Here is a 64684-nt window from a genome sequence, read left to right as displayed (position 1 = left end):
TTATTTTATTATTGCTCATAAAATATTAAATATTAAATGATTCCACGTACGAAAATACATCGAATAATAAGTTGCGAGAAAAGAAATAATGAAGTAGAGGTGTAAAAATCTTGGCAAGAAAACTCTATTGATAGTGAGCCCGGACTAGCGACGCGCGAGCGTAGAGCGCTAACCGATGGGCCGTGACTCCTTTTAACAAATAGACAATACTAAGTTTTGTCCACTTTTGACCGCTGATACTGGGCAAACTATAAGAGCTAGGGAAAAATGGCAAGAGACAATTTTGCTCCTTTGATCAAGCTTAGCAACATGTTTCATTTTGAAAAATATCTGTCGAAAGCCAAATCCCATAGAAGAAGTGCGATGTCCTTTAAAAATCTAAATCTTAAAAAAGGTATCGTATAGTTAAAATTAGAAAAATCTTAATAAATGTCAAAATTGGAAAGTTAAAATTAGAAAAATCTTAATACATCTCAAAATTGGAAAGTTAAAATTAGAAAAATCTTAATACATCTCAAAATTGGAAAGTTAAAATTGGAAAAATCTTAATAAATGTCAAAATTGGAAAGTTAAAATTAGAAAAATCTTAATAAATATCAAAATTAAAAAGTTAAAATTAAAAATATCTTAATAAATCTCAAAATTGAAAAGTTAAAATTAAAACCTGTAAAAATCTCAACATTGAAAAGTTAAAATAGAAATCTGTAAAAATACAAAAAATCTGAAAGGTAAAATTAAAACCTATAAAAATACAAAAAATCTGAAAGCTAAAATTAAAACCTATAAAAATACAAAAAATCTGAAAGGTAAAATTAAAACCTATAAAAATACAAAAAATCTGAAAGTTAAAATCTCAAAATCTGAAAAACATCTTCGCGTACGTTTCAAACCCTGATAATATTTTCCCAATGTCACTTGTTTTTCCTTCTCGAATCTTACCAAACACGCGCACCCCGCAGTTAAAACCAAATAAAAAACATCTAAAAGACAAATTGTTTCCTTCTAAGGAAAAAAGACTTAAATTGTTAAAGAACAATAACGGCTTATGCAAAATACAACGCCAGACATTAACCCGATTATCCCCGATGAAAGTATTGAATTTATATTCCCATTGAGGAAGATTTGATAGTAGCGTTTGTGGCACTTTCTCCGTACTGTCCGAACGAGGGTGGAAAGGGAAAGGTAAAATCCTCTCGCGGAACCCGTCTGACTTCTTTCGAGCCACTTCGCGGAAACTCAATCAAAGACGCGGAATTTAAAAATAAAAAACAAATCTATTTTTATCCAGTTCCCAAGAGTCGAAAGAGAAAAAATTCTGTTTTGGTGCCGTTTCTCGCTGAAGGTGTTGTCTTTTTACCTGGAAGTTAAGGTTCATTGACTTGCCGTTTTGGATCTTGTGACGTCGGCCCGTGACGTCGGACGAAACGCCCACTTCTTTTTTCGTCATTAGGAATGGGGGGCACTTCAAAGTGAAAAGCCGATTTTTGGAAGGATTTCATTCTATTGGTAATTATTAATTAATCAGAATTTTAGGATGTTTATTGGGTTGGGTTTACTATTTATATTTAATTTAATGTATTTAATTTTTTTAAAGATTTTTAGGAGGGGTTCAAAATTTGTAAAGTTTCGATTACTTTTCAGTAAATTAAAATTTAAAATTTAAAACGTATAATTTTTGAAATTTTGTTTTTTTAAATATATTAAAAAATGGAAGGAATGTTATTTTAATTTTAGGGTGGTTCTTGCCTTTCGTTAGCTGTTGTACAACGTTTTTAATTTATAATTATTTTCGAGTTTAAAGAGGTTTTCATATTCACGGTTTTTTAGTCAAATATTTTATTCAATAATACTCAGCTAGGCTAATACCCTAGGCACCACCTTATACCTATGTCATCGAGTGAATTTTAAAGCCATTAATTCAGTATTCAATATTATTCTCAAATATATTGTATCTTATTCAAATTAAAAGTTTTTAAAAATTAATATTAAATAACCAATTTTTGTCAAATTTAAAGAAGGTTTCACAATTAGAATTTCGTATTATTTGACAATATTATTAATTAGTAACTTATTGAAAATATAAAATCACTTGCTTAGAGCAAACTAAAATTAAAAATTAAAAACAAAAATTGTTTTACTTATTTTCAAAGATAGATATAATTTAATAGCTAATTATAAGTTCTAATTGAGGTCAAACTGTTGAAAACTTAATTTTTTGCGGTTTGTAAAATTTGTGAAATATTTTTAGCCAAATGCCCTGATCAATAGAAGGAAGATTCCGCGGATAAAAGCATAGAAAGAAATCTAGCAAGAATAAACAGAATTCTAGCAATAGACCGAATTCTAGCAAGAGTAAATAGAATTCAAGCAAGAATAAACAGAATTCTAGCAATAGACAGAATTCTAGCAAGAGTAAATATAATTCAAGCAAGAATAAACAGAACTCTAGCAATAGACAGAATTCTAGCAAGAGTAAACATAATTCTAGCCAGAAGAAACAGAATTCAAGCAAGAGTAAACAGAATTCTAGCAAGAGTAAACAGAATTCTAGCAAGAGTAAACAGAATTCTAGCAAGACTAAACAAAATTCTAGCAAGAGTAAGCAGAATTCTAGCCAGAATAAACAGAATCCTAGCAAGACTAAACAGAATTCTAGCAAGAGTAAACAGAATTCTAGCCAGAATAAACATAATACTAGCCAGAATAAACAGAATTCTAGCAGAAATAAACAGAATTCTAGCAAGTATAGAAATAAATTTACTTATCTTCTAAGATAGATATAATTTAATAGCTAATTATAAGTTCTAATCGAGGTCAAACTGTCCAAAACTTAATTTTTTTGCGGTTTTGAAAATTCGTGAAATATTTTTATCCAAATGCCCTGATCAATAGAAGGAAGATTCCCCGGATAAAAATAAAAATATAGGAAAATGTTTTACATTTGTCGGCCATTATATTATATCTAACAAGATAAATGGCAAGTTTATCAATTTCTTGGTCGATTTCGCTTCCGTTTGGAAACAATTTAGGGTAGCCGGAAATTCCTGCATTGTCAATCACAAACGTCCATTTCTTCATTTCTCCTTCTTTGGAATATTTTATTTGGTTCGTCGAGGACGAAAAGCACTTTCTCTTCCATTCGATATCTCTTTTTGGGGATCCAAGAAATTACAATCTTTTAGGCTACCGCATTTCCTAAATTCAAATTTCGACCCCGTCGTAACACTAACACCCAGACACTGGATTTTTTAGCCTCTCCAGTCACCGAAAAATTGCTACGCTCTATGCCATCATTAGATTCGTCTGTCCGATATCACAGTAAATGGCTACGTAAAGTTGATAAGAATTCTAGTAAGTATAGAAAGAAATCTAGCAAGAATAACAGAATTCTAGCAATAGACAGAATTCTAGCAAGAGTAAACAGAATTCAAGCAAGAGTAAACAGAATTCTAGCCATAGCAATAAACAGAATCCTAGCAAGACTAAACAGAATTCTAGCCAGAAGAAACAGAATTCTAGCAAGAGTAAACAGAATTCTATCCAGAATAAACAGAATTCTATCCAGAATAAACAGAATTCTATCCAGAATAAACAGAATTCTAGCCATAGCAATAGACAGAATTCTAGCAAGACTAAACAGAATTATAGCAAGAGTAAAAAGAATTCTAGCAAGAGTAAACAGAATTCAAGCAAGAGTAAACAGAATTCTAGCAAGATAAAACAGAATTCTAGCTAGACTAAACAAAATTCTAGCTAGAGTAAACAGAATTCTAGCCTGAATAAACAGAATCCTAGCAAGACTAAACAGAATTCTAGCAAGAGTAAACAGAATTCTAGCCAGAATAAACAGAATCCTAGCAAGACTAAACAAAACAGAATTCTAGCAAGAGTAAACAGAATTCTAGCAAGAGTAAACAGAATTCTAGCAAGAGTAAACAGAATTCTAGCCAGAATAAACAGAATTCTAGCCAGAATAAACTGAATTCTAGCCAGAATAAACTGAATTATAGCCAGAATGAACAGAATTCTAGCAAGTATAGAAATAAAATTAACAAGAATAAACATCATTCTAGCAACACTAAATAGAATTTTAGCAATCCACACAATTCTAGCAAAAATAGACAGAATTTTACCTAGAATAGACAGAATGTTAACAAGAATAGACGGAATTTTACCTAGAATAGACAGAATTCTACAAAGTATAAACACAATTTTACCCAGAATAAACCGAATTCTAGCAAGATTAATAGACAAAAATTTAGCCAGACTGAACCGAATCTCTCGTTCTCGACATGACACTTTTTCATACGTTAAATACGAACTAGTTGTCATTTCGTTCTTGCAAGACTAGTAAGAATGCTTAATTGGTAGTTAATGGAAAAATTTCACTTAAACATTCACGTTGCAAGTAACAAATTAAAAGTATTGAAAATTGCAGATTATTAAATATAACACAATTTAAATAGCAGATACTATACAAAGGTTCGTACTTAATTTTATAATTTTTAAGAAATTAAGTCATTTAAAAATGGTTATTATAAAGAAGTATGTTAAAATTGTCGATTTCACATTGCATTGAAGCAGAGCCGTACCTAGCCCAAATGGCGCCCTGAGCAAAAAAAAAACAAAATAGCGCCCCCAGAACCTTAGGTAGAATTTTTTAAATTTTCAATATCCAATTTAAATGAAAATCTTTCATTTTGCGCCCCTAAAACTTTGGCGCCCTGGGCCACTGCCCCGCTCGCCCTACTCAAGGGACGGTTCGGCATTGAAGTATTCCCTAGCCAACTTATTTGTCCAAATTTGTTGGAGAGCCTAGGATTTCATTTTCGTTCAAACGATTTTACTTATATCAATATGAATTAATAAAGATTTTCTACAATTTACGGATATTCGTAATAAATATTTTTCGCTAAGCCTCGGTCAACATTTTTCAAGCACATTGTCAAATTTCTTCTTCAATCACACGGAGAAACGGCGTTTGGGAATCGGGTTGGCCAAAATATTTATTCCCACGTCTTTTATTAACTTTATTGTAAATTTCGGTTTATTTTAGCAGCGTATTGGGCCGCTTGTTGGATATTCCAAAATGTGCAAAAAGAAGAAAATCCGAATAAGGCCACTGGGTCTCGGACCCAAGAAACAGGTCCGATTACTTTTATCAGTTCCTTCCAAAGAGATTCCAGTTGAGCCCGTGCAAACCCCCTTCGCGACGGGAACCTTTCGATTGGGAAAATAACGTTTTAGTTCAAATGTCTACATTTACCAGAATTTTTTTAATATTAAACATTCTTTCGCTGGTTTACTCATTGTTACATGGTTGCCATAGGTCGGGGAAATCGGGGAGTTTTAATAATTTGTAAAAAGTTGGCCAATTTAAATTTAATTTGAAAATTTTATAATGCTAATTTTACAATATAGTAATAAATAATAATAATCAGCTAGGCTAATACCCAAGGCACCACCTTAGGCACAACCTTAGGCCCAAGTCATCTAGCGACTTATAATGCCTTTAAACAGGTGGCCGGGTTACAAAGCGTAGGAGGGTGGTAGCAAGCCCTACATGCCACGCGAGCCAACAGCGCCCTACACTAACTATTACCGTTAACCTCAACAAGTTTTTATGGAAGCGTATGAAATGAGAAAGGATGTTATTGTGGTTGTAGTCTTATCGTTTTTTAATAATAAAAATATTAAAAATTATTCAGCTAGGCCAATACCTAAGGCACCACCCTAGGCCTAAGTCATCGAGCGACTTTTAAAGCCATTAATTCAGGTGGCCGGGTTACAATGTGTAGGAGGGTGGTGGCAATCCCTACACTAACTATTACCGTTAATTTGAACAAGTTCTAATGGAAGGGAAAACTGAAGAGCTCGGCGTAAAAATCCCTTAAGCCAGTGTGGAGAGAACTTGCAAACTCAACGCAGAAGGAGTAGTCCCGAGATTTCACCCCCCAGTGCCACAAGTTGGGATCGAACCCGGCTCCTCTTGCTGCGAGGCGTAAGCGCTAACTACCAATCTTACCCTCATAGTACTTGTCAATGCTGGAAACTATTGGTCACTTATGACATTTATTTATTTATGAAAGAACTTGTCGTGTTATGTCAACTGAAAGGGCTAATTCATCAGTCTAACATATAAGCGAATTCACTTTCAACCCAATAATACAATTTTGGCGGATTTCAAATAAATTTACGAGGAACTTTTAACGTGCAATAATTATATAAATTATAAGAAATGCCATTTTATTCAACTCAACTTAACCTTACCCAACTTAACCCAACCCAACCCAAACCAACCTTACCCAACTAAACCCAACCCAACCCAAACCAACCTTACCCAACTAACCCAATTTAACCCAACCTAACCTAACCATTCCCAACCCAACTAACCCAATTAAACCCAACCTAGACCAACCATACCCAACCGAACTAACCCAATTAAACCCAACCTAGACCAACCATACCCAACCTAACCCAACCCAACCTATAACCTAACTCAATTTAACCCAACCCAACCTAGCTTAACCTAACCTAACCCAACTCAACTCAACATAACCTAACCTAACCTAACCCAACCCAACCCAACCTAACCCAACATAACCCAACCTAACTCAATCTAACCCAACCTAAACCAATCTAACCTAACTCAATCTAACCCAAACTAACCCAACCCAACCCAACCCAACCCAACCTAACCCAACCTAACCCAACCTAACCTAACCCAACCTAACCTAACCCAACCCAACCTATAACCTAACTCAATCTAACCCAACCTAACCCAACCCAACCCAAACCAACCTAACCTAACCCTATACCCTAAACCAACCCAAACTCATTGAGATATATTACTTTTAAAATATCGGATATTAATTCATTCGGTTGAATGGGACCCTGCCAACTGGGTTCTATTGGCAATATATTGATTCGGTCTAATGGGAATTCGGTTAGTTGGGAAAACAACCATTTATTTCCCGCCCGGAGTCTAATTTTGTGCAAAGCTTGGCGCGCTAGTAAACTTCTCAACGGGAAGATTTGGGGACTTTTCTGAAGATTGAGTGGGCGGAGAAAGAAAATTGAACGCGGCTGCGAGACATCGTGTTTTCTTGTGGGAAATCTTCCTCTTGGAATTATGGGCTGGTTTGTACCGGAAGGAGTTTAGATGAGGCAGTTGACCCGACGCTTGATCCCAGACGTTATTGGGTCATATTACTGGTATTATATTCGGGAAATTTATCAACATTTTAACCACGAACGAATATTTACGGGGGGATCTTGATATTTTACATTTCAGGATGTAATAACTTAATTTGTTTACATTCTGTTTATCTCTCGTGACTTTTCCTACTAAAATAATGGAGCAAATAAATAATTAATTAAACTAACAGAGGAAATACACCCCAGTTGTTAGCTCACAGCTGATAATTATAGCAATAATTTGATATTAAAAGCAGAAAAAGATATGTAAACACTTCTTACTAAATAATTCTAACTTGCTTAGAGGGAGTATAACATTTTCAGGAATTTGGGGCAATATATAATTCCCTCCCCTAATGTTTCTAACCACGTGCTATACGTAGTGTGTGATACAGTAGTTTTTAAGGAATTATCCCATTAAAAGTATTCCGCTTTGATAGTGCTTTAATTTCTCATATCTACTCGAACGCGTTTCGTGAATCGAAAACCACGTACCTCATTATTAAGAAATTATATTTGAATAAATATCCAAACTATAATGAAGATAATTAGTTTATAGCTCGGATATTGTTGATTATATGTTAGTTAAGGGTTCATTTAAAAAATAAACACTAAATATAGAACAATAAAGGTTTCAAGTGAGAAAACCTCTTCAGGGCTGGCGCGCTTCCTCTAATAGAATTGTGTTTCTACTCTCGTTCTAGACTAGCGCCATGAGCGAGAAAAGAGAGATGCTATGGCGCACCCTACCCAACAAGGAGGGTTCTACTGCCAGGATGTAGAAACTCTTACCATTATTTCGATTAAACTTAACAATTTTGGTCAAATCGATTAAGAATTCTGGACACTCTTGCAAGAAAAGCTAAGAATTTATGTATACCCCAGATGATAGTAATTTCACTAATTCGTGCACGAAATGACTACAAATCTTAAGAACTGTTCGCAATTTTTATCATTCTTACTAAAAATTACTAAAAATCTTATAATATTTTAGGAATTATTCTAATTCTATCACGAAATGACTAGAAATCTTATAATCTTTTTGGAATTCTTTTAATTCTTGCACGAAATTACTAGAATTCTTACCCACTTGACACATCCCTGATATTGGGTCATTCCATGACAAAACGCCTGCCACAGAACACCCGACCCCTTTCGATTTTGCCCAAATTTTGTATACAGGGTTTTTTGGGCCTAGGAAAACGATTTTGACAGTTTCATAACGATCGGTTCAGCCGTTTACGAGATACAGCATACGCGTTTTTTCAAAAGTACGCCTTGACCCCCTAAATGTTTTCTACTATATCTTAAGACATAATTATCGCAAAATCACATGTAATACCTCATTTTAAAGACAATGCGCACCCTAATATGAATATTTAATCAGAGTTGTCATTTGACGTAAATGTCATTAAAATCTGGGCCTTTAAATAATTTGACCTTTGACCTTGCCCAGACACCTCAGTCGTAGGTCAACGATTTTAGCATTTTTAAAATTCCCACTATCGAATACATAATAATCACTCAAAATCTCAAAGTAATATTTGTAGTTTTCGAGATATTAATTTTTGAAATTTACCCCTCAAATTAATGAAAATGCTATTTTATACACGAAACTAGTTGACCTACTAAATAAATTAAAAATATTATTATTTTGGTAATTTTGAGTTTAGAATATCAAATACACTAATTCTTAAATTAAGTTGAGTTATTTACATATTATTTTTAGTTTTGCATGTTATCTGTAGACAGAAGACATCACTAAATTGCTTGTCCTTAGTATAGTCTGGCGTTCAATATTATTGTAGCGTATCTTACTGCACCCTAAAATGGAAATGTGCTAGATATCTCAAGAAAACCCAATATTGCTCTTAGTCATATCGATTACGTTTTTAATAACGTAAAAATGTTTTAATATCTTTTTAATATATAATAGTTATAATTGAGTAGTTAAATATATTAACAGCGATAATTGAGTAGCGAAATAGAATTTATTTAACTGTATATTCTCGAACAAAGCCCTGAAATGGATCGAAATTGTTCGTTTTGGAGAGACAGTATTAAATGTCATTTGCAAACACTTTCGTAAACAGTTGGTATCAACAACCATCTGTCCGAGGATGACAAATTAGTTCTTAGCAGCCGAACAGCTATACCTATGTCCAAAATAAGAAACATATGTCGTCACCATGAAGAACGTTTTATGAAAAGGTATTCAACGAGTCAAAAGAAGTGTATGAATCCTTTTGGGACTCACGACGCTGAAAGAAAGAGTGGACTAAAAACTATTTCATTGGATTTGTTCAAAAAATTAAAGTTACGAGGAATTGAAGTTATCGCTGGAAATAAGTTGTGCATCCAGTGTTTTATGTCTGCTGGAAAAAAAGTAAAGGATGAACTCCAAATACAGTTGGACGTTTCAGAAGTTCACACTGCACAAGAATCACAAGAAAGCGATTCTTTTTCATTTAGTCAACCTTGTTCATCGGGAGATGCGACGCAAGACGACAAAGCTATAGCTTTAGTGGCAGTTAACGAAACTCTAATAAACTTGGGAGAATCTCCTGTTAAAAGAAGTAAGAAATATATTCACTTTGAAAGAATTTATATATGTATACATATATAAATACATATATTTTTAACTTTTGTACAGAAGGTTTGTCATCTCGCCAAAAAACAATTCTAAGCAGGACTAAGTTAAACGCTGTGAACAATTCATTGAAACGCAAATTAGAAGAGTCAATGGAAATTTCTCTTGATGAAACAGACGATAATATGGTTACGGACGATGTTTTTAGAAAGCTCGAAGAACATCGATTATATGAGAATATTTTGAACGAACTGAGAGAGAAATTCAATAACTCCAAGACATCATACGGCGAAAAGCTTCAGATCCTGACCTTGTCACCATTTGGAATACAACGCACAATGGAGGAATTTGGAGCACCAGAATACATGGTCAAACGAAGCAGGAATCTTAAATCTAGTCAAGGAATTCTTTCGCTACCAGAGAAACAATCGAAGGGATTAATATTGACCGAAGACGTTAAATCAAAGGTCGTTGAATTTTACGAAAATGACGATAACAGTCGTATGACACCTGGACAAAAGGAGTTTGTGTCAGTTAGAAACCACGAGACAGGTCAAAAAGAACATCATCAAAAGAGGCTTGTACTGCTGAACCTGAGAGAGCTCTATAACAAATTCAAGGAAGAGCATGATTTGACGTTAGGATTTTCGTCATTTTGTTATCTACGACCACCTTGGTGTGTATTAGCAGGTTCGTCAGGTACACATTCAGTGTGTGTCTGCACCTATCACCAAAATGTCAAGCTAATGATATCAGCTCTACCGTCTCCTTGTCCTTTAAAATGTGATATCGATTTCATGGCGCTCACCGTGTGTGACACTCAAAACAGGAATTGTATGATGAGGGTGTGAAAGGACTGTCCTGGGAAAAATGGTCTACTTGAAAATGAATATTTAACGAACCTTTTAGAAGATTTTGAAAATATAAAGTTCATGCAATGGGTGACAACTGACAGCACAAAGCTCATGACCTTGAGCGAGAGTGTTGAAAACTTTTTCGACTCTTTGGCCATTAAACTACTTGAACTAACGCGTCATCATTACACATCTAAGTCGCAATCTAATTATCTTAAAAACCTCAAAAAAACTCTAAAACCTGGTGACGTAATTGTTCTCGGTGATTTTGCGGAGAACTATTCCTTCGTAATTCAAGACGAAGCACAAGGGTTCCATTGGGACAATTCTCAAGCGACAGTGCATCCCTTCGTAATCTACTTCAGGGTAGTCGAAAACGGAGAACTTAACCACTTAAATTTTTGTATTATCAGTGATACCAGAACACATACAACCAATACTGTTCACAGTTTTTTAACTTATCTAATTCCAAATATAAAAACACATGTTCCTATTGTTAGAAAGCTAATTTATTTTACGGATGGATGTGCTGGACAGTATAAAAACAAATACAACTTTTCTAATCTCTGTTGCCACAAACAAGATTTTGGTTTGGACGCTGAATGGCATTTTTTTGCCACATCTCATGGCAAGGGACCTTGTGACGGAATTGGCGGAACAGTGAAGCGTAAAACAGCAAGAGTCAGTCTTCAGCGACCAGTGACTGGACAGATTTTGACTCCAACAGATATGTTTAATTTCTGCCTATCAAACTTCGAAAATATCAAGTTCATCTATGTTAAAAACGAAGAAATTGAGCGACAAAAGGAACTTTTAAAAGAAAGGTTTTCTAAAGCCATAACAGTAAAAGGAACTCGAGGGTTTCATAAATTCGTTCCGAAATCGTTAAATGAAATCATGGTTTCTCCGTTATCTAATGACGATTCGCTAACCACAGTTAAGGTTTCGACTTTAGAATTGTCAGATACTCGAAATCAAGAGGCTGAAAACTTTAAAGTGGGAAATTTGGTAGCCAGCGTCTACAAAGGCCAACTTTACGTTGGATTAATTGAGGAAGTATCAGAAGAGTTTGGAGACTTCTTTGTAAACTTTTTGCGTCCCCCTGGTATTTCGGACAAATACACATGGCCCAGAAGGATCGATAGCAGTTGGGTGTCAAGTGAAAATGTTCTATGTGCAATTGAAATTCTTGTAGGTTTACCAAATTCGAAAGGCTATCAAATCAAAGAACACGATAAAAATAAAATTACCAAAGCCTTTTCCATGTATAAAGAAGTTTAAGCTGTTTTGTGTAAATAAAAAATTAATTGGTGTGTAAACTATAAAAATAAATGGTTTTGGTATTTCATTTTGTGTGTGGTGGGGTAAATTTCAAAAATTAATATCTCGAAAACTACAAATATTACTTTGAGATTTTGAGTGATTATTATGTATTCGATAGTGGGAATTTTAAAAATGCTAAAATCGTTGACCTACGACTGAGGTGTCTGGGCAAGGTCAAAGGTCAAATTATTTAAAGGCCCAGATTTTAATGACATTTACGTCAAATGACAACTCTGATTAAATATTCATATTAGGGTGCGCATTGTCTTTAAAATGAGGTATTACATGTGATTTTGCGATAATTATGTCATAAGATATACTAGAAAACATTTAGGGGGTCAAGGCGAACTTTTGAAAAAACGCGTATGCTGTATCTCGTAAACGGCTGAACCGATCGTTATGAAACTGTCAAAATCGTTTTCCTAGGCCCAAAAAACCTTGTATACAAAATTTTGGCGAAATCGAAAGGGGTCGGGTGTTAAAATTAAAAAAAACTAGGTCGTTTTGTCATGGAATGACCCATTATGAATTCTTCTCATTGACTTGAAATATTTAAAACTGTTGGAATTCTTCTTATTCTTACAGGAAAAAAACTAGAATTCTTACCAACTTTACACATTCCCGTTGTTTGGAATTCTTTTCAATTTTGCACGAAATGAATAGAAATATTATGCATTCTTCTCATTCTTAAAGGGAATATAACCTCCGGTATTTGGTGTGAAACACCAACGTTTGCAGCTCTGCCCGCTCTTGCCTTGGCTTTAGAAATGTTTGGCGCCACTGTACAGGGTAATCTGAGAAAATTGAAGTGGTCTTCTGAAAAGATTGTTTTGCAGGTTATATTCCCTTTAAAATAATTCCTACCCGAACAAAATCGGGGAGAAACCCCTGGAATGTCTCCTTCGCCTCGCAGCAAGAGGAGCCGGGTTCGATCCCAGCTTGTGGCACTGGGTGAAAACTCGGAACAACTCCTTCCTCGTTGAGTTTGCCAAATCTCTCCCCACTGGTTTAAGGGGTTTTCCCCCGAGCACTTCGGTTTCCCCTACCAAAAACCTTGTGGAGGTTAACGTTAACAGTTAGTGTAGGGGGCTGTTGGCTCGCGTGGCTTGCAGGGCTTGCTATTACCCTCCTACGCATTGTAACCCGGCAGCTGATTAACTCTGTTCATTCTCACAAGAAAAGCCTAGAATTTTTACCAAATTGCCGCACCCTAAAATAAGTACCAGTTGATATTTCCAAGAAAAAAATCTAAGTGATATACTTTCCCATGGAAAAAATATCCCACGTTTACCCAATTACAGCTTTCACTGTCACTAAAAATAGAATCATCTTACGATTTAATTATCTCGACCCAGTCAAAAGATCAAAACACTTCATTTTATTTTAGAAAGCATAAAAATATATACTTTAATTACTCTGCCTCGACTTACTACAAATGTATTTTCAACCATCACCAACTTTAACCTAGCAAAAAACGAATTTAAACGAATTTAATTACTTCAAATAGCCAGAAGCAAAGTGTATACAATCCATTTCCTTACACTGTTATTTCGTCGGTGGTCAATCGTTTCCAGGCTGACCGGTTAGAGTATGGGACGCACGCTCGTGTTGTTTCGAAGAAAAAGGATACTATCTATACTAATCAATTGCGGAAAGATAAGTATTTGATCGAGCAGGAAAAGGAATAATTTCGGTTGTGGCAGAAACTGGGAACCTTTATCTCGATCTATCGCTAATGGTTTTGTTCTAGTGACCACGGTGACTCGTACAGTGATCATTTATCACTCGAATAGCCTGTATTTCACGCTATTTTGGGATGGAATGCTCCCAATTTATCTTCATTATTGGTTTAAAGTTATAGTTTTTATAAGAATGTATTTATTTATATTTAGGGAGATCTTTAGCCGATTTTTCAATGAAATGTAGCTTATTTGGTATATTGATGAAACTTGGCCGCATACAGTAGGATGGATAAACTAATCTAGCCTTTTTTAGGGTGAAAAGTCTGTAGTAGCCTCCATTCCTACCGTCTTCTGCAAAATTTGGACACGTGCGCCTTTCCTCCGAGCTTAGTTGGAAGATGATTCGTCAAAAGAAGATTCTGCTAAACTACTCACTGCGTTAACTTAGGGGGAAAACTCCTATCGTTTTATACCGGGGTAGTGAACGTAGGGGGAAAACTCCTATCGTTTTATACCAGGGTAGTGAACCTGGGGGGAAAACTCTTATAGTTTTATACCGGGGTAATGAACTTAGGGGGAAAACTCTTATAGTTTTATACCGGGGTAGTGACCTTAGGGGAAAACTAGTATTGTATTATACCGGGGTAGTGACCTTAAGGTAAAACTCCTATCGTTTTATACCGGGGTAGTGACATTAGGGGGAAAACTAGTATTGTATTATACCGGGGTAGTGAATTTAGGTGGAAAACTCCTATGTTTTTTTTTAAAATGGAGCTAATACCCAAGGCACCACCTTCGACCACATAAGAAATGTTGCTTGTGCGTGATCAAGTAACAGGTGGCCGGGTTACAAAAACTTACAATGCGTAGGAGGGTGGTGGCAAGCCCTTCATGCCACGCGAGCCAACAGCAAGTTTTTTATGGGAAGGGGAAACCGAAGATCTTGGTGTAAAACCCCTTTAACCAGTGGGGAGAGAACTTACAAACTCTACGCAGAAGGAGTGGTTCCGGATTTTCACCCAGTGCCACTAGCTGGGATCGAACCCGGCTCCTCTTGCTGCGAGGCTAAAGTTCTAACCACTCAGCCACCCCACTTTTATACCGGGGTAGTGAATTTAGGGCTAAAACTCCTATCGTTTTATACTGGGGTAGGGAACTTAGGGGGAAAACTCCTATCGATTTTTACCGGGATAGTGAACTTAGGGGCAAAACTCCTAACGTTTTATACCGGGCTAGTGACCTTAGAGGAAAAACTCCTATGGTATTATACCTTGGTTTTGAACTTTTGGCTAAGTAAGAAATCAGAATTACTACCCCCAATTTTCAAAACATTTCATGTTCCCATTGATAATATTTCCCGATTTGTTTTTGGAATTGCAAATGTGAACTAATTATTCCGGTTGTACTGGCAAATAAAAGACTAAAATTTAAAATGTTTTCAACCTCTTAACATTGAAAATAGCGAATAAAATTTTATAAAAATTTATGATAACGTTTTTGGATAATTTTTTACGTAATGTCTAATAAATAATGTGTTATTTATAAAAGGTACGGAATTTAATAAAATTACTTTTTATCTCAAAAGTGCTAAATGTTATCCATTATTGAAAAATCAGAATTAATTCAAGATGTCAGCTATGGTTTATAGACAAAGCAGGGCGCGAAAGAAGTTGGATGACATCACGGGAAAGCTAGTTATTATTGGAATTTAGTTCGTTTCCGAAATATGAAATTACAAATTTGTAATTCGTCAAAAAACAGTAATGACATTTTAATAATAGCTAGTGTTAATCCTGAACCCTCGTAGTATTTCCCAACTGAGCGCAATGCATTCTTAAAAAAGATTTTTAAATTCCACTAAGCGCTAAAATGATAATTAAGATGAAGAAAGTAGTTATTTCATCAAATCGGTTAATTTTAAGTTCTTTTCTTTCAGCTCCCAATTTTTTTATTATCCCAGCTCATTAGAGAATCGGGTTTTCTAGGCCGGTAAAAAATAGCGTTAATTTTGTAGCGCTCTCTGTGTGCGAGGCTAATTATATAGTCGACAGCAAGTTCAGGTTCAACTATTACCGAATATACGACCAAAAAGTGTCGAAATTCACCGCAGGGGGCGCGCCAAATCGCCTTTCAAACATTCTCCGAAAATATAAATGACCTTGTGATACTTTTATGTAGATTAACGAAAACTACGTGGATTGTTCTTTAATTTCCCAAAAGACTCTTAATTCTAATTTAAAGATTATTGTAATTAAATTATTATGTATGTCCTTATATAATGGTTAAAAAAACTTAACGTATCTGTTTGGAAATCTCAATTGTGTTGTGTTACTTTGTTTAGAAGTATTACCATTTGTTTTGTAAGTGTTTTTATTTGCAGCGACGTTTTTATATTTGTAATTACCATAATTGGCACTATGACGTCATAGAACGTCACCCATGGTTTTTTTCCTATTGTTAGAAATTTAAATAAAATCAATCTGTTAATTTTAAGATAATCGAGCAATTTAAATAAATCAATCTGTTAACTTTAAGGTAATCGAATAATTTAAATAAAATCAATCTGTTAATTTTAAATAAGATATAGTCGAACATTTTAAATAAAATCAATCTGTTAATTTTAAGTAAGTTAATCTAATAATTTAAATGAAATAAATCTGATGATTTACAAAAATAATCTGATATTTTAAAAATAATGTGATAATTTAAAAAATAATCTGATAACTTAAAAAATAATATGATAATTTAAAAAATAATATGATAATTTAAAAAATGAATCTAGTAAATAAAAAATAATCTGATAATTTAAAAAATATTATGATAATTTAAAAAATAATATGATAATTTAAAAAATAATCTGATAATTTAAAAAATGAATCTGGTAAATAAAAAATAATCTGATAATTTAAAAAAATAATCTGATCATTTAAAAAATAATCTGATCATTTATAAAATAATCTGATCATTTATAAAATTAATCTGATCATTTATAAAATTAATCTGATAGTTTATAAAATTAATCTGATAATTAATAAAATTAATCTGATAATTTAAAAAATAATCTGATAATTTAAAAAATAATCTGATAATTTAAAAAAATAATCTGATAATTTAAAAAATAATCCGATAATTTTAAAAATAATCTTTTAATTTAAAAAATTAATTTGATAATTTAAAAAATAATCCGATAATTTAAAAATTAATATGATGATTTAAAAAATCTGATAATTTAAAAAATAATCTGATCATTTATAAAATTAATTTGATAGTTTATAAAATTAATTTGATAGTTTATAAAATTAATCTGATGATTTTAAAAAAATAATCTGATAATTTAAAAAATATTCTGATAATTTAAAAAAATAATATGATAATTTAAAAAAATAATCTGCTAATTTTAAAAAATAATCTGATAATTTTAAAAATATCTGATAATTTTAAAAAATAATATTTTAATTTAAAAAAATAATTTTATAATTTAAAAATTTAATCTGATAATTCAAATATAAACTTATAATTAAAAAAAATAAGTACGATAGTTTAAAACAAAACTTTATAGCTGAAATAGTTTTGTTTTTTCAAAGTGGTATCTCACGAACGCTGGGCGGGTCGACTAACAATATATCGTTACTCTTAATTATTTTGAAAAATATTTTTTTCAAAACACCGTTAGCAATAAAATATACACAAGTCGTATTATGTATTAAGATGGTAACAATTGTCAGGAAGTGTGGTTTGGAACAATGACACCCCAGCCAGGTATGATTGTTCTCGAGTAATCCGGAAGCGGAGACAAGACACCAACCATGCGAAATCTTCCTTAATAACGTCTCAACGAACCACCAGATACTTTTTTTACTTTCGCGCGTGATACGAAAATTTTATCATCAATCAAAAGTAACGTAATAATGAACGTCAAGAAAGGAGGGTTTTTACCATAGAAAATATACCAGAGGAATAGCAGCTCGAACGATTTATCGTCTCGGGGGTACTTTAGACCTATTAACTTCCGGTTATATTATGACTTAAGCCTTGACCACTGAACTATATATTAAGCGGAAGTGCCCAAAGCCAATGACTCGAGATACGTTTTAAAGCCTGGTCGAAGCTAAAGTTGGTATTCCTCTATTATATTTTCAACGGTTTTTACGTTTACCATCATAATTTCATTTTGGATGGGCTATTTTAAAGAATTTCTATTTTTTTTCGGGCAAAATGTTATTGCGAATTCAAGCGTAGGCTTTAATTTTGGGAATTTTCAAGGTTAATCGAGCCATTTACGTAAAAATAATTTTGCAGACACAACTTCATAATAGGGTCTGAAAAGTCTTAAAATAACGCAATTTTGAGAATTTGGTAAGTTTTACATTGGATGTTAAGAATAAATTTCCTTAAATCAATTTTATTTTAAAATCATTGATTTAATTTGCCTATCATTCGTCAATCTATATTTATAAAAATCTACAAAAGGCGAGTTTCTGTAGCAATAAAAAAATATAGTAATTAACTTTGAATTAGATTTATTGATATTTTAGTTTAGCACGCAAATTATTTATCAATTTAATATCAGAAAATCCAATAAAATCTAGACTTTACAATTTGACATTTGAAGGCGCACTTCTCTATTTTCATAATCATTATTTTCTTCCTTGGCTACCGCCATCTGTTGAGCGTTATTGGAACTTAAGACATTAGCAGTAAAACGAAAATTTATACTAATAAACTTTATTAATAAAAAAAAACTATTTTTTATTAATACAAAATATTAACTTAAATAAAATGACAATGAAATGTTTTAGTTGCGTTTATTTTCAACAGATGGCGGTACTCTTTTCTATATTACGCGATTTCCTTTAGCATTTATTGTTTTTATCTGTTAAAAGTTTTAGTTTTGGTATTTAAGTATTTAGCCAAGGCTTCGGCCAATCGCGAAACTTCACGTAACTCTGGTTGAGTTTTTTGGCATCGTTAGAACTCGAATTTAAGATATAATTATGGGTGCTGTTTTCCAAAAACAATCCCCGCCGGCTGACGATAATCTTTTGTCGCGGTTGGTTCGAGAAGTCGCTTTGCCGTTTTATGAAGAATTCAATCGCATTGTCGCAGGTATAATTGTACAGATAATCAATCTGGGTTGGTTGGCATTTCTACAAGTTACTTTCTCATTATTACTTAATTTTCACCTATGTTTGTAGTTTTCAATTTCGCCACTGTAAACTTTTAAATTGTATCTATTTGTAACGTAAAGTGTCACTTTGAATAAATTTCAAATTTCAAATTTCAAATTTATTCACTTATACGATATTGTTACATTTTTTAGTAATAATCGTTCTATCTTTTCATGATATCTATTTAATCGAAGCTGTAACTTCTATTAATTGATAAATTCCCTCGATTAATAGTTTAATATCTTTCTATTAATCTTTTAATTCCTTTCGATTATTGGTTTAATTTATTTCGATTAATAATTTAACTCCCTTCTAATAATCTTTTGCTTTCCTTCGATTTAATCGTTTAATTCCTTTCGATTAATCGTTGGAAAGCTTTCGATTATTCATTGAATTCGTTTCTATTAATCGTTTAATTCCTTTCCATTAATTGTTTAAATCCTTTCCATTAATTGTTTAAATCCTTTCCATTAATCGTTTAATTCCTTTCGATTAATCGCTTAATTACATTCGATTAATCGTTTAATTCCTTTAGATTAATCGCTTAATTACTTTCGATTAATCGTTTAATTCCTTTAGATTAATCGCTTAATTCCTTTCGATTAAACGGTAAAATGTTATATGTTAATCGACTTCAGAAAGGAGGTCACAATTCAAAATATCTGGTTCTGAACGGAAATCAAACAGACAGTCATTTTAATAACATTCGAATGTAATCGAACCCCCCTAAGTTGGAACTTTGCACGCCATTAAGAAAGCAACCTTTGAAATGCCACCCGTAAAACCCAACATCAAATCGACGAGTAGCAAAAACTATAAACACAACAAACCTCCCATTAACAGACATGATGCTGTCCCGTCCGACATCGCACGCCATCGTGGACCAACCGCAACCGGAGACGTCCGTATCCAAATTTCTCCGCGAAGAATCGAGCTTCCGCAACGTCACCATGTCCGACAACAAGTCGGTAGTCAAAGACCTGGTTAATTATCTCAGTGGCTACTTAAAAACGCCGGAAACCAGCGAAAACCTGTATGGCCTCCAATTTAGACAAGCCATCTTCTCAGGTAGCGTGGTGGAAAACCTGAAAGTCTGCCATCCCGACGAATTCGACGTCATCCTGCCCTTCAAATTAGGACACGCTGACGAACTCTGGTCCATCAGACCCGAAACGAATAATTGCAAAACGTCCTTCCAACAGTACCACGTCCACAGGCGGAATCCCAGCCGCGCCTCAACTCACCGATACGACGCCCTCATCCGAGTCTACGGTAAAAAACACCTTCCTATCAACGCGGACGTTTACGACAAAATCTGCCCCACCAAATTCTTCAACCATCTGAAGAACATCATCGTTCGAGGATTGAGGCAGATGGAAAGCGACTGTAATCTGTCCTGGTCGTTCATGGGTGCTTGCAAGAACGGACCGGCGGTTACCATAAGCGTCCGGAACAAAGACACCAACTATAAAATTACCTTAGACTTGGTACCTACCCTCGAAGTCGTCACCAAAATGGACGTTTGCCAAGTTACGAAAACGATGAAATTTAAAAAATCGATTCCGAAGTTGGAGGAAGTGACGGTACTGATGGTACCTAAGGGCGGTACCCATTGGAGGCGTTCCTTTTCCCTGGAGGAAGAAAATTTGATTCACACGCATTCGGTAAACCGCGACTCATCTCTGTTCGACGTCTTACGAGCCGTTAAGACCCTGGCATGCCCTCAAAGCCCGACTCCGTTGAAGCATTTCGATTCTTACGTCTACAAAAATGCCATTTTTAACTTCCTTCTAAGTTACAAGAAGGATTTACCTTTGCACCAAGCTTTCGCCGAATTCATGGCCTCTTTGCGAATTATGTTTCAGTGCGGTTGCATTCGTCGACATTTTGAACCGAACATCAACTTGTTGGCTAACGCCGACCCCAACAAGGTGGAAGCGGTACGAAACTATTTGCTCAGTTTCAATAAGGACATCGATACGTCGTTGAAGCACGTTAGGTTAAAACGACCCTTTTGTAGCCCCCAGGATGGAAAATTTAAACTGTGCGTGGACACTTTTTACCAAACACAAATAATGAACGAAAACCACACGTCGACACTTGATCTTGTTCAAGAAGTCGAACGCGAAATTGAGGCCTTGCTACAGCGGCATTTTAAGGCCAATAATTTTAAGCTGCGTTTTAAAATGGACTTCAAACGTATTATCTGTCGAAGCTTCTTTCCAGACACTGTCGCCTTACCGGACTACGACTGTTTAAATTTGATCGTTGTTTTCAGTTTGAACGGTAACGCCTGGATACCGCAAGTTTTTCAATCCGGTGATAAAGTCTACTACAGTTGTCTTTGGGCAGATGATACTTTGTGCGCGGATCAGGCTGAAAAATACAGTTCCAAAGAGTACGGGCTTTTGGACTGGCATCGATTCACTCGCAGTTCGATTCAAGAGATTGTGTCCGCTTTTGGCGACAGCGTGCCATCGCAATTCGAAGTGGAAGAATCTTTGCCGTACGTTAAAGTTAAATTTAACCTTCATGACGTTGACGTGACTTGGTTGATTTCTTCGGCGATTACGTTCGAGTCCAATGACATGATTGACGAAGAACTGATACTTAACTGCCCATTCGGTTCCGTCGGTGGACTGGCGCCCTATACGGCCATTTGGTCTTGAAACGGTGCTGAGGTCTTTAAACGCCCCTTATCTCAACTGGACAAATACGATTTCGGTTGTAGGCTTAAAGTACTTGAAATGTTACTGAAAGTACTGGCGAACACCCCTTTGGCTGGCTTGGGTAAAGTGTTGTTGCCCAGTTTGATCTACAAGAAGCGTGTAGATTTCAAATGGAGTTTGCATTGCGCCATTATGACCGCGGATATTTTCGCCGAGTTGAAGAAATGTATAGCCATGGATGAGTTTGCCATGCCATTTACGAATTATAATTTGTTTAGCGTCCACAAACGGGAGTATTTGGAGCAGTGTCGCGATTTTCTGATGTCGTTGCAAAATGATTATCGTCGCCTTTTTGAATATTGAGCATATAATGTTGAAAATGGCGGCCACCGTTTATATGCAGGGCACAATTAGAGAAATATTAGACAGATGATGTACTTTGTATTTGCGTTGCCTACGTTATAATAACGTAGGCAACGGTATTTGCTTCAAAACATTGTATTCAAGTTGAACTTTTACTATTTTACCAAAGACGTTCGATGGCCGATCAACCAGCTTCTCTTTTTCCGCTAGGAGCGGTGCAGGGGCGTAGGAACGTTCTAGAAGTTTTAGGGGGCAAAGAGAATCGAAAAGGGGTCTGGAGAATGGTTTTTAATTTTTAATGGAGTGTAGATTCTCCGAATGTATGTGTACTTTTTAGTACTATGTAAATTGGCGGGAAAATACGGAAATTTAAACACAGTTGAGATTCTATAAACTGTATATGCTTTTAAAATGATAATTTGAGCCTTTTGAAGATTTCAACTGACCAAAAAGTTGGAGGGGGCAATGGCATTAGTTGCCCCTCCCAGCCAAATTCTAGGGAGGAGCATTGCCCCCCCCCTGCCCCTCCCGGTTCCTACGCCCCTGGCGGTGTCGCTCATCAATCTAGGGGCCTCTATTTCTAGTGCCTTATGCAAAGTATGGATGCGTGCGTCTTTCCCGAAAGCGTTCCACCAAAGATAATTTAAACTCGTACCCTAGATTCGAATACTGAGAGCTTTCCCATTGACGGTTTTGTTACGAAGCGTTTACCCTTTTCCGGCACGCGACCTCAGAAAAATCGGGCTCCATCGGTTGTGGTAAGGGGCAAACCATGGAGCGAATTTTTTCTGAGTTCCGGCGGGAAGTGGGTAAACGCTATCGGCAACGCGCGAGAGAGTGATTTCGAATCTAGGGTACGAGTTTAAATTATCTTTGGTTCCACCGAGCCATGGAGGAAGGGATGATAGAGCTTAGTCGAAAAATAATTCCATGAAAAGAAGGCTCTACTAAAAAACTCACTGTGTAACACTTGGGAGAAAATCTCCTGTCATACTACACCGGTGTGCAGATTTGTTTGGGTATTTGAAATAAATACATTGTCCCCCAGACTTGGAAATAGTGATATTTTTAACAGGGGTCCTACGGGCTCCGGACCCCCCATAACTTTATTTTTATTGAGGGCCACTGGCCCAAGGGGGGTTCAGAAGCAGCGTAAAAAAATAATTTCCAGAAATGTCCATGATATTTGTAATATATATTTTTTATTTAATTTGGGAGTCCCGGTGGCTCACAACCCCTTTCGAATGATTTATTTTAAGGGCCACCTGATTTTTTTTAAGAGCCATTGGCCCCAAGACTCTCGCTATTTCCAAGTCTGTTGTCCCCCCAAACATGATTCCTTCAAATGAAGGTTCTGCTAAACAACTTACTGTGTAACACTTTTGGGGAAAGCTCCTATCATACTGTAGCGGTGTGCGGATTTTCTATACGAGTGTGAATTAGCGATTTCAAATTAATTCACTGCCCTCACAATTAATACCCCCCTTTTCAATACACTTTATGCTCCCTTTAAATAAAACATTTAGTAATTTATTAATAATATATCTATTGGTATTTTTATTCATTTTAGTTTTTACCAAAGAAATTTAACCCATTTTATAATTTTATGTTTTAATTAGTTAGTTTTATTTGAAGTTAAATAAAAATATTTTAACAAATGTTTTGTTTACGTAACTAATGGTTGGCTTAATACTTTTAAAATTATATTGTTGAACTATTTGGTGTCAGTTTTGGATTAGTTTTAGTTAAAAATTTAGTTCAGCACAGAGCCCCCTAGTGTCTAAATATAACCAACGGCTATAATACCAAGGTCAGTTTAGTTCCGTGATGAAAATGAGTTTCGGTAAGAAAATTAGCATTATAACAATAGAAAGTAGTCATCCTAATAAAATTATATTACTTATAGCATATGTAATATAATAGGAAAGTATGACTCTTAAATGAAATAAGTATGACTCCTAAATGATTTCGGTTAGCGATAGTCTGTCGCGGAGCTATTGCGTAATCGGAAGTTTCAGAACCAGAAACTCGTCCCTTCTTATTTCATCGTTAGCGAAATTACTGCCAGGTTAGTTTTGTGTCTATATGTACAAGCAAAAACGCATTTAGGTCTGAAATAAAAAGTAACTATTTACAAAAGTCGTTAACTCACTAGTCAATTGCGTTGTCAGTCCTTAACCATGGACTAATTAATATATACATTAATTAGTCCATGCCTTAACCATTTAATGTTTTATTTGGTCATTGACGAAACAGATTATCATTGAAAATCGTAGCGTTGTGAAAATAGGAACTGTCATACTTAACTATTATGTTACTTATGCTTATAGTATTATATACTTTTGGTTTAGATAAGTAATCGTAGTTTTAATAAAATTACAGTGTAAATTCATTTTACTACGTTTCGTTTTAAAATCACAAGCCAAAAGTAGACATATTTCGGTTGAAGTTCACGTTTCTGCCGAGGGATGTCGCTAGTGGTCCACGAAACAACCTTCGCGGTTTCGAGCTCCTAGAAGCCGTCAGCGTAGTAGGTGAAACTGACCAATGATATTTCTCCACATCCCAACGAGCTTTTGGTTTTGGTTTTGAAACGATCCCCGCTAACACCAACAGTTGCCTATCTCGTGATCGAGAGCTCCGATGCAAACGCGGGACGAAATTGCTTCATAGGTGAATATTTCAGATTAGCTATCATTGTTATGCTATCCCAATTTATCCGCTGTTTGTGATTGCTCAATGTTAGATTTAATTGTTATTAATAGTTTGCAATGTTAAACCATGAATAATTATCATATTTTGAGGTATGCTATGCAATGTAGCCCCTATAAAACAACTTTACCCTGAACTCCTGCTTAAATTAGCGGCCGTGCAGAGGGGGGGGGGGGGCATAATCCCCGGGCCCCGTAGCTGTAAGGCCCATCGAAGAAGCTCAAGAGGTGGTGCAAATCAAGATAACTTGAGAGAAGTTTTCAGGGCTCAAGGGGGGGGGGGGGGGTGCACATCGCACGGCCCTGGACGCACCAATAAAAGTCCAAAAAATAGATGTTAAACTAACATGTATACAAATATAACATGCTTCTCTTAAGTCACAAGAATAAGTTATATCTAACAAGGAGACATCCCGAAGTGTAACCCACCGATTTTGTTCAAACTCGGGGGATTGATAGACCTTCATGTAACTTGAAAAATCCTAAAGGGAATTTGTTCAATGGGCAACCGTTTTGCCATGGCAACGAAAAATGTTTTTGACAACAACAAATATAAATTTTCCCATTGAAAATAACATTGTATTCTGACCGATTCCTAGAACCCCCACCCGTGAAAATTTTTAACAAATTTCAAAATTTCGAAAATTCCAAAAAAAAACATCAAAATTTATCAACTTTTGATCAATTTGAGGTCAAAATCCCATTTTTCACAGGGGGGGTCCTAGGAATCGAATCCCATGTTATTTACAATGGGAAAATTTAATATTTTGTGTGGTCAAAAACATTTTTCGTTGCCATGGCAAAACGGTTGCCCATTAAATAAATTCCCTTAATTCCCTTTAGGACTTTTCATGCTACATGAAGGTCTACCAATCCCCCGAGTTTGAACAAAATCGGTGGGTTACACTTCGGGATGTCTCCTTGTAAGTATTTTCTTTGCACGGGCGATTTACCCGCGAGTTAGAAACACCTTTACCTCTCGCGACTGTAGCGCGCGCTCGTAAACTTGTAAAAGTCACGTTAGCTTGGCCTTCTTGTTTAAATGTGTCTTTTAGTCGGTGTTTTTTACAAGGCTACGAGCGCGTGGTAGAGTCGCGAGGAATTACAAATTTTCTTGCGCGCGTACAAATCGCAGCATGTTTTATTTCTTTGTTTAATTAATGTCGTTTTTGAAGTAAAATGAGTTTGAAGACAAATACAAGCCATTTTAATTTATTGATACGATTTTAATTATTTTTTACTCATAGAGACCCATAGAATGTACATAGAAAGTTTCGGTACTCTTATCCGAAACACCGAGGGGTCGGACATTTACCAAAATCCCGTACACTTTGTCTAAAATCGCAAAATCTTTTAACTCTCTCTATGGTAAATTAACATTGAAATCCCAAAATCACTTAGAAAATAATGATAAAATCGCCAAAATCTCTACGAAATCCCGAAATCCCGTACAAAATAATGGCAAGTGTCCGACCCCTCGCGAAACACCCTGTATTTGCCCTTTCCTGAAATGAACTCTAACATGAAACTATACATTATTACAACAGGAGGAAAATAAGGAATAAAAAAAGTTTAAGAGATCAATTTTAGAGCTCACAAATAATAACTATTAAAATTTATATCACAAAATAAGCTTATATATTTTATAACTTTTAGGCTTTATCAAGTTAACGTTTAAATTTGTAACATATTTATGAAGTATATTCAATAGATAACCATAAATATTTATTAATTATATTTTTTAATACTAACAAGAAGTGTTCATGGCCGATTTTTTTTTAAACTTGGGGAGTATGTGGACCTTCCAGTAAGATGAAATTAAATAAAAGGGTGGACAAGATAAATTCATTTTACAATAGCAACCGAAAATTATATGGCCAACTAAAAACCTAAAATTTTCTTTGCAAAATAACATGAAAAAGCACATTTAAAGGTCCCAGAATCACTCTCTTACAAAACAGTACTTTTTTAATCGAGTGGTTTTTTTAAGCATTTTAAAATTAAAAAATGTTATTTTTCCATATTAATTTGCATAGAAACATGTTTGTTTTTCGTTGCATGGTAAAATTAAAGATAATTTGTGTTCAGGTTTTTAGTGATTTTCAAATTACAAATACTCCTCAATTTCAAACAAATCGGCGATGAACACCTCGGATGGTATGCCGAGCAGAGCAACTTACATTTTGGGACCTGTACATTTATCACAAAATACACCATTCTATTTAAATATTGGTGTTTTCATTATAAAAATCAAAGAATAGATAAGAGTTCTGTAAAAACCTATAGAAAACTTTTTTTACTGAGCCTATACTAGTGTGACTTTATACCAGTTCTTTAAATTAATTGGAAAGAAGTCTTTCAAGATATTCAATGTCTTTGCTCCAATTCTTCGTCGCTGTCTTGTGCATTAGTGTTCTTGTCAATCGCATTGGTGTGGGATGTATGTGCTTTTAAAAATCTCTTTAGCGGGCCGCCATTTCTATCTTTAGCATGTTTAAGCCATGATTTTTTAGAATTTTCTACCTCAATTTATTTAACAACTTCCAGGTTAGTGGAAACTTTCACAGCATCTAAAAAATTTATATAAAAACCCCTTTCCTGAATTGATCAATGCCAAAAATTTAAATAAATTATACCTATGATGACATCCTTCAGCCGCATAATTTTTAAGGCAACTTTGTCTAGGCGACATACCCGGCCTAGGCTTACAATTATTTTGGCTGCTTTGGCAACATGCATGCAGGAATGAGGCCCAAATTAAACTACTATTACCATAGTTTTAAAGGTTTTTTTTCGTGTGTCTAGTATTCATAGGGAAATTTAAAGGGTATTTGCCTGTTAAAAAGGATCAAAATACACTATGTAAATCCTCGATTACACTTCAAAATTTTTTGATCCTAATTAGTTGTAAACAAAACCTGGCTCAACTAATTGCATAGTGCGCGAACAAATAATTGTGTGTTGGTATCATGAAAACTATCATATTCACACTTCGCAATTATAAATTGTTTACAACTAATATTTGTTAAGCGCTAACGCCCCTTATGGCTGTTGTCATCTCTTCAATGAAGTGTAAACGCTTTCAAAACAAGTTGGCAAGCCAAAATATACCTCTCCTCGGAAGAGTTTTTAATTTTCAGTGATGCGTAACTGTATCCGTGGCTCTGCGGTAGAACGCTCACCTGTCGTTCAAGAGGGCTCGGGTTCGAATCCCGGCCTATTAAAAAATTATACTACACCCAATGACAAAATGAGGGCCCTTTTGGAAAAACCTTTTCCCTGATCCTAAGAAACTGCGTACGCAGTGATTACCCTTTGCTCCGAAAATGCGCAGGCCTGACAGACAGACCCACAGACAGACACGGTGGTTGTATAACTCCTCCTAGGGTACAAAGTCCCCTCGGAGAGGTAAAAACACCACGTAACTTTATATTAATTATAATTAAAGTTTGGTTTTGAAGGTGACTTGTTACGTGCAATATTTTCTTTCAACAGCTAAACTGACTTTTTATTTCATTTTAGGAATTTTTATTACCTGGAATTTATTCCAGAACAGGTTTTTGATTCACGATACTTGTTTATTTACCCTTGCTCAAGCCCAGAACCTAAAATTAACTTGAGAAATGATAAATATAGATTTAAAGGAGTCAAGATGAACAGGTTAAATAGTTATTAAAATAAAATAAAAACAACACTTTTGCATGGTAAAATTTTTTTAAACATTTTATTTAAAAATGTTGGTCACGACTAGTTTCGCTGCCGTTCGGTAGCATCATCAACCTTGTTGTTTTTTGACATTGGGGATGATTGGAGTTAGCGTGTGGGGGTAGAGACACTGAGAATGGTTTTCTATATACCATAAGTTAATGATACCTCTAAGTAGACAAATGGCTATGCTGCCTATGGCGGATATGCTTGTCCAAATTGACCTATGTCTCTCCGTACTGCGTATCAAAGTAGCCTTAACATAGACTTGGAACTGCTGAAGCTGACGTTTCTTTAATCCCGTTTGGTGCAAGGCTAGCTTGAACTTCCCCAAAAGAGATAAATTTCGGTATTCCTTAGAAAATTCGTTCCCCCCGCAGAGGACAAAGAACGTTTTTTTGCTACACTCTTTTTAGAAACGTTTACTGGGCGCCGCCATCATCGTACAGACAACCATCGAGCAAGCCCTCTACCACAGAAATTCCTTCCCCCCAAAACCGGTTTTTTCATCACCCTCCCCGTAGACTGTAAGGTAATGGCGGTCGATTGGGGAGGCGGGTTTAAGAGTCTATAGTTTCATTCTCGACCGCACAGCGGCGCTGGGTCCGAGATATTTTTCAAAACTTTCATTTTCGCGGGAATCGGAGAGACAAGATTTGACATCACATTTTCTGGACAAAGATTCCACCTTGAAAGGGCTTATTTGTCTACTTATGTATATACTGATGTGGAAATTTGATTTTTGTTCTTGCCATTCTCTACTATTTGATGAAAGTAAAATAATATATGTAAAATCGATAACTATGTAAAACTTAACCTCAGAGAATCTCTAAAAATTTTAGACCATAAAAAAAAACAATTTAGTCTTCAATCGTGACGAAAGTCCAAATAATTTTTTAGCCACATTGTGGAAATTGTAACCGAGTTTAGCTTATCTCACATCACACCTTTTAAAAAAATTTTACTATGCAAAAGTGGTTGTTTTTATTTTATTTCAATATCTTAATGCATAGGGCTAGTCAAACCTCACCAAGGTTAATTAGTTACGTAAATTCAGTATTGTAACGAAAATGAAAAAAACTGAAGTACAACCGGAATATCTACATATCATCGAATACTTTCCAAACTCCATTTTTCTTGAAATATAAATCCAAGTTGTTAAATTAATGTTAGTTTAGGGTAAAATAAGCTTTCATATAAGGAGATTCTTGAAGCGGGATGAAATATACTTGAAGTTTGAGATTAAATATTTTTTTCACTATGAGCCAAAATTCTAAAAATTTTTCTTGAAATATAAATCCAAGTTGTTAAATTAATGTTAGTTTAGGGTAAAATAAGCTTTCATATAAGGAGATTCTTGAAGCGGGATGAAATATACTTGAAGTTTGAGATTAAATATTTTTTTTCACTCTGAGCCAAAATTCTTACCATTCTACTTGAAATATAATTCCAAGTTGTAAATTTAATGCTAGTTAAGGGTAAAATAAGCTTTCATATAAGTAAATGGTCAAATTAGTCCAGAAATATTCCATCTCTCTTTAAGGGGGAAGACTACAGTGGTCATTGTCTAGTTTCGCGCTATTTCAAGCTGAACTGTTTTATTTTTGTGTTTTAACTTATTAAATTAATATTGATGGGTAGAACAGCCTCTTGTTTAGTGCTTAAAATAATTTTGACGATTTTAAATTTCAAAGTCATTTAATTATTACGTTTTAATTCGGACCCCAGGAGCTAAACAAGTTGGGCAAGCACCCAAACTACCCTTTAGTTATAGCCTTATATCTCGTTAACTATTAATATTAGAATTATCAAAATTATTTTAAGCACTATAGGAAGGTTCAGCCTATTAACAAAAATATAATTCGATTGTGTAATTGTTAAAACTAAAACGTTCAGCTTGAACGAAAAAGAGGTTTTTACTATAGTCTTCCCCCTTAATTTGTATCTTGAAGCGGGAGTAAATATACTTGAAGTTGGAGTCAAAGGAGATCAAATAACGTTTTTCACCCTGAGCCAAAATTCTAAACATTTTTCTTGAAATATAATTCCAAGTTGTTAAATTAATGTCAGCTTAGGGTAAAATAAGCCAAATTTTACCAATATTTAAAATTTGCCTTTTTTGTTTGAAGTAAAATGCAAATATATATAATGCAGGAAGATAATGACCATAGCTAAAAAAAGTAGTTGAGGGAGGGTTCAATTATAAATATTTCTACTGAACCCAGTTTAAAATATAATAGAGTATTCTATTTTAAGCCGGGTTCTGCTATACAGCAGCTCGCAGGAGCACCTCCAGTAGAAATATTCATAATTTAACTCTCCCTCAACTACTTTTTTGCTTAAATTTTAACTCTTTGGGAGTGACATGTTAGTCATTTGAATTACCTGATTTTGAAAATATTGTAAGAAAAAATATTTTTCTTTAAATAAATATAAAGCAGTTCTTTCTAGGGCATTCTGGTCGTTTTATTTAGAAACTATGGCATTACAAACTAAATGGATGAGATTAATTTCAACGCGGATAATTTTAGTTATAATTATACGTAGATAAAATGGTTAATGAAACGTGATTTAAAACGTAGATATTTAGTAAAGAAAACGTTTCAAATACGTTGTTGTAACGTATTCCATACGTTGGGTTACAAACGTTTCAAATACGTTGATGGTAATAACGTTGATAATTGGTTATTCTTTGTAGATATATTAACGTTTTATTATTCGTTACAAAAAACATCTAATCACCAGTCATCGCGTGATGTACTATCAACGTTTACCTTGCAGCTTTTTATCAACCGTTTTAAACGGTTAATCAACGAGATTTTGCTACCCGGGTAACGACCAGGTGTTTACCCCCTTTTGGCAAGCCCCCATTCAGCGGCTTGAAACCCCTAACACGAATAACGACCCGGTGTTTACCTTCTTTTTGCAAGCCCCCATTCACCGTCTTGAAACCCCTCACGCGAATAACGACCCGGTGTTTACCAGCTTTCGGCCAACCCCCATTCAGTGGCTTGAAACCCCTCATGCGAATAATGAACCGGTGTTTAACCCCGTTTTGAAGCCCCCATTCACCGTCTTGAAACCCCTCACGCGAATAACGACACGGTGTTTACCCCATTTTTGCAAGCCCCCATTCACCGTCTTGAAACGCCTCACGCGAATAACGACCCGGTGTTTACCAGCTTTCGGCCAACTCCCATTCAGTGGCTTGAAACCCCTCATGCGAATAACGAACCGGTGTTTAACCCCGTTTTGAAGCCCCCATTCACCGTCTTAAACCCCCTCACGCGAATAACGACCCGGTGTTTACCAGCTTTCGGCCAACTCCCATTCAGTGGCTTGAAACCCCTCATGCGAATAACGAACCGGTATTTAACCCCGTTTTGAAGCCCCCATTCACCGTCTTGAAACCCCTCACGCGAATAACGACCCGGTGTTTACCAGCTTTCGGCCAACCCCCATTCAGTGGCTTGAAACCCCTCATGCGAATAACGAACCGGTGTTTAACCCCGTTTTGAAGCCCCCGTTCACCGTCTTGAAATCCCTCACGCGAATAACGACACGGTGTTTAACCCCGTTTTGAAGCCCCCATTCACCGTCTTGAAACCCCTCACGCGAATAACGACACGGTGTTTACCCCCTTTTTGCAAGCCCCCATTCACCGTCTTGAAACCCCTCACGCGAATGACGAACCGGTGTTTACCAGCTTTCGGCCAACCCCCATTCAGTGGCTTGAAACCCCTCATGCGAATAACGAACCGGTTTTTAACCCCGTTTTGAAGCCCCATTCACCGTCTTGAAACCCCTCACGCGAATGACGACCCGGTGTTTACCCCCTTTTTGCAAGCCCCCATTCACCGTCTTGAAACCCCTCAAGCGAATAACAAACCGGTGTTTACCAGCTTTCGGCCAACCCCCATTCAGTGGCTTGAAACCCCTCATGCGAATAACGAACCGGTGTTTAACCCCGTTTTGAAGCCCCCATTCACCGTCTTGAAACCCCTCACGCGAATAACGACCCGGTGTTTACCAGCTTTCGGCCAACCCCCATTCAGTGGCTTGAAACCCCTCATGCGAATAACGAACCGGTGTTTAACCCCGTTTTGAAGCCCCCATTCACCCTCTTGAAACCCCTCACGCGAATAACGACACGGTGTTTACCAGCTTTCGGCCAACCCCCATTCAGTGGCTTGAAACCCCTCATGCGAATAACGAACCGGTGTTTAACCCCGTTTTGAAGCCCCCATTCACCCTCTTGAAACCCCTCACGCGAATAACGACACGGTGTTTACCCCCTTTTTGCAAGCCCCCATTCACCGTCTTGAAACCCCTCACGCGAATGACGACCCGGTGTTTACCAGCTTTCGGCCAACCCCCATTCAGTGGCTTGAAACCCCTCATGCGAATAACGAACCGGTGTTTAACCCCGTTTTGAAGCCCCCATTCACCGTCTTGAAACCCCTCACGCGAATAACGACCCAGTGTTTACCAGCTTTCGGCCAACCCCCATTCAGTGGCTTGAAACCCCTTATGCTAATAACGAACCGGTGTTTAACCCCGTTTTGAAACCCCTCACGCGAATAACGACACGGTGTTTACCAGCTTTCGGCCAACCCCCATTCAGTAGCTTGAAACCCCTCATGCGAATAACGAACCGGTGTTTAACCCCGTTTTGAAGCCCCCATTCACCGTCTTGAAACCCCTCACGCGAATAACGACACGGTGTTTACCCCCTTTTTGCAAGCCCCCATTCACCGTCTTGAAACCCCTCACGCGAATGACGACCCGGTGTTTACCAGCTTTCGGCCAACCCCCATTCAGTGGCTTGAAACCCCTCATGCGAATAACGAACCGGTGTTTACCAGCTTTCGGCCAACCCCCATTCAGTGGCTTGAAACCCCTCATGCGAATAACGAACCGGTGTTTAACCCCGTTTTGAAGCCCCCATTCACCCTCTTGAAACCCCTCACGCGAATAACGACACGGTGTTTACCAGCTTTCGGCCAACCCCCATTCAGTGGCTTGAAACCCCTCATGCGAATAACGAACCGGTGTTTAACCCCGTTTTGAAGCCCGCATTCACCGTCTTGAAACCCCTCACGCGAATAACGACACGGTGTTTACCCCCTTTTTGCAAGCCCCCATTCACCGTCTTGAAACCCCTCACGCGAATAACGACACGGTGTTTACCCCCTTTTTGCAAGCCCCCATTCACCGTCTTGAAACCCCTCACGCGAATGACGACCCGGTGTTTACCAGCTTTCGGCCAACCCCCATTCAGTGGCTTGAAACCCCTCATGCGAATAACGAACCGGTGTTTAACCCCGTTTTGAAGCCCCCATTCACCGTCTTGAAACCCCTCACGCGAATAACGACCCAGTGTTTACCAGCTTTCGGCCAACCCCCATTCAGTGGCTTGAAACCCCTTATGCTAATAACGAACCGGTGTTTAACCCCGTTTTGAAACCCCTCACGCGAATAACGACACGGTGTTTACCAGCTTTCGGCCAACCCCCATTCAGTAGCTTGAAACCCCTCATGCGAATAACGAAGCGGTGTTTAACCCCGTTTTGAAGCCCCCATTCACCGTCTTGAAACCCCTCACGCGAATAACGACACGGTGTTTACCCCCTTTTTGCAAGCCCCCATTCACCGTCTTGAAACCCCTCACGCGAATGACGACCCGGTGTTTACCAGCTTTCGGCCAACCCCCATTCAGTGGCTTGAAACCCCTAACACGAATAACGACCCGGTGTTTACCTTCTTTTTGCAAGCCCCCATTCACCGTCTTGAAACCCCTCACGCGAATAACGACCCGGTGTTTACCAGCTTTCGGCCAACCCCCATTCAGTGGCTTGAAACCCCTCATGCGAATAATGAACCGGTGTTTAACCCCGTTTTGAAGCCCCCATTCACCGTCTTGAAACCCCTCACGCGAATAACGACACGGTGTTTACCCCATTTTTGCAAGCCCCCATTCACCGTCTTGAAACGCCTCACGCGAATAACGACCCGGTGTTTACCAGCTTTCGGCCAACTCCCATTCAGTGGCTTGAAACCCCTCATGCGAATAACGAACCGGTGTTTAACCCCGTTTTGAAGCCCCCATTCACCGTCTTAAACCCCCTCACGCGAATAACGACCCGGTGTTTACCAGATTTCGGCCAACTCCCATTCAGTGGCTTGAAACCCCTCATGCGAATAACGAACCGGTATTTAACCCCGTTTTGAAGCCCCCATTCACCGTCTTGAAACCCCTCACGCGAATAACGACCCGGTGTTTACCAGCTTTCGGCCAACCCCCATTCAGTGGCTTGAAACCCCTCATGCGAATAACGAACCGGTGTTTAACCCCGTTTTGAAGCCCCCGTTCACCGTCTTGAAATCCCTCACGCGAATAACGACACGGTGTTTAACCCCGTTTTGAAGCCCCCATTCACCGTCTTGAAACCCCTCACGCGAATAACGACACGGTGTTTACCCCCTTTTTGCAAGCCCCCATTCACCGTCTTGAAACCCCTCACGCGAATGACGAACCGGTGTTTACCAGCTTTCGGCCAACCCCCATTCAGTGGCTTGAAACCCCTCATGCGAATAACGAACCGGTTTTTAACCCCGTTTTGAAGCCCCATTCACCGTCTTGAAACCCCTCACGCGAATGACGACCCGGTGTTTACCCCCTTTTTGCAAGCCCCCATTCACCGTCTTGAAACCCCTCAAGCGAATAACAAACCGGTGTTTACCAGCTTTCGGCCAACCCCCATTCAGTGGCTTGAAACCCCTCATGCGAATAACGAACCGGTGTTTAACCCCGTTTTGAAGCCCCCATTCACCGTCTTGAAACCCCTCACGCGAATAACGACCCGGTGTTTACCAGCTTTCGGCCAACCCCCATTCAGTGGCTTGAAACCCCTCATGCGAATAACGAACCGGTGTTTAACCCCGTTTTGAAGCCCCCATTCACCCTCTTGAAACCCCTCACGCGAATAACGACACGGTGTTTACCAGCTTTCGGCCAACCCCCATTCAGTGGCTTGAAACCCCTCATGCGAATAACGAACCGGTGTTTAACCCCGTTTTGAAGCCCCCATTCACCCTCTTGAAACCCCTCACGCGAATAACGACACGGTGTTTACCCCCTTTTTGCAAGCCCCCATTCACCGTCTTGAAACCCCTCACGCGAATGACGACCCGGTGTTTACCAGCTTTCGGCCAACCCCCATTCAGTGGCTTGAAACCCCTCATGCGAATAACGAACCGGTGTTTAACCCCGTTTTGAAGCCCCCATTCACCGTCTTGAAACCCCTCACGCGAATAACGACCCAGTGTTTACCAGCTTTCGGCCAACCCCCATTCAGTGGCTTGAAACCCCTTATGCTAATAACGAACCGGTGTTTAACCCCGTTTTGAAACCCCTCACGCGAATAACGACACGGTGTTTACCAGCTTTCGGCCAACCCCCATTCAGTAGCTTGAAACCCCTCATGCGAATAACGAACCGGTGTTTAACCCCGTTTTGAAGCCCCCATTCACCGTCTTGAAACCCCTCACGCGAATAACGACACGGTGTTTACCCCCTTTTTGCAAGCCCCCATTCACCGTCTTGAAACCCCTCACGCGAATGACGACCCGGTGTTTACCAGCTTTCGGCCAACCCCCATTCAGTGGCTTGAAACCCCTCATGCGAATAACGAACCGGTGTTTACCAGCTTTCGGCCAACCCCCATTCAGTGGCTTGAAACCCCTCATGCGAATAACGAACCGGTGTTTAACCCCGTTTTGAAGCCCCCATTCACCCTCTTGAAACCCCTCACGCGAATAACGACACGGTGTTTACCAGCTTTCGGCCAACCCCCATTCAGTGGCTTGAAACCCCTCATGCGAATAACGAACCGGTGTTTAACCCCGTTTTGAAGCCCGCATTCACCGTCTTGAAACCCCTCACGCGAATAACGACACGGTGTTTACCCCCTTTTTGCAAGCCCCCATTCACCGTCTTGAAACCCCTCACGCGAATAACGACACGGTGTTTACCCCCTTTTTGCAAGCCCCCATTCACCGTCTTGAAACCCCTCACGCGAATGACGACCCGGTGTTTACCAGCTTTCGGCCAACCCCCATTCAGTGGCTTGAAACCCCTCATGCGAATAACGAACCGGTGTTTAACCCCGTTTTGAAGCCCCCATTCACCGTCTTGAAACCCCTCACGCGAATAACGACCCAGTGTTTACCAGCTTTCGGCCAACCCCCATTCAGTGGCTTGAAACCCCTTATGCTAATAACGAACCGGTGTTTAACCCCGTTTTGAAACCCCTCACGCGAATAACGACACGGTGTTTACCAGCTTTCGGCCAACCCCCATTCAGTAGCTTGAAACCCCTCATGCGAATAACGAAGCGGTGTTTAACCCCGTTTTGAAGCCCCCATTCACCGTCTTGAAACCCCTCACGCGAATAACGACACGGTGTTTACCCCCTTTTTGCAAGCCCCCATTCACCGTCTTGAAACCCCTCACGCGAATGACGACCCGGTGTTTACCAGCTTTCGGCCAACCCCCATTCAGTGGCTTGAAACCCCTCATGCGAATAACGAACCGGTGTTTACCAGCTTTCGGCCAACCCCCATTCAGTGGCTTGAAACCCCTCATGCGAATAACGAACCGGTGTTTAACCCCGTTTTGAAGCCCCCATTCACCCTCTTGAAACCCCTCACGCGAATAACGACACGGTGTTTACCAGCTTTCGGCCAACCCCCATTCAGTGGCTTGAAACCCCTCATGCGAATAACGAACCGGTGTTTAACCCCGTTTTGAAGCCCGCATTCACCGTCTTGAAACCCCTCACGCGAATAACGACACGGTGTTTACCCCCTTTTTGCAAGCCCCCATTCACCGTCTTGAAACCCCTCACGCGAATAACGACACGGTGTTTACCCCCTTTTTGCAAGCCCCCATTCACCGTCTTGAAACCCCTCACGCGAATGACGACCCGGTGTTTACCAGCTTTCGGCCAACCCCCATTCAGTGGCTTGAAACCCCTCATGCGAATAACGAACCGGTGTTTAACCCCGTTTTGAAGCCCCCATTCACCGTCTTGAAACCCCTCACGCGAATAACGACCCAGTGTTTACCAGCTTTCGGCCAACCCCCATTCAGTGGCTTGAAACCCCTTATGCTAATAACGAACCGGTGTTTAACCCCGTTTTGAAACCCCTCACGCGAATAACGACACGGTGTTTAACCCCGTTTTGAAGCCCCCATTCACCCTCTTGAAACCCCTCACGCGAATAACGACACGGTGTTTACCCCCTTTTTGCAAGCCCCCATTCACCGTCTTGAAACCCCTCACGCGAATGACGACCCGGTGTTTACCAGCTTTCGGCCAACCCCCATTCAGTGGCTTGAAACCCCTCATGCGAATAACGAACCGGTGTTTACCAGCTTTTGGCCAACCCCCATTCAGTGGCTTGAAACCCCTCATGCGAATAACGAACCGGTGTTTAACCCCGTTTTGAAGCCCCCATTCACCCTCTTGAAACCCCTCACGCGAATAACGACACGGTGTTTACCAGCTTTCGGCCAACCCCCATTCAGTGGCTTGAAACCCCTCATGCGAATAACGAACCGGTGTTTAACCCCGTTTTGAAGCCCGCATTCACCGTCTTGAAACCCCTCACGCGAATAACGACACGGTGTTTACCCCCTTTTTGCAAGCCCCCATTCACCGTCTTGAAACCCCTCACGCGAATGACGACCCGGTGTTTACCAGCTTTCGGCCAACCCCCATTCAGTGGCTTGAAACCCCTCATGCGAATAACGAACCGGTGTTTAACCCCGTTTTGAAGCCCCCATTCACCCTCTTGAAACCCCTCACGCGAATAACGACACGGTGTTTACCAGCTTTCGGCCAACCCCCATTCAGTGGCTTGAAACCCCTCATGCGAATAACGAACCGGTGTTTAACCCCGTTTTGAAGCCCGCATTCACCGTCTTGAAACCCCTCACGCGAATAACGACACGGTGTTTACCCCCTTTTTGCAAGCCCCCATTCACCGTCTTGAAACCCCTCACGCGAATGACGACCCGGTGTTTACCAGCTTTCGGCCAACCCCCATTCAGTGGCTTGAAACCCCTCATGCGAATAACGAACCGGTGTTTAACCCCGTTTTGAAGCCCCCATTCACCCTCTTGAAACCCCTCACGCGAATAACGACACGGTGTTTACCAGCTTTCGGCCAACCCCCATTCAGTGGCTTGAAACCCCTCATGCGAATAACGAACCGGTGTTTAACCCCGTTTTGAAGCCCCCATTCACCGTCTTGAAACCCCTCACGCGAATAACGACACGGTGTTTACCCCCTTTTTGCAAGCCCCCATTCACCGTCTTGAAACCCCTCACGCGAATGACGACCCAGTGTTTACCAGCTTTCGGCCAACCCCCATTCAGTGGCTTGAAACCCCTCATGCGAATAACGAACCGGTGTTTAACCCCGTTTTGAAGCCCCCATTCACCGTCTTGAAACCCCTCACGCGAATAACGACCCAGTGTTTACCAGCTTTCGGCCAACCCCCATTCAGTGGCTTGAAACCCCTTATGCTAATAACGAACCGGTGTTTAACCCCGTTTTGAAACCCCTCACGCGAATAACGACACGGTGTTTACCAGCTTTCGGCCAACCCCCATTCAGTAGCTTGAAATCCCTCATGCGAATAACGAACCGGTGTTTAACCCCGTTTTGAAGCCCCCATTCACCGTCTTGAAACCCCTCATGCGAATAACGACACGGTGTTTACCCCCTTTTTGCAAGCCCCCATTGACCGTCTTGAAACTCCTCACGTGAATGACGACCCGGTGTTTACCGCCTCAGGTGTTGTTCACAAATAGCGTAACGCTAGGTGTTACACCATCAGAACCAAGCAATATAAGCAACCGAGTCAATGGTAGGAACTTTATTACTGAAATTTCTAGTCTGAGCGTATATTAATTAAGATTTTACCAAATTATTTAGGTAAAAAGAACGGGGTGTTACTAAGCCTTGGCTCAAAATGTGTCTCCAACTCGCTACTAGTTTGACACACATTTCGTGCATGCGCAATGGGTATTTCCGTTTATTCGCCGATTTCCTCTGATAGAGGGTTTTTAACAATCTTTTCTGCTACATAATGAAGTTTTAAGCTGTGCTTAATTAATACAGGGGGTGAGGGTCTTTATATTTGTGACTTTTTCTTACGCTGGGGGTCAAAAACCTGTAATTTGGCGTTTACGTAATTTGTGAACAGGACTTGGTGTTACCCCCTTATCCCCACGGCTTGAGCCTATCAATAAAACATAAATTTTAATTAGAATGTTTAAAAACAAAACTAATTGAATCATTTTCAGACCATGTCCATATTTTGCCAATGGGGCTCACCGTCCGAAACATACCAAGAACGTCAAGTAGAATCCTTCCTGAGATTCGAAACCAAGTTATCGGCATCCACACTGGAGCGCAACGAAGACATCATTGACCACTTAATCGAAGACCTGTTCTGGCAGTTCAGGCTCGCGGACGGAGACAAATGGCTGGGTCTTGTACCTAGATGGCCCATCAAATCTGGCAGTGTTCCCGAAGGCCTGAAGGTTGTGGAACCCGATGAATTCGACATCATATTCCCGTTCCGACTGGGCTCCGAATACAGTTCGTGGTCCGTCATCCGAAGTGGACAAGAAGACAACGAACATGCCAAGTTCCAAGCTTACGCCGTCACCAAAGACCAACCCGAACCCGAAGACAAAAACCCGATTAGACATTACGGTAAAAACAAAAACGCTGAAATATCTCCGGTGAAATTCTACCAACACGTCAAGAAAATGATCCTGGAATGTTTGGCACGGGTCCAAACCGACATGCGCAATTACCAGTACATTTTAGAAAGCAACAGCGACAATAGTCCGGCTGTGACCATCAAAATTCACGACCTTTTATTCGACCGCTATATCTTAGTCGATTTGGTACCAGCTCTTGAAGTAGTCACCAAAATAGGTACGCGCGAAGAGGGTTGGTTCTTCAACAAGACGGTCAGCTATTACGTAGATAGGACGGTGTTGATGGTGGCCAAGGGTAAAGACGACGCTTGGAGGCGGTCCTACTCCTTGGAAGAACACGATTGGAACCACGAGTGTAAGGACAAGCTGTACGACGTCTTGAAGGTCATCAAGACGTTGGCGTACAAAAACGCCATGACGCCCTTGAAGAACTTTGACTCCTACGTGTATAAGAACGCTCTGTTTAATTTCGAGGAGTCGTACGATGTAAACCCTGGAACTAAATTGGACGAGCTGCTGCAGGATTTCATTCAATTCCTCGTTCGATGCTTCGAGACTACAACCGTGCGCAGACACTTCGAATGGAGCACGAACCTGCTGGCCAAAATTGACCCCGTGATGATTGAAAACGCCAAGGATTTCCTAAGTAGTTTATCCGATGATTTGTGGCGTGGCTTAATTTTGAACCGGGTCAAACACCCGTTATTGACCGAGTACAACGACCAATTACAAAAATCCTTCGACGCGTTTTACAAAACGGACGTAGCGGAAAATACCCGTCTCGGACAACTGGCGGCTAAAGTTGGACGGGTTGAAACGGTCGTGAAACGTTTATTGGAAACGCATTTCGAGCAGAAAAACTTTCGCCGCCGTTTCAAGATCAATTTCAGTCATTTGCGAGTCAGATCGAAGTACCCCGATAATCTCACTTTGCCCAACTACGACCACATGGAAATAGTGGTCGTTTTTAAGCTACATAAGAATACTTGGGTCGCTGAAGAAGCGAAGCTTGATAACGGCAGTTACAATTGTAGTTGGGTTGGCAAGTTCTCCAGGGGTACGCGACAGGCCGCCCTCTTCGGCTCCGATCACGACAAGTACTCGCTTGATTGCGAGAAGTTTACCGAAAGGGCCATGAAGGAAATAGGCAAGGCTTTTAAACTGAGTTTTTGCCACGACGTCCTGTTCCACCTGGATTTCCAATATCCCAGTGTGGACGTTAGTTTCGACCTCGATTTCACCGCCGTAACCTGGCACGTCCTACCCGCAATTACTTTTGAAGGTCAAGGGTCAGAATGTGACGAGGATTTGATAGGACCCCTCTACCCCTACCAGGAAGAACAGAGTACCAGTTGGCGTTTGAGACAGGACGCGAAGTATAAACGTTGTTTGGAGTGGGACAAGTACGATGCTGGTTGCCGGGGGAAGGTACTGGAAACTATCTTGGTGGCTTTGTCCGCTACGATTTTGAAGGTCATTGACAGGGACGTCATTTTGTTTTTGATTTTTTTGAGGGAGCGTGATTATCGGTGGTGTTTGAAGCCATATTCGATGGTCGAGCAAATACTCGATGATTTGAGGGAGGTTCTGGAAGAGGGAAATCTCGACGAGTACCTGACTTTCAGGCGGAATCTGAATCCTGAAGATCTGAAACAAGCTCTGGAATATTTGAAGTCCTTCGAAGGGGCCTACGACTTGTTTTTCTTCAGGAAATATCACGATGTTTAATCATTGTCTTCTGTATCAATATGTAATTGTTATTATCTCGGTCATAGACGAAACAGGGTCACATTTAGCTGCTTATTAAGTTACTTATGTTATTATATTTTACAACATAATTATTGTGATAAATAATTAGTGTTGTTAATGAAATGCGGAAAAATATCCAGAAAATTTTCCGCAAATCGGAAAAATAAAAAATTGAAACTGAAATTACTTTTCAAGGATTTTTAGTTTTTTTTAACTTTTTATCGATATAAAATGTCTAATGTCAGTAAACATACTACAAAACATTAATAGTGTTACATTGTTAATCAGTTTAAACTAGTCTAGATGTTTAATTTTACTTTCAGATTCGAAAAAATGGGACGAAAAAGCGTTTTATTTAAATTTGCAAACAATATTAGACTAATCATGGAATGAAACCTTTTTTTATTTTTTTCGGAAAAATACGGAATATTTTCCGACTTACAACACTATAAATAATCAATATTTTAATACAAATTTATGTATTTTTAATATTATTTTGTACAAGTTCATTTATAAAAATTTTAAAAACCTTTGAATTTTTTATTTATTTTCATCAAAAAGTTTTAGAATTTTGAGTTTATTTTTTTCAAAGAATTTTAATTATTCCTTATTTTCGAAATAATTTACTTTCAAAAGGATGATTTGAATTTTGGTTTAAATCGGTAACGAATAATAATGAGCTCAATTTCATCGGAAAATCAACGTACCCTGACTTTATCAGAAATGTTCCCCGAAATGAAATCACGTTTTTTGAGTCACTGCCAATACTTTTCGGGAGATAAAATCCTATAAAAGGATCATCTTCTCCCCTAGCTCTTCCACTCAGCTCTCGGAACGTATCGTAGAAAGAATTAATTGTTTATTTACTGCTAAACGTATTTTAATCTAGTGCTAATAGCTCGACTTCAAATACAGCGCAAAATTTCGATCTTACATGGTGAAACTGAATGTACAAGAGCTGAACTGAATTTCGTCTGGATCGAAGAGTCATTCTAATTTTAAGCTCGGCAGACAAACACATGGGAACTTTGTTTCAAAACATCACGGGTGAATACTAATTTTTTTATTTTAACTTATATTTTAAATTTGTTTGTTTAATAAACAAGGCCGTTTAATATAAAGGTAATTTAATTGTCGAAAAACATTTTGATCGTCTTTGTTAAAACTCCAGGGAAGTTCCTAGAAATTAATAAATTTGTTCAAACTATATCTTCAAAATCCTGCAATTAAAATCTGTCCAAAATTCAATGACATCATCGCTAGATCAGCCCTTTCCAACAGCGCCTATATATATTCCCTCAAAGGTTTTTCACCTAGAATCCCACACCCCAAGAACTGAAATGTACTATCTATAGTCAGAGAAACGTAGATAAGATTAATTGTAGTTTTTGTGAGAATAATAGACATATAAAATAAAATAGATCCCCGATTTTACACAGAGCACCTGTACCAGCGAGACCTAGCAGTCGTGAGGTAAAAACTGCGGAAAGCGCCTTCTATCGATGACCAGATTAAATAAGAAATTATATAATCCCACGTGATTTGACGAAGGTCACTGGTGTCTTTGTTAATCTGATGAAGGTGCTATATAATTTTAATTATGCAAATAAATATATTAATTCTTAGAAAATGAAAGGTAGACAAATCGTTAATTATATTATTTTAAAATAAATAATGAAAATTAAATTAAAATATAAATTTAAAACGTAAATAATATTTGACCGAGGCTTAAAAAGTACGTTACTAGATTATAGTAAAATGATATTTCAACTAAAATGTGGTATATCCCTTTATTTTCCCCATTGAAATATTAGATAATATGCAAAATGCACTTCTTTTTATAGTAATTTCCGCAAGGTAGTAATAGATTAATAATTTAATATGTATACTTAAACCTACACGAATAGATTCTAGTTCAACATGAAATAAATTCTCAGTTGGAATTGTGTTGGGTACAAGTCTCCGTTTTCCATTGAAAATTTCTATAATCGCGTCTAAAAATGGTCACTACAAACAAAATTGTTCTCTGATGGATGCCAGTTATCACGGTTGACGGCTCTAATCCATTTTGAGTGTTTCGGGTTTAGTGAAGGGAAACCTATAGTTTAAAACAATTATGTAAATAATATAAAATATTTAAAACTTCTCCTACATAATAAGTGTTATTTCAGATGGCGCTTTTTACTGAATTTACCTCACGACTGCTAGCTCTTGCTCGCATGTTTATTGTTAGGCTTAGCCTATTCGCCCGGAGGTCTATTTTATTTCATATGTCTATGCTCCTAGCCTTTGACAGCAGCGGGCTTTGCGCGAAGAGATTAAAAGAAAACACTGCCTGACTAGAACCCTAGAGCATTCGAAGGAGGGAAGTTCTGATACACCTTTGGGTTAGGGTTTATAATTGAAATATTAGTCGGGTTAGGATTTAAAATATAATTATCTGGTTGGGTTGGGATTTAGAGTTGAATTATCCTGTTGGGTTGGGATTTTAAATTTATTTATCGGGTTGGGTTAAGATTTATTATTTAATTACCGGGTTGGGTGGGGTTCAGAATTCAATTATGGGGTTGGGTTGGGATTTAGAAATCAATTATGGGGTTGCGTTGGGATTAAGAACTAAATTATGGGGTTGCGTTGGGATTTAGAATTCAATTATGGGGTTGCGTTGGGATTAAGAACTCAATTATGGGGTTGCGTTGGGATTTAGAATTCAATTATGGGGTTGCGTTGGGATTAAGAATTAAATTATCTGGTTGTGTTTCGATTTAGAAATTAATTGACGGGTTCAAATTTTGTTTAGAATTTAATTATCCGGTTGGATTTCGTATAAAACTAATTGTCGGGTTGGGTGGGGTTAAGATTTTAACTATCTTGTTGGGCTGGGATTTTAAATTTAATTAGCGGATTGGGTTGGGATTCAGAATTTAATTATTTGTTGGGGTTGGGATTTAGAATTGAACTATCCAGTTGGGTTTCGATTTAAAATTTAATTATCGGGTTGGGTGGGGTTTAGAATTTAATTATCCTGTTGGGTTGGGGTTTAAAAAACCATAATCGGTTTGAGTTAGGGTTTATAAATTATTTTATAGGATTGGGGTTAAGCATTTAATTACCGGGTTGGATTGGGATTTAGAATTTAGTTATCGGGTTGAGTTGGGATTTTGTAATTAATTATCGGGCTGGGTTACGGTTTAAAAAACGCGACTAATTTTTAGGTCTAAAAATAAATTATGCGGCTAATTTGAGTTCTAAAAACTTATTATGGGGCTAATTTGAGGTTTAAAAATTAATTATCGGGGTTATAAATTATTTAAAAGAGTGGGTTAAGCTTTTAATAATCAGGTTGGGTTGGGAATTAGACTTTGATTATCGGGTTGGGTTGGGCTTTGAATCAGGTTAATTTGGAGTTTAAAAATTAGTTAACGGAATAATTTTTAGTTTAGAAATTAATTGTAGGGTTCAGTTGGGGTTTAGAAAATAATTGTCGTGTTGGGTTAGGGTTTAGAATTTAGTTGTCGTGAAGGGTTAGGGTTTAGAAATTAGTTGTCGGGTTTAGTTTGGGTTTAGAAATTAATTGTCGGGTTGGGTTAGGGTTTAGAAATTAGTTGTCGGGTTTAGTTTGGGTTTAGAAATTAATTGTCGGGTTGGGTTAGGGTTTAGAAATTACTTGAAGGGTTCAGATTGGGTTTAGAAATTAGTTGTCGGGTTGGGTTAGGGTTTAGAAATTACTTGAAGGGTTCAGATTGGGTTTAGAAATTAATTGGATGATAAAATACGCGAAAAAGTAGATTAGTCCATAATTAAAAGGGATAATATATCTAAATCCTAAACAAATTTGAAGAAATTAAAAAACTTACTAATAACTCGTACCGATAGGTCTTCGAGCGAATCTCTAACTTAGAAATTAATTGTCGGGTTGGGTTAGGGTTTAGAAATTACTTGAAGGGTTCAGATTGGGTTTAGAAATTAGTTGTCGGGTTGGGTTAGGGTTTAGAAATTAATTGTCTCTCCCGATGTCTTAAAGGTAGTAAAGTGGTCTCCTTCTCAAACGGACACCCACCAGTAAACACCTTTTTTCGAATAAAAACCCACTTGCATTTGGTGTTCTTACAAGGTCCACCGGATTAAGAGGTTTCTTTTCGTTATTCTTTTTCTGGTTACACGGATTTGTCTCTACAACCTTAAACAACTACTCTCTCAAAATTAACATTTTTCCCGCGACCCAACCGCGACATGTTCCAGCTCCAGTTCCTTATTACTTGCACATTAGGTAAGGGCCCATCTAACTCGCGTTATCAAAACAAGTTATATAACAGTTACTGATCAAGTAAAACAAGAAATTAAAATTAATTTACTGAATTTAAAATTATGAAACTACAGTAAAGATTAATAAGTAAACTGTGATTCTTACAAAATGTTTTCCAGACTTTTATTATTTATTCTTGATGTAATAATTAAACATAGATAGCTTATCATAAGTTAAGTCGAATCTTTTTGATCCATACAAAATTATAAAAACAGGGTTGGTTAAAACTCAAACTGTAGTAAATTATAAAAAAGGGTTGGTTTAAAACTCAAACTGTAGTAAATTATAAAAAAGGGTTGGTTTAAAACTCAAACTGTAGTAAATTATAAAAAAGGGTTGGTTTAAAACTCAAACTGTAGTAAATTATAAAAAAGGGTTGGTTTAAAACTCAAACTGTAGTAAATTATAAAAAAGGGTTGGTTTAAAACTCAAACTGTAGTAAATTATAAAAAAAGGGTTGGTTTAAAACTCAAACTGTAGTAAATTATAAAAACAGGGTTGGTTAAAACTCAAACTGTAGTAAATTATAAAAAAGGGTTGGTTTAAAACTCAAACTGTAGTAAATTATAAAAAAAGGGTTGGTTTAAAACTCAAACTGTAGTAAATTATAAAAAAGGGTTGGTTTAAAACTCAAACTGTAGTAAATTATAAAAAAAGGGTTGGTTTAAAACTCAAACTGTAGTAAATTATAAAAACAGGGTTGGTTAAAACTCAAACTGTAGTAAATTATAAAAAAGGGTTGGTTTAAAACTCAAACTGTAGTAAATTATAAAAAAGGGTTGGTTTAAAACTCAAACTGTAGTAAATTATAAAAAAGGGTTGGTTTAAAACTCAAACTGTAGTAAATTATAAAAAAGGGTTGGTTTAAAACTCAAACTGTAGTAAATTATAAAAAAGGGTTGGTTTAAAACTCAAACTGTAGTAAATTATAAAAAAAGGGTTGGTTTAAAACTCAAACTGTAGTAAATTATAAAAACAGGGTTGGTTAAAACTCAAACTGTAGTAAATTATAAAAAAGGGTTGGTTTAAAACTCAAACTGTAGTAAATTATAAAAAAGGGTTGGTTTAAAACTCAAACTGTAGTAAATTATAAAAAAGGGTTGGTTTAAAACTCAAACTGTAGTAAATTATAAAAAAAGGGTTGGTTTAAAACTCAAACTGTAGTAAATTATAAAAACAGGGTTGGTTAAAACTCAAACTGTAGTAAATTATAAAAACAGGGTTGGTTTAAAACTCAAACTGTAGTAAATTATAAAAAACAGCGTTGGTTTAAAACTCAAACTGTAGTAAATTATAAAAACAGGGTTAGTTTAAAACTCAAACTGTAGTAAATTATAAAAACAGGGTTGGTGTAAAACTCAAACTGTAGTAAATTATATATTTAGAAAAAAACAAATTAGTCACAAATAGTTAAATATACTAACCTTATTTTCCACCCCCGCAGCTAAGCTGTTCAGTTACGGAGTCCCCGAGGAAGACCCACTGGATAAAGCCCTCAATGACTTCATCAATAGTGACGTCAACTACGACAAAGACCTGATGGCACGCCATAAATGTCTGATTGATCGGGTCACTAAAATCTTGGAGGATGCCTTCCAGAGTCCTTTGGCCAACCAGAAGTTCCAGTGCGTCAAATTCCAAGGCGTCATAAAATCTGGAAGCGCCTTCGAAAACCTGAAAGTATGTCATCCCGACGAATTTGACCTAATGGTCGTCTTTGACGTTACTCACTGGGATACCATCGTCATGGACAACGAGAATCGCAATACTGGGTACTTGAACATCGACGTAGTAAGGGCCATGGACAATTCACTTCACGCCACGCTGTTCACGCGAAATTTCTGCAATAATGTATTGTACGAAGATCAAATTCTTGAGGTATTGAGTTCCACGAAATTCTACCAACAAATTGGGGCTTTTGTTGTCGAAGTATTGCGAGCAACACCTATGCAATACAGCTCTTTGCCCTTGAATATTGACCTGAAAGATTGTCTCAGTTATGGCCCAGCCGTGACAGTCACGGTCAAAGACGATGTCAGTGGCGAAGAGATGTCCTTGGATTTGGTCGCGACTCTGCAAATGAGAGGTAGAGATGGTACGAAGTTGTTGGTTCCCAAGAAAGAACATTGGAGACAATCCTACGCCATCGAAGAGAAAGATTTGATGGAGCAAATCGAGAATAGCAACCAAACAGTTCCCCAAGTACTTCGGATCATGAAGGCCATCTCCAGTAAAGAGAAGGTGACGTCACCTTTGTCTAAAATCGACAGCTACACTTACAAGAACGCCATCTTTTGGCTCTGGCAGGAAGAAAGTCCAAACGTGAGTCTGTCCCACGTCTTCAGACGGTACCTCGTCTTTCTCAGAGACCGGTTTGAAAGTGGAATCTTGCCCCGATATTTCGAAGGGAACTGCAACCTGCTTGACCGAGTGGAAAAACCTCTTTTGAAATTTCTCTCTGGATATCTCAATAACATCATCATCAATAAGTCCTACGAGGACTTCGTTAAACTAAACACTGTTAATTACGAAGCTCCCTCAGATTCTTTAGATGTGGTCGTGGATAACTTGCAATGGAAGGCTGAAGCGAATTCCGTTGACCCGAATCACGCTTTGAAATTGAAACAGCACTTTCAAAACCACTATGTTCAAGAGAGACTGAATTTAAAGCTTAAAGATGTATGGGTACTGAATGCCCACAAAGTTGCCGTCGTGTTCAGCCTCGATGCACTGGCGTTTTTGAAAACAGGGCCCATCAACAACCATCGTGGCTTCACCGCGTTTCGCGTCATTCAGGGTGACAACTCGCTTCAGCGGGAAGTCCATCGAACGTACGTTAGGAAGGGAACCCAGTCTTTGGACGCGGCTAAACTGTACGACGCAATTACGAAAGAAGTCCAAGTGGCTTTGAAATACACGGAGAATGGCCAGATACAAGTCATACCAACTATCGTCCTTGAAGCAAGCCCACAATTCATTTTAACACCCGCCAAAGGTTCGGACAGTACCTTATTTAAGCAGGTTGTGGAGTTGGAAGTTCAAAATAAACTTGAATCCATGGACAATTACGACAACGGTTGTCGTCATCGAGTGCTTGATATTCTTAAGGTCGGTTTGGTGGACAATCCTCGAGTGCCCCTGACGGAAGAAATCTGCCAGGCAGCAATTTTGAACAACGCTGACCACTTCCGGTTCAGTCACGACAAACAATTGGCCTTTCTGGTGACTCTTCTGTTGAACTACGTCACCGACTGCTTGCAATGCGGCGTCATGCCAAATGCCGTTGATTCTAAAGTAAATATGTTGTCATCCTTCAGTAGGACGTCATTGGACGTCATGAATGGTTTTTTGTTGTCGCTGAAGACCAGGGGCTGGTACTACACGTTGTTTCTAGATGCTGCTAACTATTAGAACAAGTTAGTTAGGACGGAGTTTTCGAAAAAATCGAACGGTAAGACGTCATCCGCGATGCCGTCATGTTGAGCGATATTTTCTGACTCTGTCGGTGGAGGTGAGAGCGAAGGATTCTTGGACAGCTTGGATCTCTTGGCGGTCATCTCCCGCAGCGAGGTCAGTTCGGGGAGTGCAAGCGTGATTTTCAGAGCGACATTGTTCTTTCAGACAAGTGGGCAAAAGTCACCTTGAAACCAGTTATAGCACTTCGCGAACTGCCTCAATCCGGTTATTTGTAATTGCCCTTTCTTTTTATTTTATTTTATTGCTTATAGCTTTAAGCCAAATGGTTTTCTTGTCGCAATTTAGCCACATTTGTTTGTAATATTTTACTTTTATTCCAAATTAGTATATCTTCTTTAAAATAAAAAATGTTCAATTGTTATTATTAAGAAAATCATCTATTTTGTGCAAACCAAATATTGGTGTGGTTAGTTTAATAAGAATAGTTAATAAAATTTATCTTACGAGGAAAGCATTCCATTCCTTTTGACGCTGATGTTATCCGCTTGAAACATTGACCTTGGTAGGCTCATTTTTCAAAAGACGTTTCGGAGGGGAATTAGAGTGCAAGTGGAAAATCACTTTGAAGAGGTTGGTTGAAATTGAGAATGCACTGGTTTGTACCGACGGGAGGTTGAATGACTTCGGAAAACTCAGGGAACCAATGAGATTCCGGCCTGATTTGATTTTCTTAAGCTTACTCTTCGAGCCTGAGGGGAGTTGGGAACAACACTCAAATTTCATTTTCAACAATTTATTCCGGAAAATTTGATTTAAAAAGAAGTAACTATCCCTGCGCAGACGGTAAAGTTTGTGGCATGGTTTGTCAGGATATTAATTATAATTGTAGAATCATGTCTCTTAACACTACGATAATATTTCCTTTTTGTTGTTGGAGGGCAAAGTTGACTTTGTGATGTCAATAATACTTGTATCAAGATATTTAAGGTTGGACCAGAGTCTGTCTCTGGTTGGGCCTTTGGTATTAGCCTAGCTAAAATATTATTATTATTATTATTATTATTAATACTATTTTTGTATATTAAGTTTTTTTTTTGCGTGTATTTGAAATTGCGTTAGATTACATAAATTGTTTGAATAATTTCCATTCCTGGTCGCCAGTCGCCAGATATTGAGACTTAATTCGGAATTTTGGAATTTTATTAATAATTGTAAAATGGAAGAATACCTTGCTGAAATAAAATAAAAGTTGGTTTTCAATTAGCGATATTACATTGAAAGATTTGTGTACAAGTTAAAGCGTTTTATATTTGATTGCTCGAGATTCGCTCCGAATTCGTCTCTGACGTCATAGATCTCGCCACAATCGACTAGAGTACAACCGCAAATGGATCCTTTCTGTATCATATTTCCGTACTTTGTGGTTTTGCGTCTGCTAGTAATTAGAATTTTTGCGTCTTCGTCTTCCATTTTGCCAAAAATCTAAAAGGAGCGCGCAAAAATTTGCTTCGATCTCGATCTCGATCCGTTGATCTGTCGAAATCGGCATATCGGTTTTGGGCGATCTCGGAGCACCCGAGAGCGCGAAATGGAACAAGCGAAATTGGATCGGAGTAGATCGGAGCACGCAAATGGAACATTAAATATTGATCAGAACGATCTAGAGCGCTCGAGAGCAGTCAAATGGGAAACGCTTAAAGTTTAATATTGTGTTTTTTTTTGTCGTCAGTGTTTTACGTTTTTATCAGAAGGAGTTCTCTAAGTATACCTATTGCTATTGCAGTCCATAGGTGGTTCTTATTAACTTTATGCGAACATTTTCTTCTCTAACGCTATCCCCCAATTCGGCTTTTCGTTGCTACTCAACGTGTTTTGAAGTTTTTAAAGATTAGGGTTAGATTATCTATTTATCTTTTCGGTGTGTTAGTCGCGAGCCAGATTAACCTCAATGTACTATTGAGCTCCAAACAGAGCGAAACCTGTCTGTAATTGGAAATTATGGCTATTTTATTTTATTTAAATTTTAAATCGTTTTAGACTCGAAGATCTATTTGGTTTGAGTAACTCGTAAGTTTTTTAAATTCGTTAAATTTGTTTCGGGATTAGCATTTTTACTACCAATTTCATTATGGACTTTTCTACCTTTTCGTTTATTTGGCCATAATAATGGTTTGGGTCCACTTCCGCAGTTTTCGTTTGCGGAATTGCTATTTGCGCAGCTCCCCATTTGCGCAATTTACCATTTGCGCGCTTTTTCCCGATTGCGTAGTTTCCCGCTTGCGCGGTTTTCTCGTTTGCGCAGTTTCCCGTTTGCGCGGTTTCCCCGTTGGCGCAGTTTCCCGTTTGCGCGATTTTCCTGTTGCGCAGATTTGTTATTTGAACGGTTTTCCCATTTGCGGGGATTTTTATGACTTAAATATTCACTATTAATTAATCCTTTTTCCTAGAAAAAGGGTTATTTCTGGCAGGTAAATTTTAACCTTACCTTGTTTACCATCCAGCTGCGCTGCTAGTGTTTGTTTAATGTCCGGTTGGGCTGTAAATACCAAAATAAATTAGGTTTTTCTTAGTTAAAATAGCATTCGTTGAATTAGTCTCTTGGGAAAATATATATAGTCCAACAGCAACTCGAAGTTTCTCGGCCTTTAGGCTAAGATCATAGTGTAGTAACTGTTTACTGACAGTTCCAGCTTTAAGGACGATTTTAATGATGGCCATACCTCTTAAACAATTGTAGGCGGCACAATAAAAACGATACTTTTTCGTATTTTATAACAAATTTAATAATTTTTGTATCATTCTGATTGTTATAATAGCAAATTAAATATAACAGCAGCATTAAAAACTTATTGGTTTAGAAATATTGTATGAGATTCCTTCCACATATTCCAATGCAGTAATTTTAGAGTTATCGAACTGTTCATGTTTCAATTTCAGATAAAAATGCTGTTATTACCTTAGCACCACTTTTAAAATGGCTTCTGTCGTAGGACAATATACGTCCTCTGTAGTAGAACACCTATATGAAAACGGTGCCTACGCGCCTGCGGCGCGCCCGGCTAACCTAACCGTTAAAAAATATTCTTTCTGACCCCTAGGAAACATGCAGTGCAATTAAAAAGGTGCATTTTTGGTGGAAGGCACTAAATTTAAATAACAGCCAATATACTGCCCTCAGTGTTATAGATACTACTATAGGCTGAAAAGCTACGATTTACTTGTCGACCGAAGATTTATTCCCAACAAAATAATTCAACAACCGATATGTCAACTTCATACAACTTAAAATTATTGGTATGGACAGCGCGACCGGTAATTAAAAATACACCAGCAGCACAGTTGGATGGTAAACAAGGTTACGTTAAAAATAAACTACCTGAAAAAATCTTATTTCAAGGACAAATTGCTTAATATAGAATATTCCGGTCGTGAGAAGCCGCGGAATAGAAAAACCTGCGCAAATGGAAAACAGCCCCATTGGGACACCGCGCAAATGGAAAATCTGCGCAAGTGGAAAACCACGCAAATGACAAACCTGCGCAAATGAAAAACCTGCGCAAATGATGGACTAACAAAACGTTTCGTTAGTCCATGGTCTACCGCTTCTCCGTCAGCGCAACGGTAAACTTCGTTGACGCCCACAAACGAAACGTTCACTTTCCCGCTGGGGAACTTTATCCGAAACCTTTCTCGAAACCTTTTCGGTTGGATGTGAATCCTACAAAGGCTCAGATTCAGTCCAGGCTTTATCATCTGGAGATATTGTTGGAACAAATTTATCCGTTTATTTGCAAAGAAAGTCTTGATTACTTCGAGAACAAACAGGGAGTGAAATTTCGATAATAGAGGGTGAAAGCATTGAGTAGGGAATATTAATCTACAGATCCAATCAAATCTGCTCCCCGCGAAACAAGTTTTTGAAAATTACGAATGTGCCGTCTGCTCTAAAATGACGATAAAACGTTATCATATGACCCGTGGCGCCATCCATTATTTTTGGAGAAAAAAACATTTTTGCCGGAAAACGCGTCTTATTTGAACGAACCATTGAGAGATAGACGGCGCCACGGGTAGAATGATAACGTTTTCTCGTCATTTGGGAGCAGACGGCAGTATTCTTATTTTTTAAAACTTGTTTCGCGAAATACTGAAATCCGACGTTTTAATGGACCTCTAGATTAATATTCCCAACTCAATGGGTGAAAGTGACTACGTGAACTGAACTGATCTGAAGAGAAGAATAGGTTGACTTAGTTGTAGGATCATCGTCTAGAAAGAGCCTCGTCAGATCGCTAGAGAAGAGGGCGTGTTCGGAATGTCACGGGGGAATACTCATTTTTCATTTTCGTTTTCACTTTGTTCGAGAACTATTTTACTTAATAAACAGATAAATTAATTCAGGCAGATTCAAAGCGAGGAAATTAAGTGTCGTTTAGATTTTCATTTCATTAATTATAAAAAGACGGTTTAATTAAAAGATAATTTAATTATATTTCAATCGTGCGCGCTACGACGAAGCACAAACACTGTATCTCTAACCGGACGGGAAAAGCAGCCTAAAAGAGGTACCCATCACTGTCCGTTTGCGTCCTACTTCCTAGCTGAAATAGTCGGCCGTACTCGATTCGCAGGGCCGTCAACGTCATTCGGAAGAATGTAAACCCCCATTTCAAACGGAACGTTTTGTCGACCACGTGACGAATTATTTGGCCTTGACAGCCCCTAACTTTCAAAATTCTTGAACCTCCCCCCCTTTACAGGTGATTTTGTATCGTGGAAGCTACAGCTTTTCCCGTCCGGTTAGAGATACAGTGTCCGTGGTAATAGCCTCTTTCCTTTAAACTTATGAAAACTCATCTTTTCGTCGATTTTAACCGGGAAGTAGCAAAAGCATAGGGAAGTCTGGTGCATTGAACAGAAAATAGGTATTAGAGATCTTCACATCAACTTAAAAATCATGAAATTCATGTAAAATACAAATAAACAAGTGGCCCCATCCCAGTTTCCCACGTAGCTCCAATTCCCTTCGCAACAGCACCGAATGCCACCGTACTTGATTGATATTAAATTGAAATTATTGAAAATTAACGGGAAATAATTTAAAATATGTTAAACACCAGAAGTTACTTCCTAAATCTCAGAATTGAAAAACACATATTTTAGCTTCTAAAACGCGGTTTACCAATTACACGAACTTATTCGGGATTATACTTATACTGAAATTTGTAATTTTTTGGCACGTTTCGAACGTAGGTAACATTTTGCCAATTCTGGAAAACGAGAGGGTGAGAACGCAGCTAGCCTTTAAACACGCTAACGCAGTGTTGTGTACAAATTTCATTGGACGAACCTTTACGGAAAAGGGGAAGACAATTTCCGAATTTTCCCCTTCCGACGGCAGCAGGCGATAATGAAAACTGTGCACAAGGAAATGCGCGCCATCTGGCGGGTTGCGTTCTCCTTGTGTGCGGTGAGAGTGAGACTTTCCCATTCCTGGACAATGAGGGGTCAGAGGTGAAATCTTTGTCCTAAATGATCTACCCTATTTAGTTGCCCCCGCCACGTTGGCTATTTACAACCAACCATTTACCAAACCTCTTGCCAAACGGCCTAGTTTTGATTTGTTGTCTTGGAGTGGGAGGATTATAATCTGATCAGCGGAAAGTAAATCCTCAGCTGATCTGGCTGGAAAGAAATTACTAACCGAACTGATTTTCAGGGATTTTGATCAGGGCCGTCTTAAGGCATGGGCTAAATGGGCTACAGCCCAGGGCCCCCAGCCAGTTTTGGCTAGGGATAAGGTTTTAGTTAGTTAAATATTATTTATGCTCATTTAATATTAGGTATATTTTAGTTACGTCTAAAGTAATTTGACTCATCGCCACATCGCGTATCATACTGTACCTACAATTTCTAAAACCTAACAGCGAGTCACTGTCAGTAAAAATATTATTTTCAGTAGGCCTATGTTAAACTTTTGAAATTAAAAGTTTTGGTTTGATTATTGTGTAGTTGAATTTAGACAACGGACATACAAAGGCTGACCGTTGGGGATCGCAAAGGTCTTAAGAAATAATTTAGCCCAGGGCCCCAAAAGGTCTTAAGACGGGCCTGATTTTGATGAAACTCGGAGGTTTGGTTGACCTTTATATAACATGAATACCCTAGACCCTAAAATGCCTCGCAAAGGGTTCTAGACATAATCTAGCCTAGTTACGCTCCCTCGACAACATGTCCGAATTATAACGGGTTCAACCGACTGAGAACTTCACTAGTTCCTCGATACCGTTAACTTTGTCCGCAATTCGCGGTCGAGATTCTCGAAGCCTAACGGATTTTCGCCAACTCTAGCATTTGGTTTCCGAACTTCCAGACTTGGGGACTTAGTTATCTTCACCTTTTGGACACAAGGTGAAACCCAGTTGGGATCTGCGTAAAACACCACCAACTCACTAGTTTGGTTCTTGACCAGGTCACGTTATCGTGATGTTGGTCACCTTTCATCCAATTGGTGACCCTGTTTCCAATACTACTGGATGGACCCATCCAATCACGATCATAGCTTCCTGATGCTCATTTTAATAATTTCGTTCCCATCGTCGGGGAAACACAAAGGGTCCACCGTAGAATAATAATAAATAATAATAATAATCAGCTAGGCTAATACCCAAGGCACCGCCTTAGGCCTAAGTCATCAAGCGACTTTTGAAGCCTTTAATTCAGGTGGCCGGGTTATAATGCGTAGGAGGGTGGTGACAAGCCCCATATATCTTTGGTTAAAATAATGTCAAACCTGGCGCCACTAAATCTGGATCAATTCTATATATCCAGAAATATTTTACAATAGTGAATTTATCCGAACTTTTTATTTGAAAACCCTCAATTCGAACTAGTGTGAAAATATAGGGAGCTATGGGGAAATGTGCAAAGAAGATGGGAACTCGCTAGTCCCAAAAGTGAGAATACGGAGAGAGATGAAAGTTAAGAGAAGGTTAAGACGTTGGATACCTTTGGCCACAAGGTCACCTTTGACCGTCCCGTCCGTTGCGTGGCCCAACCAATAACTTACTGAGAAAGGTTGAATTTTCAAAACGTGGGAAATAAATATATTTTAAGAATAAAAATGTTTAAATAAACTGTGAATAAATTAAAATTAAAGAACTTTTAAATTGGTCATCAGTCATTTGTTGAAACTTTCGCGAGAAGTCGCCATTTTTTATTTGTTTCAATTTAATTTGATTAAAGTGTTAAATGTTTAGAGTAATAAATCTTGTATAACGTAGTCAGTAATTTAGTTAATCCACAAAATGTATTTAAAACTTAGTTTAAAATTTGGGTGTATATTTCGCGGTTCCCTAAATAAAATAAAAATATTGGCTTGTTTCCGGTCCGTTCGAGGGGACTAGTAAAATTGTAACTCGCGTGGAGAAGGGGTTTGGGAGGACGGCCGGAGCTTGTTTCCGGCCAATATCCTGCCAGGCCTCTTCTAGAAAATTCATTTCTTTTGTATGATTGTGAGCGAGCCTATAAAAACTCCAGGCTCCAACATTATTCATGTTCTTTTTCGTTCATCGCGGGGTCTCGTAAATGACCAAATTTTTAGGCGTCTCCAAAAGAGATTTTAGTTAAGCTCCAAACGAGCAAATCTTGTAAATTTGTAATTGTAAATAAAAGTTGTTGTTCAGTTTTTAACTTCAGCATTTTATTCTCAACAATAAGTAAATTCAGTTCGTTCGCGAATAATTTTAGTCGGTCCTGAGTAGATAGATATTTTAGAACTCTAACGCTTTTTCAGTCGGGTGTTAGGGTTAGTATTCGCCGAAAATAAGCTCTCCCAATTAGGGTTAATGTTAATTTTAATTTTAACCCGAGCTACATCCCGCAACATCATTACACTAGTTATCATGTAGCATCGGTTCAGGCCTTCGACATCATGTTGCACCGATCGTATAAAAACTGCATTTTAAAACCCATGTTTTACTCTCATATAATTTATTTTATTTACGTATAAAGTTCTATAAGTTTGAGTACGTATATGTTGGCGAAATAGTCATTTAGCGGGTGAATTAGCGACCCAAAACTATCGCAACGCCCTCTTTCGGTTGTTGACGGCCGTCGAGAATTGAATGTTGGCGCCTCTAGTGAAAATAACCAATTATTGTTTAATACTTTATCTTAAATTTAAATATTAATTTCTTGATTTTTGGGGTACCGAACAACTGAAATTAGGAAAGTTTATAAGTTAAATATAAGATGTTCTTATTTAGCGAAGGGTTGTCCAGTGAACTTCCAAGTGTTAACCTCTTTCACCTTATAATAAAAGTGACTCTTATAAACAGACCGGACAATGAAAATCAAAACCTTCAAAATGGCCATCTTTAAAATAATAAAATTGAGCATTTGAGAATCAACGACATCCCTTTCAGTTTTAGTTTCAGTTTCGATTCGAGCCTTCAACGTCAGCGCAACGATAAAATTCGTTGACGCCCACTAACGTCATTTTCCCTCTGGGGAAGTGGAACCATATCCAAAATCTCTTTCGAAACCTTTTCGGCTGGATGTGAATCCTTACAGAGGCCTAGATTCAATCTTGGCTTCCTCATTCCACTCTGAAAACGACGTTGACTCCTTTTCAACTGTTTAATTGACGTAAAGAAAAAATATTTAGAATTTATAGGATTAATTTTAGAATAAACAGTCAGAAATTTCGTGAATAGATGGTGCTAGCGTCTCCGTAAATGAGAGTTTACGTTATCTGTGTTGAACTGCGCTTAAGAACTCAACCGAACTGAGGAGCAAAGCTACGTTATTGTAGAATCATCGACTAGACAGAGCCTCTAAAGATCAGGAGAGGAGAAGAAGTGTTCGCATCATGGGATCTTTGTTTCAAAACATCAAGGGTAAATAATAATTTATCATTTTAATTTTCACTTCTCAATTTAGAATATTTTATTTAGTATTCAATAAAGCAATTTAATTGAACGATAATGTAATTCAGTTTGAATATTACATACGATGGTCTAAGCAATAACCTTTTGCTTTAAACTGAACATCATATCATTCGGCGGTTGAAGTAGCTAGCGACACCCACCGAACTCCGGGGCACTTTTTAGAAATCTTCTGATCAATTTGAAAATCGTGAAATCCACGTCATTAGTTCTGTACATTTAACTTAAGTGACGTCACCCCTCGCAACCCCACCAACCGCTTTATTTATTTCCCAGATCATAATCGTAAAATAATCCGAAATGAATCAAAGACCTTAATTTATTTTCCAAATCCCAAAATCTTTAAATCAGTCTCCAATTCCAAAAGTGTATTTTTCATTTTGAAATGGTTCTAACCCATTAGGCCAACCTTTTTGGGATTATACTGATACCGAGTTATGACATTTTTTGTCAAGCTGCAACCTCTACCCTGTTCCGAACGTAGGTAACAATTTACAACTCTGGAAGCCAAATCTTGATTGAAATATTTGTCCATCTCGATCCCCTTTTCGTGCGCGGCTTGCAAGGGGGGATGTGCCGGGATGGGAAGAGCGCAGTTGCGCTAAACAACCACCCTCCCTCCAAACATGTTGGACAAAGACTATATATCCGCTTCGCTTACTAGACAGGAGTCTCCATACAAAAAACCTGTTAACACTTTCGAAACACGGGAGAAGCCTTTGACCAGCCGTTAGAGGCGCCACTAGTAGCAATCTAAAGCGCACGGAAAATTTTGACCAGCGTCTGCTTTCGTATGCAAGTGGAGCCATTGAACACGCCAGTCTATTTAGCGAAGCGTATATATAGTCTTTGCTGTTGGGCGTATGCCAATCGGGCAATTTTTGGTTTATTGTTTTGAAGCGAGAGGAATATTATCTAATCAGTGCCAAGTAAATCCTCAGCTGATCTGGCTGGAAAGGATGACTCCGTACGAGGAATATTATACAATATAAAAATGTTTGATAATATTGTTCATTGTCGAGAGTTGACCAATGTTAGACCAATCTCCCCAAATCACGAAATGAATCAACCCCGGGAAATTCACTTAACTCTGCTAGCTTTCGTAGTAATTTGTGTTAGAAAACTACATAAAAGTTTGAAAGAAAGAGTTACGATATAACAGAATGCTTTTATTTACAACAAAGACTGAAGCGAGATACACTTCATACATAGTTTGCAACCCTACGTCTCCAATGACGCAGTTGCAAGTATAGATATAGGCACCAAGAATAAATATGTTATTTGAGCAAGAATGAACCGTACAATGCCGCCATTTTGCTGGTGTAGATATACAGTATATTTATCAGTAAAACGCGAGGGTAAACAGTTTCAATCGTCTGTTTGCGGATTTTAATTATTTTAAAATGATTAAGAATTTAGATTCACGTTAAAATTGGTTAACTGCCTTGTTACAAATTGTTCGAGTAGTTCAATTAGAAAGGGAGATTGAAAATTGTTATTTTATTCGATCACCACCAAGGTCTAATTTGATAAACTTTGCCAACTTCTTTTCGTAGATATTTCAGTCGTCATTTGCTATTTTGTTTAAATAACCCGGGTTTAAAAACTTCTCTGGTTAGGTTTAGGGCCCATAGCAATATTAATTTAAAAACAATTTAAGCATAAATTTAATTTTCGTACATTTTGTCGCTTTGTTGCGATGACCAACCAAATGGCTACCTATTTAGTAGCTACGCGCGAAATGGTTTGACTTTTTGATATCCCCTCTCGGTTTCCATGGAGACCATAGGCCCCTCCCTTAGGTGCAATACATGAACAGAGACGAGAGACATAGTTTTACTTTCAGTTTTGACTTATCGAGCCCCGCCTATCTATATAAAAATAGAGGTTCCTTGGACCAAGACCGTGGCGGTATCTATGTCATGATTCCGGCATACATATACATTTAAAAAAGAGCGCGTCTTTTACTCTCTAACAATTTGATCACCGAAAATAATGAAATCAAAGCTAAATATTTAAATCCAATCACAAGTGCATAAAATTTATCTTACAAGGTGTTAATCACCGATTTTGTTAAAACTCGGGGATTTAGTAGACCTTCGTGTAACTTAAAATTTCCATAAGGGAAAGATTTCAATGGGCTTCTGTTTTGCCATGGCGACTAAAAATATTTTTTTCAACTAAATTGAAACTTTTTTTTATGGGATTTAAAATGGGAAAATCTTAAAATAACATTTTGTTGTAACAATATCTTACTCAAATGAAGATTTATTTTTTATTTTTGGTGAAATTCGTGTCATTATGAGTAAATTAGGTTAGAACCAGTATATTTTGGGTAAATGCGATTAAATTTTGGTAAATGTATACAAAATTGGATAAATGCGAATAGCTTTAAGTAATTGCAAATAAATTTGGCTTAATGAAAACCAATTTGGTAAATGGAAATGAAATTGGATTGGAACAATCAATATAATTCATCCGCAACTAATAATACCACATGGTTTACTTCTTCGCGAAACATATTACTTTGATAACAGCACGGTTGAACCAACCTCGCAGCCAGATCATCTTTCTTTAAACGATAAACAACTTTGTAAAAATTCTTTGAAAATTCTTTAACATTCTTTTCCAACCCTCCAGATAGACTCTTCAGTTGTGGAGTCCCTGAGGACGACCCACTGAACGATGTACTCACCAACTACGTCAACAGCGACGTCAAATACAACCAGGAACTGATGGCACGTCATAAATGTCTGATTGATCGCGTCACTAAGATCTTGGAAGACGCCTTCCAGAGTCCCATAGCCAACAAGAAGCTCCATGGCGTCAAATTCCAAAGCGTCATAAAATCTGGTAGCGCCTTCGAGAACCTGAAAGTACGCCATCCCGACGAATTCGACGTCATGATCGTCTTTGACTTAAATGACGTGCGCCCATGGACCACCACCGTCATGGACAAGGACAGCCGCAATTCTGGGTACCTGAACATCGACGTCGTCAGGGCAAGGTCGGATTCCCTTCACGCCACAGAGTTCACGAAACGTTTCTGCAATAATGTATCGCACGAAGATCAAATATTCGAGGTATTGAGTTCCACCAAATTCTACCAACAAATTGGGGGTTTTATGGTCGAGGTATTGCGAGCAACACCTATGCAATACAGCCCGTTGCCCTTGAAAGTTGACCTGAAAGATTGTCTCAGTAACGGTCCAGCCCTGACAGTCACGGTCAAAGACGATGTCAGCGGCGAAGAGATGTCCTTGGATTTGGTCGCGACTCTACAAATGAGAGGTAGAGATGGTACGAAGTTGTTGGTTCCCAAGAAAGAACATTGGAGACAATCCTACGCCCTGGAAGAGAAAGATTTGATGGAGCAAATCGAGAATAGCAACCAAACACTTCCCCAAGTACTTCGGATTATGAAGGCCATCTCCAGTAAAGAGAAGGTGACGTCACCTTTGTCTAAAATCGACAGCTACACTTACAAGAACGCCATCTTTTGGCTCTGGCAGGAAGAAAGTCCAAACGCGAGTCTGTCGCACGTCTTCAGACGGTACCTCGTCTTTCTCAGAGACCGGTTTGAAAGTGGGATCTTGCCCCGATATTTCGAAGGGAACTGCAACCTGCTTGACCGAGTGGAAAAACCTCTTTTGAAATTTATCTCTGGATATCTCAATAACATCATCATCAATAAGTCCTACGAGGACTTCGTTAAACTAAACACTGTTAATTACGAAGCTCCCTCAGATTCTTTAGATGTGGTCGTGGATAACTTGCAATGGAAGGCTGAAGCGAATTCCGTTGACCCGAATCACGCTTTGAAATTGAAACAGCACTTTCAAAACCACTATGTTCAAGCGAGACTGAATTTAAAACTAAAGGATGTATGGGTGCTGAACGCCCACGAAGTCGCCGTCGTGTTCAGCCTCGACGAGTTGGCGTTCTTGAGAACCGGGCCCATCAACGACCATCGTGGCTTCACCGCGTTTCGCGTCATTCAGGGCGACGACTCTCTTCAGCCGGAAGTCCATCAAACGTACGTTAGGAAGGGAACCTAGTCTTTAGACGCGGCTAAACTGAACGACGCAATCGCGAAAGAAATAACAGTGGATTTGAGCTACTTGGACAATTGGAAGATGCAGGTGCTGCCATCTTTAGTCCTTGAACAGAATCCGCAATTTGTTCTGACCCCGGCCAAAGATTCGGACTGTACCCTATTTAGACAGGTTGTGGAGTTTGAGATGCTAAATAAACTTGAATCCATGGACAATTACGACAACGGTTGTCGTCATCAAGTACTTGATTTTCTTAAGGTTTGTTTGGTGGACAATCCTCAAGTGTCCCTGACGGAAGAAATCTGCCAGGCTGCCATTTTGAACAACGCTGACCACTTTCGGTTTAGCCACGACAAACAAGCATCCTATATGGTGACGCGTTTATTGGACTACGTCGGTGACTGCTTGCGTTGCGGCGCCATGCCCAATGCCGTTGATTCTAAAGTAAATATGTTGTCATCCTTCAGTAGGACGTCATTGGACATCATGAGTTGTTTTTGGTGGTCGTTGAGGGAGAAATGTGGTTACGCTGTTTTGTTTAAGACATAGTGAAAACACTGACGAACGATTTGACGTCATCCGCGATGACGTTAAGTTGAGCGTCAATTTTGTACCATGTTGGCGAAGTTTTCGCGAATGATTCAAGAACAGTAGTAAACGTTTCTTGCTCGTCCTCCAGAGTAGAGGACGAGCAAGAAACGTTTACTACTTTTCTTGAATCATTCGCGAAAACTTCGCCAACATGGTACTCGGACAGATCGTCAATTGCAAGAATTGATTTGAACGCGCCTTTCGAGATGTATGATCATTGCGAGAAGAGAACCCCGTTGGCGACTGAAGATCGTGATCTGACGGACGAAACGATTCAATCAGATGAAAGCTTGGCTCGAATGAAAAGTTCGTCCGTCTTCGATTCATCTGATTGAATCGTTTCGTCCGTCAGATCACGATCTTCAGTCGCCAACGGGGTTCTCTTCTCGCAATGATCATACATCTCGAAAGGCGCGTTCAAATCAATTCTTGCAATTGACGATCTGCCCCGATTCAAAAGTTATTAGATTTTTGTTTTTTATATTAATCCCATTTTTTTTACCGTTAATTGAACTGACGTGACTTATTCGAATTAAATCAATTATTATGAATTTATAATTTTTAAATTATACACTGTTAATGAATTATATAAGGATTTAGTCTTACTTGAATATAATTTTCAAAACTAAAAGAAGCCCTTGTATTGTAGCTTTGGATCAATTTAAAATTTTCGTATCTGACCTTACATAATGAAGGTCAAACTGCCTCAGTACGATATGGCATGTGGAAAATTTTCCTTTTTTTAAATAACCCGCATTTTTCATTTATTCTTATCAACTTATTTTTCTTCATTTATTAATTTAGTTGATATTTCTATAATTAAGTTAAAAATTCTATTGTATAAAACTTTATATTAATTTATTTAAAACAGTTTTCAAAACTTAAAGAAGCCTTATTGAGGGTTGAATCAATTTGAAATTTTTATTTGTTATTTGACATATAAATGTCGCCAAAAGTATATAAATATGTCTCTTAAGACGGAAGTTACCATCTCGGTCTACTGCTAATGGTATTCGCTTGAAACATGTTCCTACTTAGGTTTTATTGTTCCAATTTCAAAATCCTTTATAAATGATGAGATATAGCCGTTTTATACGTAGTTTGAAATTATTTTAAATATTTCTCGGCACTAAATTTGTGTTTGTAATTTTCAAAAGAGTGTAAAAAATTACCTGAAATAAAATAAATGTTTTTTGATTTTATCGGTTGATTTACTAACTAGTCGGAAAAGTTTTGCGTGCTATCTGGTAGGGATGGGCATTTTTTAAAAATCTTAGCTCACAAGTCGCCCGTGTTAACCAGACATACTTGTATCTCACGGTTTGCTCAAGATCGGTTTAAATAAAACTTGAAGAGGTTAACGATAATTATGAGTGTAGAGAGTAGTTGGCTCGCGTTGTAACTCGGCCACCTGATTCAAAGGCATTAAAAGTCACTTGATGAATTTGGCCTAAGGTGGCGCCAAGGGTATTAGCCTAGCTGATTATTATAATTATTATTATTAATGTATATCTCTCAAATCTGCTCAGATCAAACGGGTTTACTGAGAGCT

General features: G+C 38.2%; 4 protein-coding genes across 5 annotated transcripts; all 4 read left to right on the top strand.

Annotated features, from left to right (window-relative positions):
- Nucleotides 1–18625: 18625 nt before the first annotated feature.
- On the top strand, nt 18626–23431 carry LOC149961900 (uncharacterized). Its single transcript, XM_090171860.1, has 2 exons — nt 18626–18752; nt 19658–23431. Exons 1-2 carry the CDS (start codon nt 18641–18643, stop codon nt 21481–21483), a joined length of 1938 nt encoding a protein of 645 aa, XP_090027986.1. The 5' UTR covers nt 18626–18640; the 3' UTR covers nt 21484–23431.
- Nucleotides 23432–24435: 1004 nt separating this feature from the next.
- Nucleotides 24436–42144, top strand: LOC149961899 (uncharacterized). Its single transcript, XM_090171745.1, has 2 exons — nt 24436–24519; nt 39641–42144. Exon 2 carries the CDS (start codon nt 39644–39646, stop codon nt 41792–41794), a length of 2151 nt encoding a protein of 716 aa, XP_090027871.1. The 5' UTR covers nt 24436–24519; nt 39641–39643; the 3' UTR covers nt 41795–42144.
- Nucleotides 42145–42775: 631 nt separating this feature from the next.
- On the top strand, nt 42776–49879 carry LOC149961898 (uncharacterized). Of its 2 annotated transcripts, none has more exons than XM_090171623.1 (2): nt 42776–42862; nt 47566–49879. In XM_090171623.1, the coding sequence occupies exons 1-2, from the start codon at nt 42835–42837 to the stop codon at nt 49530–49532; spliced, it is 1995 nt and encodes a 664-aa protein (XP_090027749.1). In that variant the 5' UTR covers nt 42776–42834; the 3' UTR covers nt 49533–49879. The 2 variants fall into 2 exon arrangements, with proteins under 2 accessions (XP_090027749.1, XP_090027670.1); XM_090171544.1 differs by lacking the exon at nt 42776–42862 and adding an exon at nt 46041–46085.
- Nucleotides 49880–58362: 8483 nt separating this feature from the next.
- LOC149961897 (cyclic GMP-AMP synthase-like) lies at nt 58363–63074 on the top strand. The gene is made up of 2 exons (XM_090171424.1): nt 58363–58438; nt 61127–63074. The coding sequence occupies exons 1-2, from the start codon at nt 58411–58413 to the stop codon at nt 62542–62544; spliced, it is 1446 nt and encodes a 481-aa protein (XP_090027550.1). The 5' UTR covers nt 58363–58410; the 3' UTR covers nt 62545–63074.
- Nucleotides 63075–64684: the final 1610 nt, after the last annotated feature.

This window comes from Leiobunum rupestre, chromosome 1 (genome assembly GCF_980474605.1).
Source record: "Leiobunum rupestre chromosome 1, qqLeiRupe1.1.hap1, whole genome shotgun sequence".
NCBI lineage: Eukaryota > Metazoa > Arthropoda > Arachnida > Opiliones > Sclerosomatidae > Leiobunum > Leiobunum rupestre.
This window is presented reverse-complemented; position numbering and strand designations above follow the sequence as displayed.

Excerpts from the sequence above, each read along its gene's own strand:
- LOC149961899 (XM_090171745.1), top strand. The coding sequence starts at position 39,644 with ATGTCCATATTTTGCCAATGGGGCTCACCGTCCGAAACATACCAAGAA.
- LOC149961897 (XM_090171424.1), top strand. The coding sequence starts at position 58,411 with ATGGGATCTTTGTTTCAAAACATCAAGG. Across the intron at positions 58,439-61,126 it reads TTTGTTTCAAAACATCAAGG|ATAGACTCTTCAGTTGTGGA; the intron begins GTAAATAATAAT and ends CCAACCCTCCAG.
- LOC149961898 (XM_090171544.1), top strand. The coding sequence starts at position 46,049 with ATGTTCCAGCTCCAGTTCCTTATTACTTGCACATTAG. Across the intron at positions 46,086-47,565 it reads CCTTATTACTTGCACATTAG|CTAAGCTGTTCAGTTACGGA; the intron begins GTAAGGGCCCAT and ends CCACCCCCGCAG.
- LOC149961900 (XM_090171860.1), top strand. The coding sequence starts at position 18,641 with ATGGGTGCTGTTTTCCAAAAACAATCCCCGCCGGCTGACGATAATCTT. Across the intron at positions 18,753-19,657 it reads ATTCAATCGCATTGTCGCAG|ACATGATGCTGTCCCGTCCG; the intron begins GTATAATTGTAC and ends TCCCATTAACAG.